The 57,906-nt window shown below is 51.5% G+C and overlaps 1 protein-coding gene across 1 annotated transcript; it reads right to left on the bottom strand.

Annotated features, from left to right (window-relative positions):
- Positions 1-6,049: 6,049 nt before the first annotated feature.
- TUB (TUB bipartite transcription factor) lies at positions 6,050-27,129 on the bottom strand. The gene is made up of 12 exons (XM_016213969.2): positions 27,066-27,129; positions 18,006-18,057; positions 17,370-17,532; positions 13,949-14,077; positions 12,527-12,694; positions 11,198-11,319; positions 10,617-10,814; positions 10,177-10,289; positions 9,244-9,361; positions 7,428-7,526; positions 7,032-7,203; positions 6,050-6,567 (listed from the first exon to the last, which is right to left on the bottom strand). The coding sequence occupies exons 1-12, from the start codon at positions 27,101-27,103 to the stop codon at positions 6,434-6,436; spliced, it is 1,506 nt and encodes a 501-aa protein (XP_016069455.1). The 5' UTR covers positions 27,104-27,129; the 3' UTR covers positions 6,050-6,433.
- Positions 27,130-57,906: the final 30,777 nt, after the last annotated feature.

The raw sequence follows: 57,906 nt of genomic DNA, 5'->3' as shown, positions 1-57,906 counted from the left end.
TGAGGGTTAAATGGCCTCATCAGTGCCTGCCTCCTACATGATAACCCCTCATAAGTGGTAGCTGTGATTTTATGCTGTAATTCAGATAGGGACCCAGATCTATAGGAAAACAAAGAAAGGTCATGTTTGCCAAAGTACTTCCAAGCAACTTCACAGAAGGGTGGGTGCTGGGGCATGCTAAGCACTCTCCAGGTGGGCATGAAGAGAAGGCATTCGTGCAAAAAGAGTGGAGTGCGAAAGGAAGTGGACATTTAGGTATTTTGATGAGGCTGCTCTGTAAGGCGTTATGTAACCAAGTTTTTATTTTGAATGTTAATCTTTGGGGGAGCTGACTTATGGAAATAGTACTAAGAAATATGGAAATAATGCCAGAAGTACTAAGGCCTCATGATGGTTCTTGCTGCCCTACCTCTTGGTTGGTTTATATAGCAGGAATACATTTATATTTCAGAAATATGTACTTTTCAATAATTTCAGATTAGGCAGTCTTTTTTTTTTTTTTTTTTGCATTTTATAGAATTATTTTATCCTTAGATGGCAGTTACATGTGAATATACAACCCAGGATGACCAAACTCAGGGGACTGGTTTTCACTAGCCTGCCTGACGTCTCTCTCCTCATTCTCAGAACTGGTACGGGCTGTGAACTTTTCGCTCACCTTGCAGCGGCCTTCGGGCACTGTGGCAGAGCACAGTTGTACCTCGGGCGGCAAACAGCTGGCCTAGGCAACAACTGCATCCCCTGGCACCATGTTTGGTAAATCAGGTGGGTGACCCGGCCTGGGAGTGCTCTTTCGTGGTCATCACAGAAGGTGTAGGAAAGCACCCCGTGAGCTCCAGAAGTCAGGCCCAGGGACCTGTGTAGATGGGTGAAGGCACATTTGGTCTCTAGAAAAGATGGCCTGGGAGAACCACACACTCTGCACCTTCTGTGGCGTGTGTGCTCCAACAATGTATGGTCCTAACTGGGGCACTTGGGAAAGGGAGCTTTAATAAAAATTACACCAGGATAATAGATATAAACCAGGACTGTCCTAGCCATTTGGTCACCCTGCCCATGGTATTTAAAAGATTTTTCCTGGTCCTGACCACTAAACAACAAAAACCTCCTTCCTTTCTCACAGAACCCCACATGTGCTGTTTCCTACAGAGGCGGAGACAGGCCGTAGTTCAGGCAAGAAATGCTCTTGGCTACATAAAAACTCCAAATGGGGGGTAATAAACCAGTCCTCCTTATTGCCACATTCTTAAATTCCCCCTCAACCCAGACTATAGTCCAAAGAAAAATCTAATACTTTAGCTGGTCAGCAATACTGAGAAAAATAGAAAGTATCCATGACATTACCTTGACCATTTTATACATATCTTTCTAAAACACACCTAACCTCATTTTTTTTCTTCCCCATTTTTCATATAAATAGGACAAACTTCTCTTTTTTCTTAGCTTATTCTCTCTCTGAGCACCAGTTTCCTCATTTGTGAATTTAGAGTAATACCCACCTTACAAGGCTGCCTGTCCCAGGTGTAGCAGGTGCTCCTGACACCCTCCGCGGTGGTGGGTGACTTTAGTTTTGACTTCCTCCCTCAGGATCAGACGTTACCTTTCATGTCAGCTTCCAGCCACTTCAGCCTCCCTTGCTCTTGGCATCATACCTGCCACAGGCTGAAAGGAAGGTTCCCGAATGTGTCCAAGTCCTGCTTTCACAAGTTAGGCTCTGGTAGGGCCAGGCCCACAGGGGCTACTTAGGAACCAGTTGGCACAGCGGACTCTGCAGAGGACTGTTGTGGCTCCCGTACCTTCTGGCCTTGCACTTCCCAGCCTTAAACTTGAAGCACACAGGCCAGAGGGAGGACAGCTCAGACCCACCTGTCACTGTTGCCACCATCCTCCTCGCTCCTGAGGCTCTTTGGACAGAAGGAATCAATGGTGGAGAAAAAAGTTTTAGGTAAAAACATGGTTTTTTTCTCCTTATATAGGGGAAAAAAAAGTACACAGTAGTGTTGAAACAGTTCAAGTTTAATTTGTTGATATATGGTCTGTACTTGGACAAACACTTAAGTCATACAACGTACATAATGTCAACATGGGAAAATACCAACTTTGTCATTGCACATACCAGTAAATAAATACATTTGCTCCAGAATACCAAAGAGTTTATTCAAAAAGTTGGTAAAAGCACAGTTTGCAAGTTCATCTAAAACTCCAGATAATCTAAACAAAAATAAAATGTCTGACCACTCCAAAATAGGAAAAGATGGTCTTGTGCAAATAGACATACACATTCTAAGCATTATGAAAACTGGCTAAATGTACATTCTCAGCAAGAGAAGTGCCACCCATCCTGACCAAGTCCCCTTAGTCACCAGAGTCAGGCTCCCTTTCTGAGCCACTCTAAATCCCTCTAGGACTCTGTGATCTCGGCCTCCAGCTCTGTCTGGACTTTGATTGGGGTGGAGTGGGGCAGGGCAGGTGGTGGGGGGGGACGACAAATGAGCGGAAGAGGAAAGGGATGTGACATCTGTCTCAGGAAAGAAAAAAGGCACAGTGACGAGCTAGAAAGGGTAGTGATGAAAACAGGTCGACTCTCAGCCGCCCTGACTCTGACTGCAAGCGTGGACAGTTCAACCTCCTCGCTTTGTAGATGAGAAAACAGACCTAGAAAATTACATGGTTTGCTCAAAATCCCGTGGCCATTGCGTACAGGAATGCTTTCTGTAAGACCAATTTGCCTCTCAACCTGGTAGGAAAACTGAAAAACCAGACCTGTCCCAGTACTTCTGCTCAGCCCCTCCTTGAATCCTGAGATGACAGAAAACAAGTATGGGAGGACAGGTGACCAATAAACTTAAACCAGAGCCCACCCTTAGGCCTCTTCCAGGGGCTGCTACAGTTCAACAAGCCAGGGTCCAGGGTAGGGTCCTACCTTGGCCCTGAGCACAGGGGAGTGAGGCCCACTCATGCTGGGCACCAGCTACCTGGAAAGGTGTGCTGAGGGCGAACTGGCAGCCTGAGGTCACACCACATCCTGACTGGGGTAAGGCATTGAAGAAGGGAAGGCCAGTGTCACTGCAGTGAGGGGAAACCAGGGACTCTATATGGGAGATGGGATTTGTGCTTGCATAAGAGCCATGGACACGGCCAGCCCAGCATCTCCCCTCACTGTAGACCCCACTGTGAGGAAAGCAAGGGCCTCTTAGTGTGAAGTCATTGCTGTTGCTTGTTGAATTTAGAGGCAAATGCCCCACTCTTTTTAGAGCAAAGAAACTTCATTTCTCTTGCCCCTTTAGTCATGGAAGGAGGTGGGCTCCAAAGGTCCTCTCCTAGCCTGTGATCACCATACTATACTCCCTGGCTGCCGACACCTGTCCTCAGCCTGGGGCCAGACCTTACGTGCTCTTTCTGAACTAGCGTCGTGGTTTTTAAGGCACAGTCACTAGAATATGTTCAAATTCATGCAAAAGCACGCACGCAACACAGATTTCTCCAGGTAACACAGAATAGGAACTGAAAACAACTTTCTCAGACAGTGTCCTAATCAGAACCTGGGAGGAAGAGCGGGCACTTTCCCAGGTATGCTCCCTTATCAAAGAGCACTGAATGGTATGAACAAAATCTGCAGGTACACTGCACCCTTGTCCCTTTCTTCTTCGTTCTTAGAAATGTGATCACAATAAGAAACCTCAGTGGATTCTTTGCAGATTGCCCTTTTCCCCAAATACACACAGAGATGCAGACAAACACAGAGCACCTTGGAGCCAGAAGGAAAGTAAAAGAGTGGGGAAGTGAACGTCGCCACTCTCCATAAGAGCTGTTCTGGACAAAGGGTATAGAGATGTGGGGTAGGGCCCCAGGAGTGACAGAGCCAGGAGCAGTCACAGAAGAGCTGCCTGAGGTCCCAGCTGCCCCACACTCATAGGGCCTGCTTGTTCCATCAAGTTCCCTCCTGACCAAGGACCGTCTGGGTGGAGGGTGTGAAGGGCAAGAACTCTTACTATGGGAGAGGCTGAGCCCAGGTGGTCTCTGGGGCCCCTGGCAGCTTTGAGTCTTTGGGTCCACGGCTTTGAGGCCAGTGGTCAAGGAAAAGCAGCGTTCTCAGGAACAGGGCTGTAAAAATAGACTGTGGGGCCGGGTCTTGAGCAGGTGACTGCTCTTGTCACTCGATGCCCAACAGAGTTTTGTTGCTGAGCTACCCTTCTCCTCAGCCAGGCCAGAAAGTTCAGCCCACATTCCTGACCCTGCCAAAATCTGCAGCCAGCTCCACTCCTGTGCACTGGAGGAGACAGGAGTTTGCCATTGTGCCTCTGGTTTCTCCACTCTGCTACCTGGACCCCCTCTCACTAGGACACAAAACCAGCTGTTCTACCTTAAAAATCACAGACCCAGAGAAACAGCGTGACCAAACATTAGAGATCACCTAGTTTCTACTATCCTAATGTCAGCGGGTCTCTTCTCAAAGTCAGAAAAGGGAGAGCCAAACTGGACTATGGGAAGGGGGATGGCACCAAAGGGCTTCCTAGGAAGTGGACCAGCCCTGTACAGAAAGTCCCAGCACCCTCAGTAAGGTCCCAGGTAGAGAGCTGTCTAGAAACTAGACCATGTCAACAGAAACTAGGGCACTGGGGGGGCCTCTAAGAAACACCCTGGGTGTGGGAGGATCAGTGCTGTAGCAGAAAAGCCTTGCTTCAAGCAGTCCACGTGGAAAAACGACTGCGAGGAAGTGAGAGAGCATACTACCTCCACTTAGGTTAAAACAATTCCTTCACCTCCAGACAGAGCCGCACTAACCTGTTTTTAAAGCATCAGTTTCTACACAGATGTGCTTTCCAAACACATCTACTCTGAAGAAAGGAACAACTACTTGCTTCCCACTGATCTCTGATCTCCACCTGGGCAAATAGCCTCTGCCAGAGTAAACAACAAAAAGGCAAGAGGGGAGAGCTCCCATGTCCACGGAGGGGGAGGGAGAGAACAGGCCCCACTCCAGTACACGTACAGCCCCCAACACACCCACATACAGAAGTGGGCAGCAGCCTTGTCAGGCTTGCTGTCTGGGGGAACCAGACACGGTCAGTCGTGATCAGTCTGACACGCGAAGACCCAGCCGGCTTTCAGCAGGTAACTGCTCAATCTCCACTGAAACGGCCACACCGCCCTGACCACTCATGATTTTGTCTGAAATGGTTCAATTTCATATGTCAACTCTGACATTGCAGAGTCTCTGGAATCAGGCAAAGGGGCGAGGGCATCCAGACTGGGCCCCAGAAAGGCCCAAAAGCCATAGATAGTGGTTTTTTGGGGAACGGTGGGAACCAAGAAATCCAGTGAGCTGAAGTTCTGAATGCCATTCACCAGCCAGGTAACCCAGGGCCAGTGCCATTTTTTGAGTGATTTGCCTAAGGTAACAGATGTATTAGTAGATCTCTAGGTGTCCTGCCACCTCATCTCATCTCTAGTGATTCTATAATATTCCCTGCCCTCCTCACCCTGTCCCATTCCTACCTGAGAAGCATACAGGGAAGCCCTCAGCAACCACGATCTAGGCTGGTGGGAGGAGGTGACGCACAGGCAAAAGCACCTGAAGCTTACCAGCCATAGCGCTGGCCACACCAACCTGTGCGTAGTCAGGCTGGTGACCTGGGCCCATCCACGTTTCCTGTGCAGGGGCTGCTCCGCAGAGCTCCTGGGGTAGTTGGCAGGACTCCCAGGACAGCCCTGGTCCAGGAAGCCTGTTCCATGCACCTCCCATATGCTCAGCTTGTGTCCTGCAGGACCCATCCTCTAAGACATCTGGCCTCGAGGGCCGGCCTCCTGCTGGCTCTGCGCACAGAGAAATCTTGAGAAATCAAATGAGCTAGAACCCTAGGCCACCAGCCAATTCCCATGGCCAGGTCCCTGCAGTCTTGACAAGGTACTGCCATTCACCCTTCCCTAACCCCAGTGACCTCCCCCAGGCCTGACTGAGGCCTGAAGTAGGGGAGTTCCCGCAGTTAAGGGCCAGGCTCAGCTACCAAGCCCTTTGCTATGTGAAGGTGATGTGCCCACGACACACTCACTGTGGGGATCTGTGGTCATCGACTCCCGGGCTGAGTAGGTGGCTGGGCCACAGCAGCCCCGTATTGTGCTTCCTCTCCCTCTACACCTCTTCCTGCCTTCCCAGCTTGGCAAACATGACTGCAGCAGGATGCTAACCCAAGAGTGGGTGTGTGTGCTGATCTTGGGGCACAGAATTCACTGTGGCCCCTTTACACACACCCCACTCCTCTGCCTCAACAGAGGAGGCTGAGGAGCTAGTTCCTGGCTGGTGGGCCAGGCTCCCACTGAGAGCCACAGGTTCATCTGGCAGGAGGCCTATGTACAGGGGGTAGGGAGGGCTGTCTCCACAGGTCACAGCTCCACTCTGGGCTAGGTAACCCCGACGGGCACGAGAAGGCCTCTATTCACAGGCCAGCTTGCTGTCGAAACTGGACAGGGCAATGGCGAAGGCCTGCAGCGCGCACAGCGGGTAGTTGTAGTCCATGGTGAACACGTCCTCGGCCACGCGGCCGAACTGCATCACGATGTAGTCCGCTGGAAGGAGACACGAGTGCAGAGTAAGGACGGTGGAGATGGGGAAGGGCTGATGCCCGAAGAAGGGAGAGAGAGCGAGCAGCAGAGAGGCCGAGGCAATCCCACAGGAGGCAAAACAGAGCAGCTGGGACAAAGGCAGGGGAGAGGGAGGGAAGAGGGAAGAGGGAAGGGGAAAGGGCGCATACAAACACCAAGAGACAGGGAAAGGAGGAGAGATTCCCAGGGACTGTGTGGGGGAGAACATTTCCAGGGTACTCCCACACCTGAGACCCTGCCAAGTGCACAGAACCAGGGTCAGGGCTCCGAAGGTTCTAGGCCTCCCAGTCACTAGTCTTTACATCTCGTCTAAGCTGTGTACTGTGTCCTTCAGCACTGGCCTGCATGGGCAGGGTCAGCGAGCCGAGTCCTGAGCCGACAGCCCTGGCTGGCGTGTGAACAGTAAGAGTAAGGGCAGGGACACTCACGGTCATTGCCATGGATGATCTGGAAGTTCTTCACGGAGGCTTGCGTGACGCGCCCGTGGAAGTTGAGCACGTAGGACTGCGTGTCATCGTTCCAGACGGGCGTCTTGTTCTGTAGCTCGATGATAGTCTCCGTGTTCTTATTCTGCCAGCGGGCCAGCAGCGTCTCGTGCTCCTGGGAGAGCAGCCTTACCTGAGCCAGGCCGGGCCTTGGCACTGTGACCAACCCAGGGGCCACAGGATCTGGCCCAGGGCTGGGGGTCCTTAGGTTTCACTAGACTCCCCGGGCTTCTCACACTGCCTCCTGCACAGACACACCAGCTGCAGTTCTGCTCTTAGAAGTTCGTGCAGAGGCGGGGGTGAGGGGGCAAGGGTGGGGGAGGCGGGGGAGAAACTCACGTTCCGGGGCCGGATACAGACTCTCTCGTGAACCATAGTCATGCCTGGGACAATCACAGTCATCTTCCGCGGCCCCTTAAAGCCCAACACGTTTGTCTCCTGGGAAACAGAACAGTGGCCGCCTGAGGACGTGACTTACTGCCGGGAGGCTGGGAGGGAGGGATAAAGATGACGAGCTCATTCTCACCACCCCACCTCAGAGCTGACCGGGCAGCTCTAAGCTGAGCACGTCCAGAAGTGAGCTCCCTTACAGCCTTTGCTTCACTTAACAGCAAACTACTTGGGGCCATACCTAACTCTTCCCTCTCACACCCTACCTCCTTGTTTTGTTTTTTGTGTTAATCTTCACTCGATACTTTTTTCCATTGATTTTTTAAAGAGAGAAGGGAAAGTGGGGAGAGAAAGAAACATCAGTGTGAGAGAGGCACATCAATTGGCTGCCTTCCCCATGCTCCCGACCAGGCCTGGGGAACGAACCTGAGACCCAGGTATCTGCCCTTGACAGGGAGTCAAACCTGTGACTCTTCGGTGTGCAGACATGCTCTAACCACTGAGCAACACAAGCCAGGACTCACACCCCACCTTCTAATCAGCTGATGCTGTCAGCTCTACCTTCGAATTAAATCAAGAATCCGATTACTTCTCACCACCACTGTCTCACTGAGATCACAGTAAAGCCTCAGTGGACTCCTTGTTTCCATTCCCAGCCCCCCTCCCCCTCCACCCTCTCACCTGTTCACAAAACAGCGAGTGGCCCTGTTAAGCCATATCGTTTTCCTCCCTAGTTCAGAGTAAAAGCTGAAGGTCTTACCTTGGCCTGCAAGGCCTCACAAGCCCATTACCTCCTCACCGTTCCTCTCCACTGCGCTCACCAGCCTCCTTGCTGTCCTCCACATGCCAGGTGTCCAGGACTCCTGTGCTCTCTGTGCGGTACTCTCCCCAACACCCACATGGCTGGCTCTCACTTCCCTCTGGGTTTTACCCCAGTGCTACCTTGGTGAGGCCCTCCCTGCCATTCTTCCTAAAAGCTCACACAAGCCTGGACACTTCATAGCCCTCTTCGGTGTTTTATTTTCATCTTAGCATTTATCAGGAACATATTTTGCTTGTGTCTACTTTATCTCTTATCTCCTCCGCTAAGGGTTTAAGTCCCATAAGGTTATAAATTTATGTCTCTTCCTCAGTGCCTCAAACAGTACCTTGCACATAGTTGGGGCTCAGTATTTGGAAATTCAGGCTGCCTCCCCAAAGCTGACCAGCAGATGGCACCAGAGGATCATACAAAACAGCAAAACAGCTATGGATTCCCACTTAGCCTCAGTAAAGTGCCCATTCCCAGGTTGCCGGGGTACCAATCCCTCATTTTAAAAGCAAGTGAAATCCCCTGTGCTTATATTACAGTTTGGTCATTTATGGGCTGTGTGGTATTGGCAAGGGACCCAACCTCTGAGCTTCAGTTTCCTCATCTGTGTAAGATCAAGCTCTTCGAGCATTCAGTGAGATGACAATGCAAAGGCCTTGCAGGACATGAGAGGGAGTGAAGGGATGCACAGACAAGAACCCAGGTCTCCTGCCCCCTCCTTTCCTGGAGGCTCCAGAGCTGGGCTGTGTAGAGCCAGGCCTGGATCCCGGATCTCTGGCCACCTGTGGTCTGGGCTTGGGGGAGGGGAGAGGGCCAGGGCTGCTCTCCCAGGCGGGGCCCACCTCCCTGCAGCCTGTCTATCCGCAGACAGGTGGGACAGCCCACAGATGAGGCAGCCAGTCCTGAGCATCAAGTCCAACTTGGAGACCAGACACCCAGGAGCCCAGGACTCACGTAGCACACAGCTGCCAGCTCCTGACGCAGGGTTCCACCTTCTACAGTAGAGGATGATGTCTTCTGGGGGTTGACTCCATTGTCATAAATGGTGAACTTAGTGCCCATGAGGTTGGACCTGCAGGACAGGCACCATCAGTACAGAGTCATATACCCTCTGCCCCAGGGCAGCAAATAGCTAATGGTCTGTCCTGAGGAGCCTGCAAAGAATTCTGGGCTGAGCCAGGAGCCGACCTGGGGGCACACTGCTTACTGAATCCCCATCTTAAAGGGCAAAAGGCCTGGACCTGCTCTGAGCTGAATCAAAGAGGATCCTGGTTTAAGGGAAATTCAGGGAGGGAAATCGGGGTTCCACAGAGTGTTTCCCTGGAGGAACAGACGTGAGCGAACAATGGCATCTGGCAAGACTGTAGAGGGACCTCAGCACCCCATGCAGACTGGATAAGCTGATCTCCTCTGTCCTACCCAGCCTGAGTCCTGGTCCAGTCCCACCTCCACAGCTTTGGCTCCTTCCCTCTAAGCTTGACTTACTCTCCCCACATCTGGCACTCCGTTTCTCAGCAAACCCTCCTCCCTCGAGGCTAGCTCAGAGCTTCCCCTCACTCCAGGGTGGGAGTCTCTTCCATCACGGTCTCACTCTCAGTCCTGCCCCTCAGCACTGGCCATGGTGCCAAGGTGACTTACATGGTGGCCTACACATCAGTGAAATCTGGGGTTTGATCCATCACTCTGGGTGGGCCTGTGCCCCAACTGGCTGGGCGCAGCTTAGAGTGGCGGGGGCAAGTCTGGCTCTAGGCTGGCACAGAGCCTATGGTTGGGCCTGAGGGACAGAGAGGATAGGAGGAGAGGATCCGACCCCTGGCCTAGATCTCCTTCAGGGACCAGATGCCCTCTAGAGAGCCTGCCCACCCCCTTCCTGGGGAGTGCTGGTACCGCAGTTTCCCGATGTAGCTGTCCCCGCCTCGAGACAAGTCTGTTGGGTCCACAGAGATGAGGTAATTGGAAGTTTTACTCTTCTTTCTCTTCCTTCCCGCCAGGAGGAACACCTTGGGGAGCAGAGTAAGGTCACGTTCCAGGCCCAGCTTCTGGTCCACACACAATCATGGTTGCAACTCACACACCCACGCTCACACGAGGGACTCCCCCTCCCTTCAGCCCCTGAATACTGTGCACACATGTTCGCACGGGCAAGCACAGAGGTGCACACGTGTATGCATGCACTGACAGACACAAAGGTGTGCACTGACCAGGCGCGAGGGCTTCTGTCTGTGGGGGAACCGAGAGGTCAGTGTTGGATCTGGGGCTGCCAGTCACATCTCAGCCCCCAGGCCCTCAAGCTGCCCAGGTGACAGGCACATCCAGGCCAACCTCACCTTCTTCCCATCATCTCGGTCCAGGTGCAGGAAGTAGGTAGGGTAGATTCCCCGGTCCATCCCCTTCTTGTCCCGCGTGATGCGGCACTTGATGGTGATACCCTGGGGGGCTGGCCTCTGTGCAAACTCCTCGAGATCCTGGACCTCAACCTCCACCGAAGGCTCTGGGGCTGTTGAGCTGGGGGCCGAGGCTGCCTCCTACAGGGGCGAGAGCAGGAGCCTGAGAAGCTGGAACTCGGGGGCCTGGGGTCCAGAGGTGTCTCCTGATGAGGTGGTGAGAGACGGGGCAGAGTCCCCGGATGCGGGCTGGCCAGCCCAGCCCTGTGGTGGTCAGCTAGCTTCCCAGCCCTTCCCTCCCTCAGCTATCCCTGGGGGTAGAGACAGAGGGTAGGGGCAGGGTCGCAGAGGTCATCCTGTCCAGCTCCAGCTCCCCGCCTCCTGGCCTGGCCGACCAGGCGGGAGGACAGGAGAGCCCAGGCCAGAGCAGCTCTCGGGCCAGCCCAGGCGCGGCCCTCACCATCACTGCTCCATCCACACTCCCCTCCAGCCTGGGCACACTGCCACCCACCCAGCTCACTCACCCTGAGGGATTTCTTGCTAGTAGCAGAGCTGGGCCGGGTGCTGCTGTTCAGCTGGGAGGAGCTGGAGCTGTTCTCATCTTCCTCCTCCTCCTCCTCCTCAAAGCTCATGCTGCTGGAGATGCCTGGGCCCAGGGGGCAGTGGGGAGGCGTGTCACACCAGCTGCCTGCTCGCATCCACACCTGCGCGCACACTCACACTCCCACACATCCTGACACACACGAGGACACTGGCTCTCAGGTGCATGCTGGAACTGGTCACCATCCTGGGGGGGTGCCCCCTCCAGCTTCAGGCAGGCCCTCCGTCAGACCCCCTCCTCTAACACTCACAGTGCCTGTCTCCTGTGCAGCAAGAACTGAGGAGCTGACCCTGCGCTGGGAGCCTCCACTTCTGGCCTCTGGCCTCCCAGGGCCCAGGCCACAGCACATGTTCCAGAAAGGCTCAGCTTCTTACTTCGCCTCCCGTGCAGGGCTGGCTCCCCCTCTCCTAGCCTGCCCTCAGGCCCACCCCAACACCATCTGCACCCTCAAGTTACCCCAACAGCCCTTTCTCCAGAAGCTGTCTCTGATCTGATTCTTCAGACCGTGGGGCAAGGCCGGGCTTCCCTCGGCCACCCCACTCCAGGGGCCCCTGGGGCAGGGCTCACAGTGGGGAAATTATCTGGGCAGCAGGTTTCCCAGGAGGATCTGCCCTGACTCAGCATCCTGGCCCTGCCCTCCTAGCTCAGCAAACAAGGTAACATTTTACAAAAGCAGTTTTGTTTTTGATCCTCACCTGAGGATATTTTTTCCATTGATTTTTTTAGAGAGTGGAGGGGAGGGAAGAGGGAGGGAGAGAGCAAGAGTGAGGGAGAGAGAGAGGGAGAGAAAAACATCAATGTGACAGAGACACATGGACTGGTTGCCTCCCACCCACGCCCCGACCAGGCCAGGGATCAAGCCTGCAACCGAGGTACATGCCCTTGACACGGAATCAAACCCAGGACCCTGGGGTCCGCGGGCCAACGCTCTAACCACTGAGCCAAACCGGCCAGGGCAAAAGAAGCTTTTTCAAAGGAACCAAAGGGAAAGGAAATCTGTTCCCAAACCTGAGCCTCCCTGGGGGCAGGCGATACAAGTGGGTTGGCTGGTTACCCTGGTTCACACTTCTTTCCCTTTCCCTGGGCTTATCAGGGGCCCCTGCCCAACTTCCTCATGGGTCTCCAAGTGTCCCCTACCAGGGTCTGTGATGGGCTGGAACAGACACAGAAGGGCCATGCTCCCTAAAAAGGGTGCATCTGAGAACCTGCAACTGAGCTTTGGGGGTGGTCACTGGACCCCCACGGGGCTCACCCTTCCTCTGCATCCTGGCACGGAGGTCCTGCCCGCTGGGCTGTGTGCCCCCACCAGCTGACGTCTCCCCTGCGTCCTGGGCGTGGTCCGACTGGCCCACAGTCAGGATCTGCACGGGGCCTCGGGCCTCAGACTTGTCTTCTGCCAGAGCCACTGGCCCGCCAGCGCCTGCAGGCCACGGACACTCCTGAGTCAATCCGGAGTGGGGAGGGGAGAGCTGGATCCACAGACGGCCAATGGAGTGGGTGAGGGATGAGGTGGGGGGACCCGCCCCTCTGCAAAACTTTATTTGCAAAACTGACTTTTAAAAAACTAAGGATTGCTGTCAGCCTCTTAATGATCGGTAAGCTATGAAGGGACGTGGGTTTTGTTTCTTCCGCTGGTCCCCCAAATTAGTTGCCGAGAGTGGGTCTGAAATGCCTCACATCCCTAGGCCAACGGCAGCCACTTACAAAGTCAACTGCACAGTGAAAAAGACAAGATGGGGAACAAAGACGCATCCAGACCACAGCGAGGCCACCACTGGTTCAGGGTGAGGCCAGCTGGAGTGACCACTGCTCATGTTCATTCTCTCACAGACAGACACACTCAGCTCACACGTCAGCAAACACACATGAGCCCCTTCAAAACGGCTGAGGTTGGCACACACTCGCCTTCCCATGTGGAGGATTGCCTTCCCATGTGGAGGATCTCCCAGCCCAGTCCACCTTCCTCCCCAAGTGGCCACAGCTTCAGCAACAGAAGCGAGGCCTGGCCCACACGGTGGCAGCCGCCCTGTCTGGGTGGGCTAGGTCCACAATGCAGCAGTCAGCCCCAGAAGTTGTGCCCCTGGCACCCCACTGCCCCACCCCACGACCAGAGGCCTGGAAACCACTGCGCATACACAGGGGTTGAGGAAATAGGGTGTCCAACCCACAGAAACAGGACTCGGGCCGGGGCCACATAACTGTCCCTGATCCCTGGCGATTTTTTCTGGAGAGAGAGGAGCAGGGAAACGGGCTGGTTTGTGGGCCCAGAGGGTGGCACTGGGACTAGGGAGTGGCGGAAGCCCACGTGATGACTGGGAGGCTACGGGTGGATGGGCCAGGTTGCTAGGGAGGCAGGGAGCCCTACAGGACGGAGTGACCTGGGTCAGAATGGTGGCAGAGGGTTCCCAAGCTGGGCAGGGAGGGGCTTCCTGGGCCACAGCTGATCTAGACTTCACTTCTTGGCAGTATGGAGGGCCTGCCCCTCACCCACAGGCCAGCCCAGGTGGCCCATGAGCTAGATGAGGCCTGTGAGGCAGCTGGGGGCCAAGCACAATTTAGTGCCTTCACTGGGACATCCCACCCAGTCCCTGACCTCCAGGTCAGGAAGATAAGCCTCCCCAACCCTCCGGTGGAGCCAGGCCTCCTGAGGAGGCTGCAGGGACGGGGAGCCAACCTTTGTGCTTCCCCTTCCTCTCCTTCTTCAAGGCCCCGGTGGCAGCTGCCTTGGTTCTCTTGGCTGAGGCTGGTGCTGTTGGGCGGGCAGCTCCCAGCTGCACACTGGCAAGTGAGTCGGCCTCTTGCACTGCTCAGGAGAGAGAGAGAGAGAGAGCCAGAGAGTCAGAGGGAGGGGGAGAGAGAGAGACGGGTACTAGGTGAGGCCAGAGCTCTGACTCAAACACACTTCCCAGCATATTTCCCACGTCCTCCAACAGCACCATGCCCCAGCAGGGCCCCTGTAGCACCCACCTCTACCAGGCACAGGTGCTCAGGGCAGGGAGGCAGCACCCCCAGCCTGCCCACACCATGATCAACTAAGAAGCAGAGCTGTCAAAGTTCTGGGCCAGCAAACCGTCTGAGCCTGGGCAGGGGGAGGAAACATGTCTGGGAGAATGTGGGTCATCAGAGACTGTGGATGAAGACAGAAAAGGCTGCAGCTCTTGGAAGAGACCACAACTAGAGCCAGCACTCCAGGGGCCTGCACTGCTCTCAAGGGATGAGCCCATGGTAACTGGAAGGGCAGTCATTCCCGAACACTGGGAGCTGCACAGTAACAGAGGCCTTGAAAGGGTCACAGTGGGTGGCCTCCAAACTCTTTACATGTCAGAGCTCCAGTCTGCTCAAAGTCCCAGATTGGTTTCTCACTGCTCTTAAGATGAAGCACAAGATTCTGCAGGTCTGGCTCCTCCATCTCCAGCCCCTTAGCCTTGGCCTAACTGAGCACACCGCACCTCCCACGCCTTCTAGGTCCCAGCCACACCGCGCTCTCTCGGTGCCTGGTGCACAATGGACTCCCTCTCGCCACAGGGGCTCGCTCTCGCCGTCCCACTGCCTGGACTGCCCTCTGATGCTGCCTGCCCACTAATTCCCACTCTTTCTGCAGATTCCAGCTCCTCTGACAGCCTCCCTGACCCCTAGTCTGGGAGCAGGGGCTCTGACTTTCATGCAGAGCCTGGCTTCTTTTGGCAAGGCACACTTGTGACAATCTGTTTAATGCTCTTCCCTTTTGTCGTAAGGTCCATGAGAGAACAGTGACCACACCTGTTTGTGCTCACCCGGGATCCCCAGCCTCTAATCTGGAAGCTGACACAAAGTAGGCCTTCAATAAATATTTAAGAACTAGATGAATATATAACATGAATGAGCATGGCCAGTAGGTCAAAAAGTGTTTACCAGGATAAACCCATCAGTTCTGATTTTTGTCAAACTCTCCTTGTATTTAACACCAAGAGCCAGCAGAGGGCAGAGGAGGCAGCCAGTGCTGGGGGTGCGGACCGGGGTGCTCTAGGTAACACCAATCCCAGGCCAGCCAGCCACACTCTCAGCAGCCTTCTCCCGGCAGTGTCCACCTCTTGGAGCTGACCACGAGCAGCAGCATGAGCCAGCCTGGTTGGACTCTCCGCAAAGAACAGCATGCCACTGGCTGGACCTCAAACCAGTGGCTGCTTCAATGTACAAAGTCTGGAGATAGAGAATTTTTCTCACAGCCTAGGAAACAAACCCAGAGAGGGTCAGTGACTTGCTCAATCACAGGTGTGCAGGTGACCGGTGGTGGCATGACCAGAAACTCTGTCTTCTGACTTTGGTCCTTTCTCAGGCCTGGCACACAGTTCAGTGCTCAGGAAGCACCCGCCAGACGACTGCTCATCGGTGACCTATAAGACTCTCTCAAAGCCACCACACTGGCCTGTGGCCCAAGCTGGCAGGGCCTAAAGTTCAGGGGCAGGTTTCCACCCCATAGGCAGCCCCAAAAGGTCAGGTGCCAGGCTTGGCAGAGCTGGGCTATGATGCCCACCTGGCAGCAGGCCAGGCTCCACAGGACCCACAATACCAGGTGCCTTCCCTGCAGGGCACCACTGCCACCCTTGGGAAAAGACTGGTAAAGGAAGTGTGAGGAGGAGGCTGCCAGGAAAGGGCAGGGCCTGGGGCCAGTTCTGCGTGGAGTGGGCCAGGGAGCTGGCTGTCCAAGACAGCGGCGCTGGGCTGAGGTCCCCGTCCTCTGAAGGGCCTCTCAGGTAGAGTACAGACATACAGCTGTGGCCTTGAACCGAAGACCACACAGAGAAATCACTATGACTTCCTAGCAGGGAGGTGACATACATGGTGGAAAGGCCATTTGGAGTCTGACAGGCCTGAGGTCAAAGCCTTGCCCCAGGGCTCAGTAGCAATGTACCATGGGCAAGTCAGTGATCCCCTTGGAGCCGAAATGCTTATCAATCATGTGAGGATACTGACTTACTATGAGGAATAAATGAGATAAGGCAGGTAGAGTGTCTAGCACTGTGCTTAGCCACTGGCAAGTGCCTTTATTATCAGATACGAATGGGTTTCCTCAGTGGGACGAAGGCCCACAAAGGGCACGGAGCTTCTCCAGGGTGCTGTGTCAAAACTGGGCACTAGGTGCTGCCCTTCAAGCACAGAGAAGGGGGCCTATGCTCAGGGCTGGGTTGGCAGAACCTGAGATGCTGTGCGGCCAGGGTGTGGGGAGGGCCCAGCAGTCAGATGAGAAAGGTTAGCCCTGAGCTGAGGGAACTACCAGTAGCTCGAAGTGGCTGGAGGCTGCGGGTCCTGAGGAAGCCACAGAGGAAGGGAGCACCATAGTTGCTACGGTTCCTTCCAACTGCAAAAGCCAGATGCTACCTTCTTAGAGGCACCATCTGACTGAAAAGGCACTGGGATTACCTGCACCAGCAGGGGTAAGTGGGGACTGAATCTGAGTCTCTCCTTCAGGATCAGAGAGAACAACCCTGTTTGGCTTGGGGTCCTCTTACCTACAGGTCAGATCCTGAGCTCAGGGAGGCAATAAAACCACCCTCCCCCATCCCCCAGGGGAGCTGTAGAGAGTCTGCCCCAGTGGGCTCTGCTGAGAAGCAGTGTGCTAAGATGGGAGTAGTGGAGACGACTGGTCACCATGACTCTGTGCAGGGATCTGTAGGTCAGAAGCCAGGCAGAATGAGGGTGCAGGGAGCCCAGGGAGAGGAGGCAGTAAGTGTCTGTCACAGGAGACACTAGCTGGTGTAGGATGTTGGGGTGAATTCCTCTCAGGAAGAAGAATACCCATGGGGAGCAGACCGTTCTGCTCCCAGGAGCTGCCTCCTGCTCTTGGGGAAACTCTCCAGAGCAGAAACCTTGCCTTTCGAACTCCCAGATCCACAGTTTTAGCTTCTGACTCCAGCACCTGACCCAGAAGCCCAAAGCTCCAGGTCCCAGCCTCCCTCTGCCCGCCTACTCAGCTGTCCACACGGGCTGGGAGCCACGCTCAGCCTGTGCACGCCCTGACAGAAGGCCCCTTGCCTGCCCAGATCAGCAGAAGTCCCTGAGGGGTGTGGAGCCACCACACTGGGGCCTCCCCAGGCCGTCCCAAGGGCGGGGTGTACCTTGGTAGCTGGTGCTGCCACTGCTGCTGAGGTAGGACTCCACCAGGGGGGCCTGCTCCTCTGACTGCCGGGCCCGCCGGCTTCGGGGCCGCCCATCAGCATTGGCCTGCACCATCAGGGGCTCCTGGCGCTTCTTCTTCTGCTTCTGCTCCAGCAGGGCCCGCTGCAGAGGCACCAGACAGGCACAGAGTTCCGCAGGCTGGAGAGGGCAGCCCGCTGCCCCCACCCAATTAGGGCTCCCAGAATGACGGGGAGAAGGCCCTGCTTGCTCAGCTTGTTCTAGAGATCACAATCGGGTACAAAGCCCACTCTGGGCCAAGGCCTCATGTCCTCGGTGCCCTAAGACTTGGGGTCCAGAAAAAGGAGGCAACATTCAGTCCAGGAAGCTGTGCTGGCAGGACCACAGCACAGATATCAGTGTCCCCCCTTCCAACCCCCGCCATTGGCCTGCGTGGCAGAAACCCGGCGTACTGGTCAGTGCTAATGCTAAGCTGCTCTGGGAGGGCCCCTCTCTCTACCAGTCAGGACCACCCCGGGAAGGAGGCAGGCCCCCTGCTGTTCCCTTGATCCCAACCCAGACTCTGGCGAGGACAGCAAGTGCTGACTCCCCTCCCACCTGGCCCCAGCCTCACTCACCTGCCTGTCGAGCTTCTGCTGTCTCAGGTTGCTGCCCTCATCATCTAAGACACTGCGGAGGGAGAGAGCGGTGTTCAGGGCCTGCCTGAATGTAGTGCCAGGATGTAGCCCAGAGCTCACCCAGCACATCTGGGTTCTTCAAACCCTCCCATCATGGCTGCTGCCCACATGAGAGAGAGAAAGGGTGAGGCTATACCTGGGAACCAGCTCAAGACAGAAAGGCCAGAGCCATATTTCTGTGGCTCTGGGAGCTCATCTCTGCTGAGATCCCTGCTGCCCCAAGGACTTCCCAGTCAGCCTAGCCCCAGTAAGTCCAGAAGACTCTCCCCTTGGGCCCATGAGCAAGTCCTGAGTTCAAGGGAACCTGTCCAGAGGCATCGGGCACAGGCCAGGCCCAAGGCCACGCTTCAGACCAGGGACCTGCCCCCTTGGGCTCCCTCAGATCTCACCAGCCCTTCCCCTAGTCTCTCTGTGCTTTCTGGAGAAAGCTGGGTCCTCTGGGCAGACCCTCTCCCCATCTGTTCAAACTCCTGACTCTCTAGCTGGCAGAGTGGTGCTGACACTGCTCACTGAGGATAAGGGTCCCCTCACTTGGGAGTGAGGCCAAGTAACCAATCAGTCCCTCAGGGCAGGGCTGACGGTGGGTAGGGACGTCTGCAGAGCAGACACAGCACATCAACACACAGTCCAGCAACCGGCCACTGGGCCCCTCCCTGGCCACAGATGTGGTGCCAGGCAGCACCAGGGCATCAAACCTTGAGTCCCTAAGGTGTTGGGACAGTCAGTGTCGTCTCACACAGACTGGCCCTGCCTCCCAGGAAGGCAAGAGCACAAGCAGGGAGCTGGTAATTCAAACCACTTAATTTTCTTTCTAGTCCAAGACATATACATGGGACCTAGGCCCCAAATTCGATAAGACCCAAGGCCAGGACAGCTGTGAGGGGTGGGGGTGGAGCCTGAGGGCCTGAGCTCTGGGAACCGCCTGGCTGCACTGGCCCAGTTACATGCCAGAGGGCATGGAGTTTGTGTGTGAGAGGCTGTAAGTATATCTTGTGCAAGTGCACACACCAGGAAGTGTCAGATGTGGGAGTGCATCTACCTGTGTAAGCACACACGTTGATATATGCATGCAAACAACTATGTAAGAGGTGGGCGGGCTTGTGTGCAGTGAGTACAGTGTGCACAGATGGGGGAAAGATGAGGTCAAATCACCCCAAGGACAAAGTGGAGCCATTTCCATCGCCTCCTGATAACAGTAGCAACCCTTCTGGCTGAAATATTCACCTTAAATGTCCCTTCTGCTCATCCAAACTACTTACGTTTCTGTGGGCTGGGGAAGCCAGCCAGAGACCTGCAGGAAGTCCACGATCACAGCCCACCGCCCACACCCCAGGCCACACTGATGAGGGCTCTGCACATTGTAAACCGACAGCGTCCTACCCACTTGCCACCTGGAAGGCTCCTGACACGCATGGGCGGCTCTGCACTCAGCGGAGGCCTGACTATGATCAAGGCCGTGCACAGAACAGCCTTATTCGCCAAAACCTCGGTTGCCACAGCCCAGGAGAAAACTCGACAGACATGCTTCTAAGTTAGACCTCCATCTTCCTAAAACTGCCCACCCACCTAACAGCACACAGTTGCACTGGGACTCCCTGAGGGCACTGCCAGGACCAGAGGACAGGGAACCAGCTCCTAAAACCTCAAGCTGGCTGGGGTGGTGGATGTCCCATCACAGAAGGCACCCACCACAGCTGGAGGGCAGCAGCAGGGTGCCCGGGGCCCTGCCAGGTCTGAGAGGCTACAACTCTTCCACCTGTCTCTCTACCTGCAATCACTGCCCTGTCTGAACACCACCAGGGCAAAGCACTGCCCATGAAGGGTCAGTCCCAAACACCACTGTCCACATGTCTGCAGTGAGCACTGCACACTCATACACCATTTCCAGGACACCGAGGAAACTGCAGTGTGGTCTGTGTGTGACACCTGGCTGACAGGAGCAATGGGGCCTGAAATCCACCTGGGCTCTGCTTGTGAAGTTCTATTCTGGGCATGCACAGGGCAGCCTGCAATCCCAGTTCTGTGCTAGTGGCCTGGCCACAGAAGCCCAGGTCACCTCCACAACACAGTGCTGGTTCCCCTTCCAGCCAGCAGAAGAGGCCACGTCATGGCTCCTTCGGGTGATGCAAGCCACCTGCCCTTTTACAGGGCTGGGGCAGTCATCTGGGTCATCCAGGCACTGGGCTTGGCTGAGCAGGAAAACGATGACCTCCACAGTGCATGAGTCATTTAGGAAAGGGGACATCCAGCTGAGAGGTAAGCTCACATTGGCAAAGCCATCTACGGAGCTGCTGGGTCACAGGGGCTGCCCGACTGACAAAAGACGGTTCCAGCCACAGTGCACCCCTCATGTCCTTATCCGTGCATGGGGGTTGTTTTCCTACCACACTGCTGTGGACTTTCCACGTTATGCGCAGGGAAAGAGGCTGCTTTCCATGAAAAACATCACTCCTTTTCCTCTGTCCCCACCTGCATTTCCTGAGGGGGATAATGCCACAGCCACAGCCTGTGAACACGGGTCCTGGATAAGAGTGTAGATAGGACAGACAACCACCAGCCTTCAGAGGAAGATGGGTGCACCCAAGGGCTGGCCTTGAAGAAGTCCAGAAACTCGGACGTCCTGGAAGTGCCCAGAGAGCCGCCTGCCACCTCACTTCCCACCAGGCATGGTGGAGCCGCGGGAAGGGTGAGCGCAGGGTTGGGGGGCAGCTGGGGAGAAGCATGTGCCTGGAGGATTAGAGTGCACCTGGCTGAGCAAGGCCGCCCAGGAGGCCCCCAGAAGTCCACCTAAACGAGGCGGCTCAAGGAGCAGGCACAGTAGGGGAGGGAAGCAGGTGCAGTGTTTCCAGGAGAGTTGCAAAGGTCCAAGTGGGCCACAGTCACCTAGCAAGGACAAGGTCGCCCTGGCTGCGTGTGTCTGCCTGACACCGTGTCTGGAGCGCACAATATCTGTCCCTGGTGAATAACAGCAGCGTTTGTGGAGCACAATGACAACATGATGGCTGTCTCCAGGGAGAGCAGAGCCCACGCTCAGCAGGCCCAGGCCCTGCCCTCACCGGACAGCCCTGCCTTCCACCGCCCACTCCAGCATCTCTCCCAGGCATCTTCCCTCCTCACCAACACACCGAGCCCGCCTCTTTCCACAGGCACTGTTCTAGGCCACAATGAACGATAACCATGAGAGGAGACAGTAATGGCTTTTTAATGACTCGGGCTCCAATTATGGAATCACTGCCAAGCCCAGGCTGCCAGCTGCAGCCCCGCCAGGAGACGGGGACAGGAGGCAGGGCCCTCACGGATGGTCTTCCAGCTGATCCTGGTGGCTCCTTCATTACGGTCACCTCCTGCTGGGGGCCAGACCAGGGAGGCCCAGGAAAGCACTGGCCACTGAGGTGGCCCCTTAACCTCCCAGGGAGACAGCCCCTCACATCCCCTTGCTTCCCCTGAGGCCAGACAGGTATCTGAGGAGTGAACCACACCTGACAACAAATGAGGGCAGGGGCACTTCTCCCATGGGCTGGAAAAGCCAGACATAGCCAACATATTTAGGAAGCCAGTTCCCACCCATCCTTAGACTCATGCTACGTGCTCCAGCTAATCCACCTGAGCTATCAGAGGCCTGGGGGCAAGGCCAACCTAGGGGCAGACGCACTCTCCATGCCCACTTCACCCTCCCCCTTCCTGCCCTCATTCGTCCCCCTCAGTCACAGTGGAAGCAACCCTGCTGGACCCAGGGAAAACGGAAGTGGGCTGTCAGGGAAGGAAAGACCACCCAGGGTACCTGGTTACAACCCCTGTGCCCACTGCCAGACACCCTCCCCACTCCCCCAGCACATCTAGGCTTCCAGTGCCTAGTGCAGCGATTTTCAACGCTTTTCATCTCATGGCACACAAACTAATTACTAAAATTCTGCAGTACACCCAAAAATGTATTAAATTTTGTGCTGATCTAACAACAACAAAAAGGCACAATTTTGGTTCATTCACACCAGATAGCTACTGTAGTGTTGGCTGTTGCCATTTTTTTATTTGCCAATCTAAGGGGAAAAGAGATCAGTGCAAACAGTCAGGTACTGTATGTTTTAAAAATTCTTGTGACACACTGGTTGAAAATCACTGGCCTAGTAGCTGCTCAGAACATCGTGGAAACACAGTGAGTGTAGGAACAGGGGTGGGGGTGGGGGGCAGCTCCAGAAGGGAGAGAACCATGCTGCTCACAAGAGTCCCAGCCTCCAGCGATAAGGCGTCTCCATTCCAGCCACTGGCTCCCCAGCTTACCAGGTGTATTGGAACTGCTAGGGGCACTCAGCCCTGACTTGGCGATTCAGAACTGTTGGGGAAGATGCCCCAGACTCAACCCCCATCTCATTCTCTCTTTTAAAGCAAGTGACACAGGTGATTCTACTCCTCAGCCATGCAAATAAGGACCCTGAGCCACAGCTGGTGATCTCTCAGGAACACAAAGAATTTGAGGAGTTGCTATAAGGCTGAATGTGCAAATGCAACCTTGTGTTCAGCTGGGGTAAAAAACTGTAGTCTGCAGATCAGTGGGCCAGCATAGGCCTCAGGTTAAGACTGTGAAAGGGGTTAATTGAACAGCTAGCTGGACGGGTGGTTTGAGTAGCAGAAGACAAGTGGCCACTAGGAGCAAGCCCAAGTTCCCAGCAAGTCAGGGCACATGACCTCATGACTAGTAGAAAAAAAGGAAAGCCAGTAAGTACAGCCAGGCACCCACAGGGAATCGCAGGGACCAGCAACCGATGATAACTTGTGAGCAAGAAGAGCGATGTGAGTGCCACGCTAGTCCAACTAGACAGACATTCAAAGGTTTCTGCAAAAGTGGGTCATGCCAGAGTCAAAGAAGGTTTCTAGCATCTTGCTTCTCTTGGTTAGCACGTTTCTCAATGAGCCGAAAACAAGGCAGGCTGCTCAGGTAACTCGAAGTTGAAGACGTCCTAAACTGCTCACTAAGACAGTAGGAACTGAGAAGACCTTGAAAAGGCAGCAAAGAGGCTGACAAGCAGAAAGCTAACAGAAGGTCAAGTCTCATAAGCGGGTCACAACACCCAGGTCTTGCCCGCACAGCCTGAGGAAAGACTTTGGGGTTCTGTTTACAGAGGCCTCAAGGTTACTGGTCAGGGAGTCAAGGCCATCCCATGGGACAGGGTGGGCTTGAGGGCTGCAACAGGAGCAGGGTCCAGAGTGAGGAAAAAATAGCCTCACTCTGCCTGGTGCTGGACAACTGGACACTGCGTGTGGCTCTAGAACCCGAGCTGGAAGAGGGCAGAGGCCAAGCTGAGGCACCCACAGGGCTGTCCCTCAGTCAGCTCTGCCCACCTTGTGTTTCCTCTGCTCCTTCCACCCCAGGCAGCAGCAAGAAGACACCACAACACGGCTTGGGAAAGGAGTGGAGAGAGAGTCACCGTGGATCTAGCAGGGTCACACAGGCACTGCTCCTCCTCCCTGTTGCCAGGTGAGGCAACAGGCCACAGTTTCTGGAGTCTGGGGCTCCACCAAAGGCAGAACCGCAAAGCCAGTGGTCTCACTTAATCAGTAGTCACTCTGCTCCCCGGAAAGCAAGTGAGGAAGTGGTGGGAGGATCCTAACAAGGGCCAAGCGAGGGAAACCCAGAGACACACTTAGGCTCAACCCCAGGAAAACTTTTCTGATGGTCACAGTGGCCTCTGATGGAGGGGCATCCACACAGGACTCTGTGGCCTGGAAGGACCTTCCAGCCTGAGAGCCTCCTTCTGTGACCTAGAGACTCCAGAAGCCCCACTGTGGAGGAAGAGTGCTGAATCCCTCAGATGTGCAGAGAACCTGGTGGGAGCAGGGACCTCCTAAAAGCTACCATGGGGTGTCACTGTGATTCAAAGTAGTGGGCATCTCGTCCATGCTGGATCATGCCAGGCACACAGCCAGGCACCCGATGAGGTCCCTGCTCTCCAGTTGTTCATGGCCTGGTGAGAGAGACACGAGGCAACGGCGGCAGGACCACGAAGGCAGCACTGAGGACAGCAAAGTCCTTTCTGACCCTCAGTGCTCCACCTACAACTTACAAAAGGTTGTAAGGTCACGAACTAGGGGCATTTAACACTGCTCAAGAACACAGATGGGGAGAAAATGGCAGAAATGGAATTAGTTATAATAATAGAAAAAAATGAAAGGCAAATTATTCCAATTGTTAAACTTTATCAACTAAAGGTCTTCCTTCTGAGTCAGCATGTGAGATTAACCCATGATCATTATAAAGTGAGCCACAATTACCCTTAAGAAGATTATCAGCAATTGTCACTGCTTCAAAGAAAATGAGCTAGGCCCAGGGAGCGCAGGTGCAACCATCATAAGGGGGCAGAACCCGCACCAGCAGAGTTAACAAGGAATCAACTAACCTCTCACTCCCAAACCAAATGACACATTCCCATTGACATGCTGCGACATTAGGGAAACCTCATGCCAAAGCACATACACAGGTGCCCATCACCCACACTTGCAAGTAAACTGCCTTGCCTGTCTTCTGCCCCAGTTTTATCTATGATCAATCAGACAGGCATGTGGCTGAGACTGCAACCAGCAGCCCCCTTAATGCAAGAGGCAAGGTGCATCTCCTCTTCTCAGCCCAGGTCTCCCCATTCTGGAAGCATATACCCCAGGTCCACTGCATTCTTAGGCTCAGTGCATGCTGAGAGAGACCCCAGCAAGGCAGAAGAGATTCTGACAACTTCTAAGTACAGCCTGCCCCCAGCTCTACACCTACCTTCCCTGCCACAGAGCAAAAAGGCAAGGGTGACAGAGCAATGTGACAGCAAGCAGGGCAAGGCCACATGGGTGTCCAGCTGCTCCTCAGGCTTAGGTTTCCCCCAGGGGGGCAGGATTCTGTACTCAAGGTGGAGTGTGGGCCCAAGAAAGAAATGGGGGCAGTAGTCAGGTCTGGGTTGGGCAAGTGCCAAATCACTCCTTGCACAATGCCAGTGCCCTGGGCACTTGCTGATGAATAGAGCCATTTCCCAGAGGCAACCCCGAATTCTTAGGTCTCACTTTTCCAGAGGCAGAGTTAAGCCTTCCCAGTTTGAGGCAGGCTTTTTCTAAGACCCTTGCAATCACTCTACAGCTTGCTTTGGTCCTTGGCTCCTGGGAGGAGCTTCCTTAAACCATTAGCCAGCCTGGTCCCCCATCTGCCAGATGCTAAACACATCACCATATCCACAGCCACAAGTCCTGCCCTTTCCCCCGTTCCTAAGTGAGTCTGTGGCCACCACCCCACCACAAGAACCCCCACACAGGTACTTCCACAGCACCAGAGGCCACTCAGCCCACAGGAACTACCCAGGCACTTCTGCTGGGTGGCAAGAAAAGGTTAATGGTATTTTGTGGGGTTTCACTGTCTTCTAGAAGGTTGGCCCACATGTGTCAAGAAAGCCAGGATGCTCTAGAAACTACCTGTGCCCCCAGCCTAGATGACCTGTGCAGAGTAGCAGCTCTTCTGAGTCAGCCCAGCCCCAGCCCCCTGATGGGACTATCACCCTGGTCTATGTGAGACTCCAAGGTGTGATTACATGTGTCTGCAGGAAACCCTATGGGTGACTTGTATGTATACACGTGTGTTGGCAAGAGGGGCAGCCACAAATTCTAACCTGGAAAGCCATGAAGCCTGCAAAGGAGTCGAGATTAGAGACAACAACAATTCTCAAGAGAAACCCTAAATCCCCAGGCCAGTGACAGGTGCTTGTTTGCAGAAGGATCTGCTTTAACAAAGCCTTGGGCACTTTCAGCTGGTTTCCATTTCAGATGCTGTCTGGACAGACTCACAGAAGAGCTCTGTCAGAATTATTTTCTATCAGCGGCTGGAATAAGGTCCCTTCCTGCGAGCAGGCTGTGTTACAAGGTAGATCCTGAAGGTCTGTTTCTACCACCCACAGGCATATGCACCTGAGTCAGCAAGAACATAGTGGACCCTAGCAGCCCGGGACCCTTTTTACACACATGCCTCTCTGGCAGGCCTGCAGACAGCCCTGTAGCCCATGGCAACCAAGAAGCCAATGGGTGGCCAAGGATCTGGCGCTGCCATAGCAATGCGCTCCTCTCCAGCGGTAACTGAGAGAATTGGGTAGTCAATGAGGGAAAGGCCTGCACCTGTGTGAAGGCCCAGGGACCCTTTCCCCGCCCCAACCTCAACACAGGTGGGACAGCCCAGCTGTCATTAGGGCAGATCCATAGTGCCTGGCTGTGCTTCCCTGAGTGGGCCTGGGTTCTTGAGTGCTCTTGTGCATGTAAAAGCAGCTCTATGTATTTTGAGTTATCCAGGTATAGACCTGTTAGCAAGTGTATTTATGAATCTCTGAAAGATATGAGTAGTACTCGTGAGTAATAGGTGTCAGGTACTCTCCAAGTGCAGCATGTGTGCATGTATAGATCTATAGCACTGCATCTGTGTGAGCATGCACGTTTGTGTGTGTGGAGAGCTACATGGTGCATGCGTACATGAGCCGCCGTGCTCTTGGTTCAGAATAACTGTCTCCAGGAATTCACGCTTTTGTGTGTGAATGGCCCAGCAGGAGCGTCTTTGGCCCAGCGCGGGGACGTCTCCAGGGTGCATGCCTGCAGATGTACGGGTGTGTGCTCAAGGCCATGCTAGCTATACTGGCGTGGGAGCCAGAGCGCTGGGCCTAGGAGGGGGCTCACAGCAATGTGCGCTCTCCCCCCTGGAAGCCACATGGACCTGCCAGACCCAATAATGCCCACGTAGGCCCAGAGCATTGGCCCCTTCCAGCAACCCCGAGGATAAGGGGTGGAGCAGGGCAGGCGGGTTCAGTCTGCCGGGGCCCCCCAAGTTGGGGTGGGAAAGACCGGCGCCTCCAACCCGCGCTCCCGGTTCTGGGCTAGAGGGGGAGAGTGCCCCGCACCCCGGCGCCCTCGACCCTGCCCGACGCCCTCAGCGGTGGAGGGTGGTGGGCCGCGCCTCCCGAGCTGAAGAAAAGGTGAGGACACGCGCCCGCGTACCTGTAGGGAACCCAGTCGGAATGCGGCTTGGAAGTCATGTCTCTCGGGGGCGGGGCGGCGGCTGCGGCTCAGGCGGCCGGGGCCAGCGAGGGCCGGCGCGGGGGCCCTGCTCAGCTCCCGGGCCGCCCCGGGCCGCATCCTCCCGGGCCGGGGCGCTGGGCCCCACGGAGGCCCGCACCGCACGCCAGGGCCCCGGCCGCGGGCTCGGCGAGCTGCTGCCGGCGCGGCGCGGCGCGATGCGAGAAACAGGGCGCGCGGGGCAACCGCGGGAGGGCGAGCGGCGCGCGCGCGTGGAAGTGGGAGAGACGGCCCAGCAGCCGGCGCGGCAGGAGGAGCTGGGCCGGCGCGGAGGGTCGGAGCTGTGCGTGGCCGCGGCGCCCGCCCCTCCTCCTCGCCCCGCCCCGCCCCGGCGGAGACCCCACCCCTAGGCCGGCTGGGCGTCCCGAACGTCCCAGCCCCCTTCTCGAAACCGCCGCGAACCAGGCTCCACACACGTGACCCCATGGGCACCCGAGCTCGCCTTGGGGGCGCTGTCACCTGGGGCCCCGACTCCGAGCCTCAGTTCCTAACTCTGGGAAACGGGATAATCCTAACACCTCCCTGCCTCCCTTCCCATCTCCACCAAGGGGCAGGAAACCGCTGCTCCGATTGAGGACCCGGCGCGGGAGAAGTGGGAGGTGGGGTCGTGCGGGTAAGGGGATGCTGCCGGCGGAGACCAGAAGAGGTCCCGGGGAACCTTCAGGTCCTAAGCACGGAGGCTGGTCTTCCCCACCTTCCCAGCTGCTTCACCACCACCCCCAGGGCCGCCCCAAGTTCTCACTTTACCCCAAGAAACCTTTCTTGGGTTTTAGTAAAGGAGGTGTTTCCTCACAGCAGAGGAGTCCTTCCTGTCTAAGCCACAGCAGTCAAGGAAAGGATTGCATTTACTGTCTACTGCATTCCTGGCCCTTATAAAGTTATACTAGTTAATCTCCACAATAGCCTTGAGAGGCAAGTACTGTCTCTCATTCCCGTAAAAGAAAGGCTCAAGAATGCTAAGGTGCCCAAGGACATAAAGCTAGGACGTGATGGAGCTGAAATGCAACCAGCTCTGTCCTCCAAAGCCCCTTTTAGGGACCCACTTAAAAGGAGCCAAAACCTCCCAAAAAAAGGCAATCTTAAAGTCTCCGAGTGCCAAGGAGGTCCTGGCTACGGTGGGGACCAACTTTAAAGCAAGGTGTGGCATGTTGAGGTGGAGGGCAAAGAATCCAGAGGGGCTGGAGGAGGCAGTGATCCGGGAAGGGTCTGCTCACACCATATGTGAGCATCCTGTGCATTCTGGATTCCACAGCAGCCCCCAACCATGCCAGAAGAGTGTCTATGTGGGGATCCTCTGGTGCTAACCAGGCTGGCATGACTGCATGACTGGGTGGGAGAAAGTGTGAGAACAGCTAGCTGGGCTGCGGGAAGGCCCCATCCTTCTGCCCTGAGTGCACAGCCAGGACTCTCCACTCAAAGTCTCCCAGACTTTCAGCCGTGCCTTTAACTGTAAAAACAATAACCAAGAGATTTGGAGCATTTGCTGGGCATCAGGAGCTGCGTTAGGTGCATGTATATGCTGTAACTCATTTCATCCTGACAACCCCCCAGGAGCTAGGTGCTATTATCATACCCATTTTACAGCAGAAGAAATCAAGGCACAGAGAAGGCAAAGATCTTGCCCAAAGTGACACAGCTGGTCAATGTGTGAAGCTAAGATTCACACACAAGTGGTTTGGGTCCAGAGTTCCTGCCCTTGGCCTCCTTCCTGCCTACACAGTTCATGCACTGCACGTGCACATACACACAACACACAGCCTGTCTCTCGGGGCTCTGGAGCACAGGACAGGTCCATCAGATCCATCTCAGTCTGGCTTAGCATCAACACTCTCTGAAGGCTGTGACCTCTGCTTATCAACCTCCAAGAGCTATCACTGTCACTGAGGACATAGAGCAGACAAAATAAATCACCCTGGAGTGGGGTGCAGGGACAGAAAGTTGGGCTGTTGCCTGCCTCCCGGGGCACTTGACCTGGGCCTCTGTTTCCACCCATTGGACTCCCAGGAAGGGCAGCAGAAAGGGACTGGTTCCTCTCTTAGAGGCCAAGGCAACATGGGAAAGCACCACCTAAGGGCCTCTGTCCCCCAAGGCCCAGGATCCTTGGACAAAGCCCTGCAGAGACTAAAGAGGCCAGCCCTGCCCTCGAGAAGACCCCTCCCAAAGCTGTACTCAGCAGCTGACTAGAGCCTAGAAGACTTCCCATTCAAGAATCTGAGGCTGCTTTTCCCTTTTATTCCCAAATTATCTGACACCTTAAAGCAATCAGAATCTAGTTGGAAGGTCTCAGGAGCCTGAAGTAATTGAATCTATTAAATAGACACTTTAGGTTCTATCCTAAGGGAGCCAAATCCAGAGGTAGAGTGAGGTACAGAAATGAGATGGCTCTGCCTCTCTTCCTGTGGAGGCTGTGCATGCAGACATGGGATGTGTGGGAGCCAGTGGGACTGCATGCCAGTGTACGTGTGTGTGTGTGTGTGTGTGTGTGTGTGAGAGAGAGAGAGAGAGAGAGAGAGAGAGAGAGAGAGAGAGAGAGAGAGAGAGAGAGAGAGAGAGAGGGAGAGAGATGGCCCTGCAGGGTCTGTACAGGATCATTTGTTGGATGGTGTGCTAAAGTGTGTGCTTCTGTGAATTCTAAGGGGTATGTAAGTGTTCACTCAGAACTGAAGATGGCTTTTTCTGCTCAAATGGCTTCCTGGGTTGACATTTTAAGTGTATGCCTTTGGCTCCATCAAAAAGCCACTTCAGAAAGCCATGTGAGAATGATTGTACTAGGCCACAGTTAAAATACAACTGTGCTATAGAGTGACCCTTGAAGAAGGGCCTATGCTTTTCAAATTCAGCCCTAGGAACAAGGTTATCTCTTTTGAAATGTGGCTACACAGCAGAACCGAACACCCTCCTCCCCACCTGTCCAAATCCTGCGAGGATGAGATATTTCCCATGAATTTAAATTCTCCTCATTGCATCTTAGGCATATGCAGACATGGCCATGGTTTGTGAGGGAGGTGAAGGAGCCCAAGGGAAACCCTCACATCTGCCACCCCAGCTGGATGAACCCAGTGCAAGCTCCTCTCAGCGAGACTAGGTCACTCAAGGAAGGAGGTTAGCATTTTGCCAACTTGCTATTTCCATGTGGAGTCTTACATTTTCTATTTCTAATTGAACAGTTTTATTGAGTCTGAGCCACCTCTAGTCAACTTTGGAAGCAAAAGAATATGAATAATAAATGAATTTCTATTCAGACTGGGCACCAAGTCCCAAGCTCCCCATCCTAGTAGCTTGGTGCTGTGTACTTGCAATCTGAGGAAGGCAGTCCAATCAGTCAAACACTGACTAGACCTGCCTGGGCTCAAAGGTCCACGCAGGGCTCTGGCAGGTGGCAGGCTCAGTCCCGCAGCCTCAGGGAGCTGTCTGGCAGGGAGACCAGAAGCACCAAGGTTCTGGTGTTACAAGACAGGTGTACAGAGTGCTGGGGGCCAGGGACACAGAGGAGGAACAGACAATGGTACCAAAGAGGGGGAAGTGAGGTTTGGACAAGCCCTTCCAGAGAATGAAAAAGGATGATGGTTGAACTGGGCCTTGAAGGGTGAGTAGGATTTTGATAGATAAGAAAGGAAGAAAGAAGCTTAACAGTTACCAAGATTCTATGACTGGCCAGGTGCGGGGCTGGGCTTTCTGCTCAAGGGCATTCCAGGCAGAGAGGATGGCATGAGCAAAGCCATGGGGATATGAGTCTGTGACCAATGCACTTGAAAACCAAGGGGCAAACCACTGTAGTGGCAGGTAGGTGAGTGTGGCAGGAATTGGGCCTAGAAAGTTAAGGCAAGGCCAGATCACACGGCACCCTGAACACCAGCTAGGCTGGGGGGGTTGGATTTTATCCTATAGCAGACTGGGACCACTAGATGGTTTTCAGTAACCTTTTAGAAAGGTATTATTAGGAGTGAAATGGAGGACAGAGGAAGCAAGAGCAGAGGTATTGAAAACTGCTAGCTGGCAGTACTGGGGAAAGTCCAGGATAGAGATGAGTGGCCCAAAGCCAGAGCCCAGCCAGTGCCTTTTCAAAGCCGTTGGACAGACATCACAGGAATATGGTAGCATAAGTGTGGGCGGCCAGGCAATTTGAATAATTGCAGAATATACAAAGACCATGGCCTGTCACACATGTTAAAGTGAGATAACACAGACTTACCGATGTCTCTGAAAAATGTAAACCACTAGGAGAATTAAAAACAATATATGTGTTTTCCAAATCACTGCAGAAGATAATGGCAAATAAAAATCTCCACACCCCGGAAAATGAAACGTAGTCTAAAGGAAACATAAACCTCATAAAGCATAAAGCAAGGTGCGAGGGATCAAGCCGGACGCAATGGCGATGAAGCGAATGCAAACGCGGAGCCTGTGAGGTTTCACCGCCCGTGACTGCCATTTGTTGAGCACACGCTCCATGCCGGGCCCTCCTCTTCAGGGTTCATAAAAGCAAATGTGGGCACAGGGTGATGCAATGGAACTCTCCAGTTGAGGCTCGGAGTTAATAGATATCACACTTCAAAATGAGGTGGGATAACACCATATGGGACTTGAAAAAGAGGCAGTGACAACCCGGGTCTGTACCTTCAGTCAGACCCATCTCTAGTACATAAAAAAATGTAAGAGGCTGAAGAAAGGGTTGTTGGAAGTTTAAGAGAAATTTCAGAGAGAGCCCTCAAGGCCAGTGAGCCCTGAGGCTTGACAGGTGCTTGAAGGAGACCCCCTAAGAGAGCTTAGTACGTGGCCACGATGGTCTTGGAGCCACAGTGCACGGGCATCTGATTCACACCTGGCAAATCCAAAAGGTGGGTGGCAGCTGGCTGCCCTGATGCCAAGAGGTGCTGCTGCTTCGGGGTCAGCCTGTGCTCCCAGGTTGGTGGGGCAAAGGGTACTTGATCACTTCCTGCGGACCAATGGAGATTCCAGCATGAGCGCCATATGTGACTGTCTTAGATCCCTGCCAAGAGGGACCCTGGTGGGGGGAGGTGACACTGGGGGACGGATGAGCCCAGATTTCCCAGGGCCTGAGAAAGGAACTGTAGCATCCTATGAAGCTATGGGGAGAGACGGTCACCCCACATCAAGGGAGCTGCACTTGGGGGGACACCCCAGCGATGGAATGGTCTCCAAGAACCCAGAGAAGCACCTGAACACCAGTTCCTCAGAGTATCAGTCAGGGAAGAACTGTCCTGCCTCTCTGCTCCTCTCCCCCTCCTGGGCTTCACCTTGGGAAGGATGCTAACTGCAGGCTCAACCCTTTCCTGCAGGCAGCGGTGCTGCTGACTGTGATGGACAAGGGGAGTTCGTGAGGCTGACGTTTAAAGGTTTTTTAATTACAATGGACAGGACATATTAATTATTGACAGAATGACCTTTGGTTACCTGGAAATGCCCAGGAAAGCCATGGGACTTACCCACAATTTCATCTAGGTATAGGGGGAAAAAACAGCCCAATACAATAAAAGAGACCATGGGAGACTAAAATAAGGTTTGCTTTGATGACATCTCATGATCTCGTGAGTCAAACCTATCCAACCAAGCAGTTCAACAACACTGTGAGGTAGGTACTATTATTACCCCCATGTCACAAATGTAGAAGAGGAAGTTACATAACCTGGTAGAAGTCACACAAATAATAAATGAAAGAGTTCAAATTAAAACCCAGGCAGTGGGGCCCTGGCTGGTGTGGTTCAGTAGTTAGAGCATCAGACTGCACACTGAAGGGTCCCAGGTCTGATTCCCAGTTAAGGGCATGTACCTGGGTTGTGGGTTTGCTCCCCACCCCAGGTCGGGGAGCATGTGGGAGGCAACCAGTCGATGTGTCTCTCTCATATTGATGTTTTTCTCTCTCTGCCCCCCTCCCTCTTTCCCCCTTCCACTCTTTTTGAAAAGCAATGGAAAAAATATCCTCTGGTGAAGGTTAACAAAAAAACAAAGGCAGTGGAGCCCCACAGGCTTACCTGCTGTCCTCTAGAGAAAGCCACATGATGATGGCCTTAGCCCTTGGACTCAGTAATTTCCGTTCTAGAAATCTAGCTAAGGAAAATAGCCAGTGGAGTCAAAAGTTTATGTACAGAGACAGCCATCACAGCCTTATTTCTAATGGGGGAACTGGCCGGAGTGGGGGTTGCAAAATGTCTATCAGTTGGGACTTGGCTGAGTCAATAATTCTATGTTCACAGGATGGATCGTTAAGCATCCTTTATGGGGAATTTAATGAAAGGGGAACAGGTTTATGAGATGGGATACAATATTGTAGGGAAGTGTAAAGCCCTATAAAGAAGCTCCTCACGCTGGCAGGTACGTGAACGGCCTCATAAAAAGTTGCTGAGGGTGAGAAAGACACAGTCTAGCACTAACAGCTAGGCCACCCCAGGGACCACACAGGCTTCCCCTTAACTCCAGCTTTTGGCTCCTCAGATCTCCTACTGACCCCTAAACAGCACCCACAATACCACAGTTTGGGGAGACAGACAGTAAATACCATTGGTGCACAATGGATTTGGTAAATAAACACAATTTTAAAAGCCGTGCAGTTGAAATATCCTCAGTCACCAAGTGTAGCATGATATACTGCCATGATGACAACCAGGTGGCCACACGCTAATGCGTACAGGCACAGAAAATGTCTGCAATGTTGAGCCAGGTTACTTGTCTTGGAGGAGGGCAGGGATAGGTGGGAAGGGAGCTGAATCTTAATACCTGTCCCTCTCTCACTTTGCCAGCTACACTTGAGGATCTGCTGAGTGTTTCCTGCTCAGAGGGCCCAGGCTGGGGGCTGGGAGTCCCAGGGCTGAAGCACAGTGGCCCAGTCCTGGGGAAACTTCCATTGTCCTAGCCAAGTCCTCCTCCCCTGTTCCCCACAGGGCCTCTAAGCCAGCTCTCCTAGGAGTGGGCTCTGAGGTTATAAATTGGAAAGGCCTCTGGGGAGGAGCACCAGGCCTGTGCTCAACCTGCGGAAGGGGTTTGTTTCACCAGTGTTATTGGATTTGCAGATAAGCAACAGGGAATTAAGGATCAGGAGGAGAGGGAGCGAGCTCTCGTTTGCTCATAATGCAGGATTTATCTAGCAGAGCCGTCTCCTCTATCAGAGAGCCACTGCCTTTACATCCTCCAGCAAAGAACATTTTATTTTGTAACCTTTCTGAAAAGCCTATGAGTTTGCATTTTTGACTTGTTTTTGTTTGTTTGCCCCCTCATCTAAGAAAACCATGTTTTTTTTAAATGGAAAATGCATTTTAAACAATCCTATTCTGAATTCACAAACCAAGCTTTCTAGCAAGAGGAATCAGACCCCAAAATACAATTTAAACTATTGGCAAAGTTTATTACCCCCGAACATCATCTTTTCACTCCATGGCCCTTCCCTTTTGTTGCTAATGGTTCATCAAGATCAAACTCTAAGGCCACCAGATCACTGAAGAAGCCATGTCCTGAAAAGAGGTGCTATGGGATTCAAGTCAAATTGTCTTACTTCTCTGTCTGCATTTTCCCATCTCTGAAATGGGAAGAAAAGTTCCAAGACCTATATAGGCAGCAGGTATAGAGGAAAGAACACCAGACCCAGATCCCAGTCCTGACTTTACTACTAAAGTGCTGTGTGACCTTGAGTAAGTATGCTGCCTCTCTGTGCCCCATGAAAATCAGCAGGGGGACAATCTCAAAAGCTACCTTCTAGCACTAAATTTCTCTGACATTTGACTCTTTACAGTAGGGCTATTAGGAGACAAGAGAAGATGATTAATTATAGTTTGCGCAATCCTGAAATGAGGGTAAAAGTCTTGCATTTTATAAAAGAAACACACAGCAGTGAGAACACCCTGGACTTAGGAGAGCTGACGTCTCATCCTCTTTGTGGTGCTAACTCACCGGGTGGCCAGGGACCACCCAGCAGGCTCTCCTCGGTTTCCTCATCTGTTAAGTGGGGTGTGTGAGGCTGAACTGAGATAAAGAACGTGAACCTGCCCTGGCCAGTTTGGCTCAGTGGCCGGAGCGTTGGCCTGCAGACGGAAAGGTCCTGGGTTTGATCCTGGCCAAGAGCATGTACCTCGGTGGCAGGCTCAATCCCATTCCGTGGTGGGAGTCAATGAGGGAAGCAACCAATCAATATGTGTTTCTTTCTCTCCCTCCCCCTCCCCCTCCCCCTTCCACTCTCTGAAAAGCAATGGAAAAAATATTGTGTGAGGATTTTTAAAAAAACTAATTAAAAAAAAGAACGTGAACCTGTGACGCTGCTGTGTCGAAAGCCCACAGAACCACAGAGATGTGACTGCGTTCAGTAATTAGAGCTCCCACTCACTAAGCCCTGGAGCAGGGCTGGCACTGTGCTAAGCATTACATGTATTATCGCATTGATTGCTCACAGTAACCCTGAGGAGCTGTTACCCAGAAGGAAGCAATAGCGCTGTGGGTGGTCACGACAGCAAGGATTTACTCAGCCTCCGCCAAGGCCAGCGCCCAGGAGCCTGGCCCTACCAGGTGAGAATGAGAGCAGGCAGTCCCAGCCACTGCCCTGCCTGGGCTCTGGGACGGAGCAGCGAGCCCCGGGCGCCTCGGACGCTGCGCAGGGAGTAGGCCGTGTGCAGCCCCTTTTAGACTTCTTTGGGTGAGATCATACCCAGCGCTGGTGGGCCTGCCTTTCTCCAACTCCGGGCTGCTCTGGACCTCTCTCTCTACTTAACTCCCTTCCTCATCACAGCCCCCCTTCCTGCCATGTCTCCTCTGCAGGCACCACCCTGCCTGCCCCTTCCTGATCCTGCCACCCTGAAGCTAGCAGGGAGTGGGTGCCCTAGGGATAAGGGCTCCACTCAGTGAGATGAGGCCCCGAATTCAGACCTGGACATCGCAGGCCAGATGGCCCTGACCCGGCCTTCACACTCATCGGGACTTCTGAGGTCTCCCTGGGAGACGGGCAAGCTGCACCAGCCCTCAGAATGGACTTTTGAGGTCTCCATTCCCCAGCAGGCAGGGCCCCAGGAGGTGCTGTGCATTTCTCTAGCTCAGGGCACCCTCACTCTGCCCCAGTCTCCTGACCACCTGCTCCAGAATGTCCCCGGTCTCTGTATTGTGTTCCAGCTCCCTGTACTCCCATCTCAGCCGGTCTGGATTTCGTGAGCTATCGGTACCCATTTCTCTGACTCAACCCAACCTATTCTTAACTTTGCCCCACCCCACCTCTTAGCTCTGATACGATGTAGTATCCACCCCTGTCCCTACCCAGACAGGTAATCAGACACTTGCTGATGTCACTGGCTAACAGGATCACTTGATATGAAGATGCATTCATGTCCTGGATGTCGGGAGGCCTGAGTTCTAGGCCCAGTCCCTGGCCTCCTACATGACCACAGGCAAATCTCTTCTCAGCTTTCTTGGCCTTGAAGCATCAGTCTATAAGATGAGGGGGCTGGATTAATGTAAAAGGCCCCCAATATCATTAGAGGTCTATTATCTAGAGCCCCATCTGAAAATTTCCATACAAGGTCACCCATGTGTCACCTCCCACCCCAACTGCCACAGGAGACCTGAGTAGAGAACACCCAGGCCAGGCTTATGTGGCTCTCACCCCCTCCAAGCAAATGTATGATGAGTGGAGACCCGTCCCTCACCCAGTCACACAGAAGACAGGTGGGAGGTCCAGAATGTACCCTGGAAAGTGGGTCGGAATTCCCTCCTCCCTCCCCACGAAAAAGAGTAGAGGTGATAAGTACATATGAACAACCCAGTGGAAAAGTAAACACACAAGCCCCAAAGAAACTCCAAATGGCCACAGATATGGGGAAAAACTGGCACCTTGAGATCTTCTCCTCCCTCCCCCCAAAAGCCAATCCATCAGCAGGTGCAGTTGATATTAAATCCTACGTATCTTCTTCAATTGGTCCCCTTCTCACCATTTCCAGCGCCACCACCCTCATCCAAACCACTTCACCTGCAGCATGCAAGGGTGCTTCAGAGTGTGAACCCCGGAGCCGGGTCTGAGGTTTCAAACCAGGCTCTGCCATGAACTCCTTGTGCACCTGGAGACTTAACAGTTAATATATGCGTATATTAAAATATATATACATACATATATATATATATATATACACACACACACACACACACACACACACATATATATGCGAACCGCTGCTAACAGCGCCTGGCACACAGAAGGCGACGTGTGAGTTGGCTGTTACATAATGATCTGGACCCCTTTTCCCTCTGGCCTCCCTGCAGTCTGTTCTCACATGGCAGCGAGTGATCTTTCCACAATGCAAATCAACCGCTGCACCTGCTGCCTAAAACCCTTCACTGCCTTCCCTTGTTCACAGACCAAAAGTGTTTTTTATGTATCTACAAAGCCGGTCCAGCTTCTGTTCTCTAGCTACACTGCTCTGCTTTCAGACAAGCCACACTTGTGCTCTCCTCACCTCCGCAGATGCTGTCTCCCTGGTCTCTCACCTCCACCCCTCCCAGACCCAGGCCCCACAGCTGAGCCAGAACTTGGGGTTCGGTGGGGATGGAGCCAGACCAACTACCTGTATTTTTTTTTTAAGTTCGAGGGCCACACTGATGAACAGTCATTAGTTTACTATATTAGACAGGTGGAGGCATAATTTATATTATTGCAAATGACACCCTGTCTGGGATCCTGAGAAAACTTAAGGGAATCGACAAGAAAACCTCTAGAATTGGAAAGTTCAATAAGTCTCCTGATGAAAAGATAGAAAGAAAGCAGGCAATACCATTTCTATTACTATTATAAAATAACCATTACAGAATAAAATGAAAAAGATATCTCATCTACAATGGCAAGATTATGTTTGAAATGTTTTAAAGTAATATTAATGAGACTTATTTGTGATCCACAGGAAGGAAATTATAAAATATAATTGAGATTTATAAAAAGAACTTGAGTAAATGGAGATTCCTAATGTATTTCTACACGATAAGAAGACTATTTAGACTTCATTTAGTTCAGAGCAAAATTCCAATGGGGCTCCGACACTTGATAATGTACAGGGGTTTCTTAAGGTGCCCTGTGGTGAGCACCTAAGGAGAGGAGGGCAAGCTCCAGGACGGTTTGTGAGCTCGGGTTCTGTGATAAGAAAGCCAAAGTGACTGCCTCCATTTATGTCCATTGGCAGGGCTCCTAAGTTTTGTCTCACAAAGCAGTGGAGCCAGTGATATTAATTAGGTGCCCACTTTGTACCTCAAGTGAGTGTTCTTAGGAGTATATAGGCTAGTAAGGGGTAAGGCGTTGCTTTTGAAAAAACAACTTTGGGAGGATGGGTAGTGAGAGGCAGAGTCTTGCACCAAAGCAAAACTATGTATTGGTGGAAACAGACTTTACAGGGAGGTGGCAATGCCACAGGGCACGGGGTGCATGTTCAGAGGACACGTGAGCTGGGCCTGCTCCCCAGAGTTCCCATTCCACACAGAAGCTTCCCAGGGGGAGCCACAGTCACTGAGCAATGAGGGGCACCAGCTACATCCCTACACCCTGCAGGCATCCTGCCCTATGTCCCAGGACTGCAGACAGGGGGCAGCGGTGTACGGGGTGGGGGTCAGGGTATTGGGACCATTACTTCCTTTTTTGCCTATTTCACCCAACCAATAGGCTTCTTTTCCATTTTCAGAGCCTTGAGTTAAGAGTGTCCAATTGATCTGTGTCCTTGCCCAAGATTAGGGCAGCCTGGGATAAACTATTTCCCAGCCACACTAGGTAAGAGAAGTGAAAAAAATTCTCATAATGATGGTTACAGAGAGGAGGACCAGTCCCACAAGATATTAAACTCTATTGTAAAGTGACAACTGAGACAGTGTGGTGACAAACACAACTCTCACATGCACTTCAATGGAAGAAAATAAGCAACCCAGAAATACACCTCAGTTCTCTATAAGAACTCAATTTAAATGTTAATTACAAAAAATACTAAATAAGATGAGTGTGCAAAATTGTGATGACAAGTTTATAAAATAGTGCTCGTGTGGTACCTGTAAGGGAGAAGGAAGCATTCCAGAGCCATGAGGCTGTGGCTGCTTTTCAGTTTAAGTAACTATGGTCACTACAGGAGGTGTCTTATGTAGAAAAGAGTAAAGAAAAGTGCAGCAAAGCAGAAAACACCCTGAGCTAGAAGCCAGGGCTCTGAATTCTAGTCACACTTCTCCCTGCCGAGGGATCTTGGGCTGGGTCTTTCCACTTCTGGGCCTCAGTCTGTGTCAAAGATAAAGAACTAATGCAGACGACCTCTCCTGGCTCAGCCATCCTGGAGTCCAGTTTCCATTTCTGGTTTCGGCAGGACTGAATGGGAGAACAAAAAGACACTCAGACCTTTCCTGCCCCAAATCACCAAGTGACACTGTAGGCTGGCTCGAGTCATTTCAGTGGCAAGGGGGGATGCAGACAGAGGTGGGGAGGGCTGACCTTGGAGGCACCAGTGTGTGGCTGTGGAAGCTGGGAGAATATAAGTTCCCTGGGGGCAGGGATTTTCCCTGTTTTGCTCCCTGCTGAGTCCCCAGTACCTAAGACAGTGCCTAGAACAAAGTAGAAGATCAATAAATATTTGCTGAGTGAACAAAGGAGGATGATTCTTGTTTACTCCAAATATATTCTGGGGCACAAAATAATAACAGAGGCTAAAATTTATTAAACACCTACTATGTGCCAGGCACTGTGCACATACAGGGTCTCATTTAATCTTCATGGCAGCCCTATAGAGAAGGCACGATTATTATTCCCATTCTACAGATCACGAAACGGATTTCAAAAAGTAAAGCAACATGCCCGAGTTCACACTGCTAGTGAGGAGCAGAGCGAAGGTTCAAAGCCAGGGCTCTGTGGCTCCCTAAGCTGTTCTCCCTGACACTGCTGAACAGAAAAGGAAACCTGCAAAAACAGCTCACCAGCAACCCCAAGGTGCTAGCTCTCAAGTGCTCAGTCAAGAGTGATTAAACCCTGTGGGAGGAAGGGGAGCCAGAACTGTGAGCTGGGGAAGCAGGACCTAGTCAGTGTCAGACTTAGGAGTGAGGCTAGTGACAAACCAGTGTCTTGTGAGGCCAAACACTGGAAGAATGGGAGCAGGTCAGGAGGCGGGAGTGGAGCCAGGTGGAGTGAGAGGTTTAGGATGGAGCACGCTGAGTGAGAGGGTGGGGCCCATCCTTACATGCTGATGGCTGTGCGCACTGTGCATGCTGGGGAGAGGGCCGCATAGGCTGCCCAGAGGATCCCGGCAGGTCCAGACAGGTCCAGAGGGGACAAGGACTGGAGGCCACTTGAAAAGTACACAGGCTGCCCACGTGGCAGGTACAAGCAGCTTCCCACCCCTTCAGGGTGCTTTTCAAACCATTGCTGAAGTCCCCAAACATCAGCAGCTGTGACTGTTACAATAACTAGTCTAGTTCCTAGACCATGAGCTCCGTGTTCCAGGGACTGGGTCTGATTCTGCCCCCACTGTGTGCACAGCACAAGCACAGCACAAGCACAGCCCCTACCCCACAAGGGATTCTCTAGGAAGGGACACAAGTCAGAGAGGCTGCACTGCCCCAGCTCTCCCGCTGCAGGTGACAGACTGGGATTCAGCACCCTGATCCTCTGGCCCCATGACTATAGTGCTAGGCAGGGTGCCCCTGGGGGAGTGTGAAGCAGCCTCAGCCTGACTCTCCCCACCCTCTGGAACTCTGCACCATCCTCCTGTATCACCCGGTCCCCGGTGCACAGTAACAGACCAGGCCTGAGACTGGGACCAGGGCACAGGCAGCAACCAAACCCAGGGCCAGCTCACCCTGCACTGCACAGGGTAGGGTGCACGGCCATCCTCACCCACTCCCGCCCCTGGTGGGCCGCTCCTGATTCCTTCGTCTGCACCGCCTGCCTCGGGAAAGGCAGTCCCACACGTGCCCAGTGAGACCTCAGCCCAGTGCCTGAGCTCACCGGCTGGCACCTGCCACTCAACACCCTGTGTGAGAGACCAGAACCGCTATGTGCCCATTCTGCCCCTGGAAGTGCTCCCAGAGCCCCCATGATCCCAGGGGCCTTGGGCAGCCTCCTGCTGGGCATGACACGATTAGCCACAGACTGAAGCAGTCAGAGCACCAACCACCATGCACATGCTCTGTTCATGTCCATTACACTCTAGGCTGGACCCTTGGTCACCGAGAGAAATCCCTCACAGTAAGTGACTCTGAGATTTACAGAGGTGTCGGCAACCACACAAACCATACTGTCATATTTGTATGGACCTCCTACTATGTGTATGAGCTCTGGTAGTGCTTTCCATGAATTATCACTAGTCCTCACACAGCTCTGGAAGTGAGGTGTTATTATACCCATTTTTCAGTTAAGGAAACCAAGGTTCAGAAATTTGCCAGGATTAGCCAATCCACTCACTGCTTCCCACGCTGTACATACACCTGGCTAGGTTCACCATGACCCTCAGGTCAGATTAACTAGGAGCTGAGGTTCTGTTCCAGCTCTGCTCCTGGGTTTACCGAAGAGCATGTGGCCCCCTTTCCACCTCCACTATCTTCCCCACTCCCTGGTCCAAGGCCTACCTGGTCCTGTAGAGACATCGACCCTGCTCTAGTTACCTGGGGAGGCATTTGTTGAGCAACAACTATCTGTGCTGAGCACTCTGACGTGTTCTTTTTCTATTTTTATCTTTTCAATCACCCTATGATATCCCCATTTTACAGAAGAGAAAGCTGAGGCTCAGAGATATTAAACTGAGGTTACACAGTAACATATAGTGCCAGGATCAGACCAGGTTATCTGAACCTAAAGTCTACACTTCTGCAGCATCAGACCACTTCTCCATCTAGTTGCCATTTGGGTGGTTCTGGGGTACCTGCCATGTCTTCTCTCTCTATTACCACCTGCCACAGCCCTGCTCGGTGCTCAGGGAGGAGAGGGAAAGGGGATCTGCTTCCTGCCCAAGGCCTGGAGGACCTTCCTGGGCCCAGGGCAGCTCTCTGCTACCCCAGCAACATGCATGCTTCACCCTCAGCCCACAGGCTGAGTGAGGGGACAGGAGTTCTGCCCAAATGCAGGTGCTAGGCTGCAATGCTGATGCCTGGGCCAGCTTCTGCCGATTCCCCTCCAAGAGATGGGGCCCTGTTGTCTGTGCCACATCCCCTCTCCCAGTGTCCTGCTTCAACTGGACAGGCCCTTGCTACAGGGACTCCGAGAACCCCTTGTTGCACAAACTGCCCTAGTGCTCCATCCTACCCAGAATACCTTGAACGTCCCTATCTGTCTCTTTGTCCTCAAGTTGTCTGAGTCCCTTGACACCGTGACTTTGGATGCCGGCCTTATACCCTACACTTAGCTCCCAGCACTCACGAGCCATGTCTGTCCGGAGTCATGCTCCTCCTTCATCTGGTCTGTCTGCTCTGAGATCCCAACATGCCCGTGGCCCCAGGTTCCATCACCAGGTTTCATGCCCCTGAATCTCACTGCCTCTGTCTTGAGTCCCTAATATCGCTGACATGCCCTCCTGACATGATGTGCAGGCCACAATCTTAGACCCTGACTTGGGTCAACATTCCCCAACACACTTCCCCAACAAACTCCCCACGCCTGAACCTCAGCCAAGACACGAGGGCCCAGACTTCCTGGCCTTCACCCAGCTGGCCTCTCCCAGCCACTATCAAAGCCCTGGTTGGATACACAGTGGACAAACTCTTGGCACAGCTCCCCCAGGGTCATCCAGATCAAGACAACAGGCAAGGACACTACCAAGCCCCATGGCCACAGCCACACCACAACATGGCAATCTATGCACTGAGAGGACCACAGCTGGGGCAGGTGGCTGTGCAGCCACCAGCACAGCCCATCAGGAGCCATGGGTTCTCCCGTTCCCCTTCATCTCAGCCTCTGCCCGGGACACATGCTCCTTTCAAAGGACATTCATCGCTCAGCCTCAGGGCATTTGAAACTGTGGCCCTGGGGTGCACCCTGCCCTCCTGCTGGGGGTGCTGAGGACTGGTAAGTCTAGAAACTCAAAACTTATCATTTCCCAGCCCTGGTGAGCTCTTTGACTCAGGACTGATCCCACCACATCCCTGCAGGACAAATAATGCCCACCAGGACCTCGGGTCCTTCAGAGAGCACCCCATTCCACCAGTCATGACAGTAATAGGCAGTGAAAATACCTTCACAGCACCACTTTTGACCGATACAGGCAAACGGAAAAAAATCAGAGCAAAATAATACAGCTCCAAACAAATACAATGAACTTTCATGTTGGAGGGCTGTGGGGACAGCCAGACATGATTGGTGTCGTGATAAACAGATTCGGTATTTCTGGAGAACTGTCTTGTAATATGTGACAAGAACTACAAAATTGCTCCTGCCCTTTGACCCAGTAATTCCACTTGGGGAATGCTTCCCAGTAAAATACGAAGAAAGTAATTTGCACAGAGATATTCATAGCAGTGATATTTATAATAGCGAGGAATTGGAAAGAGCCCAAAGGTTCAGCACTTGGGGACTGACTGAGCAAACTGGGTCGAGTGAGACCTCAGTGCTCTGCGGCCAGGAGGCGTGGGATGTGCAGGGTCCGGAGGAGTGAATGCGCACCCTGGGCAGGCCGGGCGGGAGGTGAACCAGCTCAGGCCAATCAGGCTCCAGCTTCACCATGTAAATACTCAGTCAGTTACTTTATGTTGATTCAGTTAAGTCAGTAACCTTCGTGGTAATTAGGAGGGCTTTAGAGGTCATTTTAAATTAAGTGGTTTCTTTTTTAAAAACACATTAAAAATGTTAAAAAGGAACTCCGTTGATGAAATTTCATAACTATCCTTGGGCATGCTCACCTTCCAAGAAGTCCTCTCTCTAACCTCTATTCTCTTTCCTCGTGTTTGCAAAAAGCCAGGCTAGCCCATGGGACTGGAAGGGGGCAGTGGCTGGGTTGGTGTGGACCCTGGTGCCCGGGGCTCTGAAAGCCACAGGCCTGGTGTGCAGGAATCCCTTCTCTGTAGGCTCCGTCCCCCACCTTTCTGGGTCTTTCTCCCTCAAGGGCTGACCTGTGCATCGTTCATTTTCTTCTCTGTCTCAGGAAGAGGTTACTGAGAGCATGCTGGGTCTCCCCCTCCTGTGAGACTCTGGACAACCAGAGCATCTTCAAGAATCAAAGTATGAGTGTCCAATTTGGGCAGAGGCCTGGGCTTCCTCACGCCTAGAGTAGGACTGGCCCAGGGCCAGCGTCCCTCTAGAGGGATGGTTTCCTCAGTTTTCCATCAAAATCACCTGGGAGGTTTGAAAAACTAGAGATTTCTGGCCCCCCCATCCTCAAATCTATGGGGGCAGGGCCTGGCGATGTGCATTTTAAACTCTCCCAGAGGTTCCCACAAGGAAAATCACTGTTCTAGAGCCTTTGATGTCTAACAAAGAAATCATGGGCCTCCCTTCCTGGTTCCTGAATTCAGAAGGCTCTTATTTGGGGCCAAAAACCAGCTTGTAGTCAGTGGTCATGGCAGAGACCATAGCGCCTCACATGTGTGTACACTTGCATGCACACACACACACACACACACACGCCCCTCCCTCAAGGGAAGGCCCAGCCCAGGGCCTAGAACATCAGGGCAGGCTCTGCACAGGTCCCTGAGAAGCCCAGAGCCAGCCTCTGCCTCGGCCCAAGCACTGGTGTTTCCCTGGCATTGTTAGCCTCCCAATTCTCTGGGTCCTCGCTCTGACAGCCACAGGGTCGCTTGCTGCAGGTGCCCCCTGGTCTAGGCCTGAGTCCCAGGTGTAGCAGTGGGGCCTTCAGGCCCACCTGCCAAGGGCATACTTACGGAGTCATTTTATAAAGCTGCGTCCTCCTCTCAAACAGCGACCCTCCCCAGGCCCAGGGCCACACCCCCGCCACGGGCGTGGCCTGGGCAGACTCGGTCTCACAGCCCCCTGTCTCCACGACACTCTTCAGCTTCACATTGGTGCTTGAGTCCCCCAGCCTGTTGTCAGGAAACACCGAGAGTCGTCACCCCTGCCCCAGCCACCACCCTGCCAAGTAAGAACTGGTTCCAGTGGCCTCCACGGTCCCGAGGAACCGAGAGAGCAGGGAAGGAGGGGGATCTTCCTAGGGGTCCTGGAGCAACTTTCTGAGCCCTACCTAGTGTACTGAGACCGCTTCTGCTGAGATTCCTCCGAACTATTCCTGACGGAGCAGAGACCTGGGGAACCCGGGAGCTCCCCAAAGGCACTGCCTGAAGTCCTGGGGCTCAGTGGAACCTGATTTGGGTGTCTGGATCCCTTAGAGGGTGGGGCAGGGACAGGACAGCCTCTCCGGCAATGGAAGGATAGTATATGCTGGGACATGAGCTTGGACTGAAGGGCACGAGGCAAACGAGGAATGACCTTTGGCCCCTCTGAGCAGATTCCCTCATCACAGGGTCGCAGAGTGAGGGCATGAGCATCTCGGAGGCCCTGCCCTGAGGGATGGGAGCCAGACATGGGCTTCTCGGGGCTGTGAGGTCACTGCCTTCCCGTTGCCAGAGAGGTCATCCTGTCCCTGCTCCACCCTCTAAGGGATCTGGACACCCAGATCAGGTTCCACTGAGCCCCAGGACTTCAGACTTGAAGGGTCCCCATTTTTCCTGTAGGGGCCCGGGAAGGGCACTTTTGTCTCCCCTTGGGGCTCCCCTCTCACTGTCCTCCCACAAGCCAGTCTAGGCCCAGCCTCACCTCTAGATGACTGGTAATGCCCAACTGTCAGGGGCATTTGGGGGAAGCTGGGTGAGGATGGTGGTGGGGGCAGCCAGGGCACTACCCCTGAGGCCTCCGGCACATGGTGGGCACTGTCTCGGAGATGTGGCTTTGGGAAGAACCCAAATATTTACGTCTTGTTCAGAGAATCTACGCTGTCTTTGTAGGAACAATGCACAGAGAACATCAAGGAACAGGGAGGCTGCCTGCTGCTTCACTCTCACATGGTGGTGTCCCTGGGGAGCCACAGAGAAGGGTCGGTGTCACAGGGACCCCACTCAGGGTGCACTGACGGCTGAGGCTGGTGACCTGCCTGCCAGTAGGAGGGAGCAAGCTGAGCTGCATCAACTTCTAAAACTACCCACAACTAGGCAGAGCCCAGTCCGATATAAACGTGGGTATAACCATGGCTGCGCTATGTGGGAAATGGGCATCGAGGCTCAGACTATCTGTAAGGGGATATTTGGTTTTCTCATCCTGTCTTATTACCCTTCAGGCTCCATCACAGTCTGTGTTGACAAGGCTTCACAGACTTGGGATCCGCTGACCCAGCTGGCAGCCAACACAGGAAAAGCAAGCAGGTCTGGGTGAAGCTGAGGGTAGGGCAGGGCTGGAGAGCCTCCCCCTCAGCCTCTTCCTTTCTCCCCAAGCATCCCTGGAGATACTTCTGGGTGACCCTGAGGCTTCAAATGTCATTGAAAGTCACTGGTCTGGTACAACCTTCCCATCTGCAGATGATGAAGCTGAGGCCCAGAGTGGGTAGTAATTTGCCAAAGGTCACACAGCAAGTTGGTAGCAGAGCCAGGACTGGAGTTAGAAATGAGAGGCCCCTTGACTCCTAATCATTATGACCTCCAGCTAGCTCCTCCCTGAAGGCCATCAGCCATCCTGTCCATGGTTCTGAACTCTTCCAACCCCCCCCCCCCCCCCCATCAGACCCCTTCCCTCTGTCCGAGATGCCTCTGTCCAGATTTAGGCCTCACATGTCTCCAGCCTCTTCCCAGTCTCCCTCCGGTTCTGCCTGCTCCACAAGCATCACACTTTTCAACACCAATCTGAGCATATCACTGTCTACTAACAAGGACCCTTCCATGGCTCCTCCCTCCATGGGACAGAATTCAAACCCTTCACAAGGCTTGAGGCCGCAAGAGCTGCCCGCTCTATCTCCTGCTTCTCCATGCCCTCCTCTCCAGGCCTCGACTTTACTCCAGCCACTTTGAAGCCTCCTTGCAGATCTCCCAACAGAACCTTATCTTTTTCATCTCTGCCTCTGCACGCACCCCCAGGGCAATGTTTCTCCAAGTGTGACCCGGGGGTCACCTGCATCACCATCCCCTGGCACACTGCAGACTACCAGTCACTGCCCTACCCAGACCTACCCAAAGAGAGTCTCTGCATTTTCAACAGAGATCCTGTGGGTGCTGTGCACTAAATGCTGAGCAGCACTGTTCTGGGTGAAACACCTGTATCAGGTGTTTGCCTATTATCAGGCCAAGTTCCCTTGTCCCCACTTCCCTCCTTCCCCAGGTGCCTTCTTTCTGCCCCACATGCTCCAGGGAGTGACTGACTGTGACTGGGTGTCACCTCCTCTTGGCTGGGAGCTCCATGCAGGTAGGGATTATGTCTTTCCCTTCCCTATGAGTCCTTTGCACCTGGCATAGAGAAGGGACTGAGGTAGCAAGTGCTGAATGAATGGGGCCTCCAGGTGAGCCCCAATGCCCAGGACCAGGAGGAGGTCACAGCTGAGCTGGTGACAAGCCACAGCCTGTCTAGAGATCTGAGAGGCTGCTCCCAATGCCTCTGTTCCTCTCACCTCAGCCCATGTGCAATGAGGAGACATGGTGGGGTGTGGTTAACGCAGGGCCTCCTGGAGCTTTGAACAGTGATGTTTAACACCTGGCTCTCCAAAAAATGTTCACATGTATATGTACATAAATTCATTATAAATTTTGCTGATATAAAAAATATATAGCACATAATTTAAAAATAAAAAATCCACGTGGCCAGATGATTGTCCCAGAAATCCATGCATTCATTGATTTTTCTCTTACTCTTTATCTGGAGCCAACCTATGGTTGCAATGACAAATGAGTGTAGTTCCAATTTGAATGTTGGTTGATATTTTCATTTAACAAGTAAGATGAAAGTAAACAACCAAGACATGTGAGAACTTCACTCGTCCATCAGTGATCTGAATGGCTTCTGTGATGAACTGGCTAGTAGCTTTTGAACAGCGGAAGAAAATCTCTCTTCAATATTTTATTCTATTCACATGAAGCAGCTATAGCCATGACAACCTTTGAAATTTAATCTGTGTCTGTGACATTTTCCATCACTTTTTAAGTCCAGACAAGCAGGAAAACAGTAATTTAATTCTTACTAACGGCTGTTTAACAACTGGCTTACAAAAATGTTCCTTCTTTGTGCAGTTGATTCTCGCAAGCCTGTGAGAGCCAGCTTGGGACAGGAGCCCTGAGGAACTGAACGTGACCACCATGACCCGCCGGGCACCAGAGGGCAGTCCCCTCTACTCCCCTCTAGCGTCCAGGTTGTGAGCTGCTCCGTGAGCCTCGGGGTCCTCAACTGGGAGGGGAAATCTCACCCACCAGCTACTCAGTGTGGGGAGGGTTATACGCCCACTCCTCCCTTCTCCACCCACGCTCAGCACACTCATGCGCTAGTTCACTCCCACCATTCCTCACCCCCACACACACCCACGCGCACACGCCCTATCTCAGACACACCATGCATATATTTTGGACCTACACATAGCCCTCCTCCTCCCAAACCATACCACACACAAAACCAGGTCAGCCCATTCTAGACCACGCTTAGAACAAGCTCACGTGTATCCACATACATACCTGCCTCCACTGTATCTCATACACAGCATTATCCACATACCTAAACCACCACACTGTAACACTCACTCACGTGTACGTGCCTGAAACTCCTGCACATACTCCGTATGTGCATACCCCCACCGAGTACCTATAACCCCCCACTCACGACATGTCACACATCAGCGGACCCCTTGCCCTACCCACCACATACTGCCGTCCAAAATACCACGCCCCACATTTCCTCCCCTCCCCGCACACGGTCACCGTGCACGCATATATACTGTCACCTGCCTCTATTTCTCTCCACACTCACTAGCACAGGCGCTCAAACGTGCCACTCTCACACTCAGAGCTCACACGCTCCCATACCACCCCCGTGTTCCAAGACAGAAGACAACCCCACCCCCTGCCAGCCGCCTAAGCCCATGCCCTGGATTTGGAGCATGAGGGGGACCCTGGCAGCGGGAGGCAGGAAAGCTGGAGAAAGCTTCCCTGGGGTGACAGCTCACTTCCCTGGAGCTCAGGCCCCGGCCTGAAGCACAGAGAGGACAACCCAGGCTTGGGAAGAGATGCGACAGGGCTGCTAGCTAAACACCTCTGAAGTTTCCTTCAGATCCAGCCTTAGGTGCAGGTGGCTGCAGCAGCCCACCTCCTCCTGCTCTCCCCGGCACCCCACTCCCAAACTAAGATACCCTGTTTCGGGAGGCTCCGCCGGTGCATCCATGAGGGCAGGCAGGCCTTGCTCAGGCTGCAGTGAGTGCTGAGCTCAGGCGCTCCTGGCTCCCAGGGAGGGATCAGAGGGCAAGAGGCACAGGATCAGAGGGCTCTCGGCTACAAACCCCACAGCGGCTCGAAGGACTCCAGGGGGTGTCCTTTTCCTGTGTCTTGCCAGACTGAGGCTGTGGCAGAGGTACACTCTGTCCTTGGCTATCCTAAACCTCAGCTCCGTCTGAAGGTCAGCCCTGCCCTGTCCCCCAGACCATCATCCTACACTCCTGCAATGCCCTTGCCCTCGGGCCCATCAGAAACAGAGGTGAGTCCTGGAGTGGAGGCATCTGTCTCTGCTCGCATCACCCCAAAGTCTGTGTGGCGACTCCATCACTGAGGGAGGAGTCAGTGTCCGGCAGATGCCGGTGGGCTCCAGGGCCCCTGATGGGCGGACGCCAGCGCTTCTGCCCGGAGCGCCTCTGTCCAGCTCTGAGAGCAGCTTTGGAATGAATGGGTCCTGATGGACACAGGGCAAGTCATCTCAACGGCACATCACCCCTTCTTACCACCACCTAGCAATAATCCAGAGGAATGGACCAGGCCTCCCTAGAGCACGAGAGAGGGGTGGCCACCTCCTTGTTCAGAAAGCATCCTCCCTCCCTCCTTCCCTCCCTCCCTCTCACACACACATACACCCTCACAGAATGGGGGGGCATCCTAGACTGACCCCACCCTAGTGCAGCCAGTTTTCTGGACCCCGAATCTTCGTCCTCCCAGAAGACCCTGCCTTCGGGTTTCCATGGTAACAGAAGTTGGCTTACTGGCTGATGTGTTACAACAAGCCCTTCTCTCTGTCTAGCTTGGGGGGTTTCCAGTCTACACGGGCTGGGCATTTAGGCCTGGGCTCCAGATGCTGCTTGGCTATGGCTCACCTTGTGGCCGGGGGCAAGTCCCCAACCCTCTGGCCTCAGTGTCCCCAGGGCTCTATGAGGGTGACATGACCCCCTGACCTTTTCTGTTATGACTCTAGCTCTAACACATGAACTCTGAATAATTTTCCTACATATCAGAAACATCTAGTTAAAAACATAACATGAATGTTATTCACCAAAGCAATAGACAAAATAACGTATCTAGGAAAACTTCACAAGAAGTGTCTCAGACATACATAAAAACACACTAAAACTCTACTAAAGCAAACTAGAAATCTTAACTATACAAACATCTTCTCTTCCTGTACAGTACTATAATTTTGTCAAGTGAAATTAGAGATTTGATGCCATTAATCACAAGTACAGTAGGATTTTTTTTCAACTGGACAAACTTATTCCAAAATTCATCTGGAAAAATCAGCCAATTTTCCAAAATAGCCAATCAAATAGCTATCAACCTGGCCGTGAACCTGAAGTAACCAAAGAACAGTGGCACTGGCTCGAGAATGACCAAAGCAACCCGTGCAGTGTGGGAACAGACCCATGCCTGGGGCGGAAGCTGGCTTATGATAAGAGGGCCTTGCAAAACTCTGGGGAAATGCTGTCCCATCTGCTAAATGGTTTGGAGAGCAACCTGCTATCCGTTTGGGGGAGGTGTTAAATGCCTACCTCATACCACGGATACAGACACAAATAACAAATGGTTTCAAGGTTATTAGGAAACAAGAAAGCTACAAGTAGAAAGTGTGAGAGAATGCTTTTCTAATCATGTGTGGGAGTAGGGGAGCTTTTCTAAGAATGTTTGTAAATCCAGAAACCACGCAGATTTTATCAGGTGAAAAGCAACAGCCTTATCTGTATGGCAAGAGTTGCTGCAACTGATGTGAAAGTGAAGCTGGCAAATGCGCACCTAGGGAGGCATTTCATAAGCTGCTGGGGAGAGTTCTGATTGATTGTCTTTCTGGAAGGAAATGTGGTCATATAAATGTATCAAAGACCTTTAAAGAATATCTTTAAAATAGTCATTCCTTTTGAACCATTTATTTCACTTCTCTGAAGCTATTCTAAGGAAGTAATGACATGAGCAGAGAGATTTATGTACAAAAATGTGCGTCATCCAGAATTTAGAAATTATTGAACTAAAACAATGGTTAAATGAGTTTCAGTAAGACCATAAAGAGAACTATTATACAGCCATTAAAAACAACATCTGTCTAATAATAATTAATGATGTGGGAAAATATGTTGCATGAAAACTTTAGGTGACAAAACATGCTACCTGACTTTGTTAAAAGGACATCTGCACACAAACAATATGCAATCGCCACTTGTGAACAACTCACACTGCATACTTTTCTCCAGATAACACCTGAGATTTTTTTTTCCAAAATAGCTCCTAAAGAGAGTTTGAACCCATTTTTTTCAATGAACAGTTTTCTGCAGTAACAACACAACACGGGACAATATTACTTTTAGAATTTACTCAGCCATGCTCACAGCTCCATCCCCTCCACCCTGCAAAGTTCCCTGCTGCTCCCAGATCAACAACAGGAACCAGTTCTGGGCATTAGCTCCCTGACGCTTCCTTCCTCACCCTGAGTTGAAGCCTTTCCTTTGTCACAATGGCCTCTCTTTGAAGAATATTAGTGCAAAGTTTATAAAAATACATCCCCAGATGGATACAAATACTCTTGGTGGAGCAAGTGAAAATTAAATGGTTGAGAAAAGCATACGAAGAAAGAGCTAACAAAGCATATATTTTCTTTAAGGTCTTATCGTTAGAACTTATTTTTAAGATGACAGACTTCACTGAAGGGAAAAGTAACATAGTACTTGACCAGAATTTTGTTTTCTCTTTAGTGTATGTTTTTTGTTTTTTGGCTTTGGCCTTACTGGTTTTCTTTTCCTTTGTTATTTCTTTTCTTTTAATAAACTAAGAGTTACGAGGGGTGGGCTCTTAAGGAAAAGATTAAGGAGAAATGTGTGTGGGAAAAGATGCTCAACTTCATTACTCACCAGGGAAATGCAAAGTGAAATCACAAAACCACACACTACACACCCACCAGAAGGGCTAAAACGAAGAGAGAGAAAAGACCAAGTTCTGGGAGGATATGGAGCGACCAGGACTCCTATACTGCTGGTGAAGTGTACAAGTGGAAAACTTTGGTACCCTCTACTTGAGCTGAACATAAAATTCAGCAACTGCGCTCCTAGGTGTATACCCCACGGAAATGTACACACACACGCACCAAAAGACACGGACAGGCCTGTGCGCAGCAGCACTGGTCATAGCTGCCAAATGCTTTCAACTCCCCAAATGCCCATCAACAACAGGATACATCAATTGTGCTGCAGTCACACAATTACATAGTACACAGTGACAATGAACTACGGGGCTATGTGCCTAATACGCACAGTGTATAAATATACACTACATGCCTGACACCATCATATACACAGATGACTCTCACAAACATAAGACTGAGCAAAATAAGCCAAACTCAGAGTAGATAATGAATTATTCCAGGTATATAGAAGTCAAACAAAGGCAAAATTGATCTACGGTATTAGGAGTCAGGAGAACTTCTTTAGGAGAGAGCAGTTACCAGCGAGGAGCTCAAAGGGGATGTCTAGAGTGCTGGCAATTGATTTGTTTCATAGTCTGGGTTTTGTTAACATGACTGTGTTCAGCTGTGAAAACTCATTGTACACTGTGCACTTAAAATTTGCGCATTTGTGGCTGTTGTGTCTGTGGAGTAGCCTGCTCTGTCTCACTGTTTCTTTCACTTAAAAAACATTGTGCAAAAAAAAAAAAAAAATTGTGCATTTTTATATATACTATATATAAACTTCAAAGAAGTTTTAAAACAGAAATAAATTGTTAACAGGAGTTACCTTTGGGTGTTGGGATTATAGGTAACCTTATTTTTCTTATATTATTGTGTGTATTCCAAATTTACTACAATAAACATATGGTCTTAACTTTCTCTAAATGTTATTTTATAATATATGTTCACACACATAATGCCACACACAGTGCTAAACTCTGTGATAAGTCTTAGTCGGCTTTACTCTGATCATGGGTTCTATCTGACTCTGCCGCTGGGCTGTGACCTCTCTGAGGGCAAGGACCTTGGACAATTTACTCAGTCACTCTGTGTCCCAGTTTCTTCATCTGCAAAGCGAGAATGATAACAGAGTCTGCCCCATAGGGTGGTTGTGACCATTATATGAGTTAATATGTATAAATGGCTTAGACCCATGTGGCTGGTGCACTGCAAGTCCTCAGGCTTAGACCCATGTGGCTGAAGACATCTGAGTAGGCTTCCTGGAGGAGGTTATACAAAGTCCTGAAAGATAATGGGGCATTTTATCATGTGAAGATGTGGAAGGAACAACAGGTGAGGCCCTGAGGTGGAAGCGAGCACGGGAGTTGGGGGGACTGTGCAGATGGTGTGGGGAAAGGCAGGAGAGGAGGGGATGCCGGAGAGCACGCCTGGAACCAGACCAGAAAGAGCCTTGTGTCTCCACTAAAAATTGGGCTTTGTGCTAAAGCTTTCGAGAAGCTACTGGAAAACATTAAGTGGGAAAACGATATACCAGATTTGAAAAAATAACTGGCTTCAGTGTGGCCCAGCACAGAATCAGACACTGCAGAAAAAAAGACCAGTGGATTAAAAGACAGAAATAGAAATATTCCAAAATAAAACTCAGAGAGAAAAAATACTTTAGAAAGGAAAACCCAAAGGATCAGTGAATTGTGGAACAATATCAAGCAGTCTAACATACATGCCATTGCAGTTACAGGGGGAAAAAGGAAGGGGGAGGCAAGAAATTTTTGAGAAAATAATGCCCAATTTTTTTTAAAAAATTGGATGAAAACTATAAGCTGACAAATCCAACAACCTCAATAGACCTCAAGCAGAAGAAATATGAAGAAAACCACACCAAGTACCTTATAACCGAATTACTGAAAACCAGTGATACAAAGAAAATCTTAAAAGCTGCCAGAAAAAGGGGCAAGGGGTGATGGATGCTGCAAATAGGAACAAAGGAAAGAACGCGAGCCCGCTTGTCATCAGCAACAGAGCAAAGCAGAGGACAGAGCAGCAACACCTTCCCAGCACTGAGGGAAATAAAGCCCTGTCCATTTTCATCCTATTTTGGGACAAAGTATCTTTCAAAAGTGAATGCAAAATAAAGACTGCTTCATACAAATAAAATCTAAGAGAATGAATGACTCACTAGCAGATCAGCACTATACAAAATGTTAAAGTAAGTCCTTCAAGGAAAAGGAAATGAGACTAGATGACAAGGTGAACATATATGTGAAGAGCACTGGAAATGGTAACTATGTAGGTACATGTGAAATTTTTTCCTCATTAAAAAACAAACAAAATAACAAATTAAATTAAGATACATATAAAAGGATTATCTTGACCAAGTAAGATTAATTTCAGGGATGCAAAGTTGGTTTATCATTCAAAAATCAATTATATAATACATGGTCTCAGTAAAGGACAAAAACCACATAACCTCAATAGATGCAGAAAAGGCATTGGAAAAAAATCCGCACCTCTACGTGATAAAATCATTAGACAAACTAGGAACTGAAGGGGACTTCTTCAACCTGATAAGGAATCTACACACACAAAAATTAACATCAGACTTAAAAATGAAAAGACTGAAGGTATTCTCCCAAGATGATAAAAAAGGATGCTCGCTCTTGAAAAGTCTATTCAACATTGTATTGAAAGTTCTAGCCAAGATGACTAGGCAAGAAAATAAAAGAAAAAGCATCGGATTAGAAAGGAAGAAGTAAAACTATCTCTAGTCAGAGATGACATAACTTTGTAGAAAGAAAACCTAACGTATCCACTAAAAACGATTAGAAATAATAAGTAAGTTCAGCAAGCTTGCAGGATACAAGATCAGTTATATTTCTACACACTTTCTGGGAACAACCCAAAAAAGAAATGAAGTAAACAATTCAATTCCTAAGTACTTTATTCAAAAAGAATAAAATATGGGCATCGAATCGGCCACCCCTTTGGTGTAGATGATGCTCCAACCAACTGAGTCACACCAGCCAGGGAAGGAATAAACGTATTAAAAAAATTGTAAGACACTTCATTGGAAACTACAAACTTCTTTGAAAGAAATTAAAGACCTAAATAAATAAATATCCTCTGTTTATGAATCAGCAGATTAAATTCTGTTAAAGTGACAATACTCTCCAAATTGATGTACAGATTCAATGCAATATCCATCAGAACACCAGCTGGTTTCTTTGCAGAAATTGACAAGCTAGTCCTAAAATTCATTTGGAAATTCAAGGGAGCCAGCATAGCCAAAACAATCTTGAAAATAATTAATTTAGAGAGCTCATACTTTCGACAAAGCTACAGTAATCAGTAATCAAGGCAGTGTGGTACTGGTATAAGGACAGACACAAATCAATACAGAATTGAGAATCTAGAAATAAACTCACATTTATAGTCACCTGATTTTTGGAGAGGATGCCAAGACTATTTAATAGGGGAAAAACAGTTTTCTTAGCAAATGGTGCTGGGACAAGAGAATATCCAAAATGAGAATGACTGGGACCTCCTACCTCACATTACAGATACAAACAAAAATTAACTCAGAATTAATCACAGACCTAAATGTAAGAGCTAAAACTATAAAACTCTTAGAAGAAAACATAGGCATAAATCTTTGTGACCTTGGATTAAGCAATGATGTCTTAGTACAAAAGTACAAAGTAACAAAAGAAAAAACAAATTAAACTTCATTAAAATCTAAAACTTTTGTGTTTCACTATCAAGAAAGTAATAAGACAACCCACAGAATGGGATCAAATATTTGCAAATCATTATCTAATAAAGGACTTGTATCTAGAATATATAAAGAGTGTTTACAAGTCAATAATAAAAAGACAAATAACCCATTTTAAAAATGGGCAAAGGATCTGAATAGACATTTTTCCAAAGACATACAAATGGCCTATAGGCATATCATTAGTCATTACTAGTCACCAGGGAAAGATATGTCAAAACCACAATGAGATACCACTTCATGTTCACTAAGATGGCTATAATTAAAATCCCAGATAAAGCATGCATTGGCAAGGAAGTGTAGAAACTGGCATCTCATACACTGCTAGGAACTGGATGGGAACTGTTGCAGCCACTCTGGAGGACAGCTTGGCAGTTCCTCAAAAGGTTGAACCTAGAGTCTCCCAGAAGTTCTACTCCTGGTATATGCCCAAGAAAAATGAAACATGTACACAAATGTTCACAGGGCATCATTTATAATAGCTAAAAAGTGGAAACAATCCAAATGCCCACCAACTGATGAATGAATGAATAAAATGTTTATAGCCACACAGGAGAATAGCATCTGGCAATGAAAGGAAATGAAGTTCTGATACAGGCTACAACACAGATACACCCTGGAAACATTAGGCTAAGGCAAGAAGCCAATAGCAAAAGACCACATGTTATATGATTCTATTTATATGAAATGCCCATAATAGGCAAATCTATGAAGATAGAAAGTAAATGATTTGTGTAAGGCAGGGTGTAGGTAGAGAAAAGGGGAGTGACTGATAATGGTCATGGGGTTTTTTTGGGGGGGTGGAGTAAACAAAAATGTTCTAAATTTGATTGTAGTGATGGTTGTACAATTTAAAACTCATTAAATTATATACTACAAATAGGTAAATTATATGGTATATGAATTATATCCCAATAAAAGTGTTTTTTAAAACAAAGGTAATTGACTGTTTAAAGCAAAAATAATAACAATGTATTGTTGGGTTTATATCATAGCTAAAGGCAAAATGCATGACAGTAACAGCTCAAGGATAAGAAGGGGGGACGGAGGTACACCAATGTAAGGTTCTTATGACATCCATGAAGTGGTATAATATTATTTCAAGGTAGACTGTGGCAAGTTGAAGATGTATACTGTAAGTCCTAGAGCAAGCAACCACTAAGAAAAACCAAAACATAAAAAAAGTTTCAACTAATGAGCTAACAATGGAGATAAAAGAGAATCATAAAAAAATACCCAATCTCAAAGAAAGCAAGAAAAGCAGAAAAGGGAAATGAAGAACTAGTGGGACAAATAGCATACCAAGAGTGAGATGGTAGATGTAAACCCAACCATACTGACATTTAATGGAAATGGTCTGAACACTCCAATTAAAAAGCCAAACTTGTCAGACTGGATAAAAGCGACAGAATTACCTATTTGCTTTCTACAAGAAATCCACTTTAAATACGAAGTCAGAGAGATTGAAAGTAAAAGGATGGAGAGAGCTATGCCATACAAACACTCAACAGAAAGCTGGGCTGATTAAATGAGCATCAGGCCAACTGGACTTCAGAACAAGAAATATTGCCAGACATAAAGGAGGACATTTCACATTGATGAAGGGCTTACGTTCTTGAGAGGATACAACCTTAAACGTTTATGTAGCTAACACAGAGCTCCAATACACATGGAGCAAAAATGGACAGAACTGAAATGAAAAAATGAAACGAAGGAGAAAGGCCCAG

The sequence above is a fragment of the Miniopterus natalensis genome, chromosome 11, assembly GCF_054644295.1.
Source record: "Miniopterus natalensis isolate mMinNat1 chromosome 11, mMinNat1.hap1, whole genome shotgun sequence".
Classification (NCBI taxonomy): domain Eukaryota; kingdom Metazoa; phylum Chordata; class Mammalia; order Chiroptera; family Miniopteridae; genus Miniopterus; species Miniopterus natalensis.
The sequence above is the reverse complement of the archived record's forward strand: the minus strand, read 5'-3'. Positions and strand labels throughout refer to the sequence as shown.

Bases quoted from the DNA above. Each gene is read 5' to 3' on its own strand.
- TUB (XM_016213969.2), bottom strand. From the start codon at position 27,103: ATGACTTCCAAGCCGCATTCCGACTGGGTTCCCTACAG. The intron at 18,058-27,065 runs GTACGCGGGCGC...CTCCCTCCGCAG, and splicing joins TCCGACTGGGTTCCCTACAG to TGTCTTAGATGATGAGGGCA. The intron at 10,290-10,616 runs GTGAGGTTGGCC...CTGCTCCCCAAG, and splicing joins ACCGAGATGATGGGAAGAAG to GTGTTCCTCCTGGCGGGAAG.